Source organism: Ambystoma mexicanum, chromosome 4q, assembly GCF_040938575.1.
Source record: "Ambystoma mexicanum isolate Mex_15411 chromosome 4q, UKY_AmexF1_1, whole genome shotgun sequence".
Classification (NCBI taxonomy): Eukaryota; Metazoa; Chordata; class Amphibia; order Caudata; family Ambystomatidae; genus Ambystoma; species Ambystoma mexicanum.
Genome location: NC_090928.1, coordinates 649,351,090 through 649,423,178, shown reverse-complemented (window position 1 = coordinate 649,423,178; position 72,089 = coordinate 649,351,090).

Sequence of the window (72,089 nt, the reverse complement as noted above, 5' to 3'; positions counted from 1 at the left end):
GTCGAACAACTGGAGGTGGGGGTCCTGGCCGAGGTCGTCACTCGAAGCCCCATGGCTAGAACGGGGATCCTGATGCAGAAGGACGTTGTCGCCTTGGCCAAAAAAGGGTGGCTTAAGCCCCACTCGGCCCAGCCTGTCAATCGGTGCCTCGATGCCAAGTATAGGCAAATGGAGGGGGATCCACTCTTGCACTCGGCACACCCTCAACCGCACTCTTCAGTGATCGCTGAGGCGTCACTCTACTCAAAGCCTCAGTCGTCCTCAGCCACCTCGTCCTCAGCGCTGTTAGGCAAGGAGTAGGAGATCTTGGAGGCTTACGGAAAGAAGCTTTATTCGAACGCCTTGCTGCACCTTCATCAATCCAATGCAAATACCATGCTACAGCCATTAACCAGAGCCTTTGGTGGGAAATAGCTGACTTCCTTCCGAAACTTCTGGTGCAGATCCAGGTATGTTTCAAGGCGGGACTGGCGGAGGCTAAACTGGTGGCGCAAGACATCATGGAGTCCACTGTGGGCCACATCGACACCTCTGGCCGGGCCATAAGCATAGCCACGGATATGAGGACTGCCTGGCTTTGGGCTACGAAATTCAACCCAGACGTCCAGGAACGCATATTGGATCTTCCATTTGAGGGTGGTGACCTTTATCACTCGACCAGCGATGAGAAGCTAGATAAAAAGAAAAACAATTTGCAAACTGCGAAGTCTTTATCCTTCCGAAGGCCACGGTCAAGGCATACACTCAGTCACATCAACGCTCCGATAAGGGGCGGATGTTTGGCGGGTTCCGGGGCTTCCAAGAACGGAGGTTGAGGCAGCCTAACCGTTCTGAGTCAGCACAAGCATAAACATCAAAAGGGAGGTGAGCAAGGACTTCTTTCAGTCCCCCCTCCTCTGCAACAGCCTCAGATGGAAAGAAGGCATGTCGGGCCCCTTCGGGTCCATGTGTCTCTGGTGAGGGGGCAGGCTTGCCCTTGACGCACAGTTTTAGCGTCAGAAGTACGCGGACCACTGGATCCTATCTGTAGTGTCTATGCGGTACTGCCTACTGATTCCTCACTCTCCTCCTTCCTCACATTCCTCCCTGGAAGGCTGGGGGGCTACGCTGGACAAACAGTGTTCATGGAGTCTGGTCCCTGCAGGAGCTGGAATCTCATATCAACTGGCTGGAACTGAAGGCTATCTGGCTGGCTCTCAAGGCGTTCCTTCCGCTCATTGGGGTCAAGGTCGTCCTCATCCAGACAGACAACTCCACCAGCATGTATGATGTCAACAAGCAGGGTGGCACCAGGTCCCCTACGCTGTGCAGCCTAGCGGTCAGCATGTGGGAATGGGCCCTGGAGAACAACATCTACCGGACTGCAATCTACCTCCCGGGGGAGTCCAAACTGGAAGCAGACAGGCTCAGCAGACTGGGAGCGGACAATTACGAATAGCAATTGAACTATCGGGTCCTGCTCAAAGTCTTCAGCAGATGGGACCATCCGCAGGTGGACCTCTTTGCCTCCTGATCCAACAGGAAGTGCCAGCAGTTTGCGTCCTGGCAGGGGGCAGGGCCCCGGCTCCCTCAGTGACGCACTCCAGGTACAGTGGAATGGCATGACAGCATATGCATTCCCCCCCACACCCCTGATCCACAGGGTGATCTACAAGGTAAGAGAATCATGTCTCCTCCGCATCATTCTGATAGCTTTGTGGTGGCCGGTGAGACCGTTGTTCTCAGAGCTCCTCAGCCTCTTGGACAGGCTTCCCATTCACCTGCCACCGGACCCAGCTCCCCTCCTCTTGCAGCAGGGGGCCAGGGCCATCCACCCAGCACCACAGAAATTAGCCCTTGCAGCGTGGTTCCTGAACAGGTCACACTGAAGCATCTGAGCCTGTCGCAGGCCAACCTGGACATCATTCAGGGTCACTAGGAGCAGGGCTACTAGAAGCCAGTAAAAGAGTAAATGGACCAGCTTATGTCATTGGGCGGACTCTAAGGAGATCGATCCCCTTACCTGCACATTGGACAATGTGCTCTCATTCTCGGCACACCTCGCTCACTCAGGTTCAAATTGACACCTGTCACACCTACTTGGCAGCCATGGGGGCCTACAGGAATTCCAAGGAGGAGGTATTTTCCTCCAACCCGGTAGTTAAACCGCATCTGGCGGGCCTCACCAGGCTCTACCCGCCCGTCAAGAAGCCACACCCTGTGTGGGACCTCCGTGTAGTGTTGGACGCCCTGACGCAAACCTTTTGAACCAATGGCGTCCGCGGACATCAGATTGGTTGCAGAGTCAGCGAGATCCAGGCTCTGGTGGCATCAGAACCCTATACTACTTTTCACAAGGATAAGGTGGTCCTGAGAACGCACACCGTGTTCCTACCTTAGGTAGTCTCTGCTTTCCATCTAAACGAGGAGATAGTCTTACCTACGTTTTTTGCCGATCCTAAAGACGAGGCTCAGAGAGTATTGCACTGTCTGGATGTCAGACAGCTCTGAAATTCTATCTGGATAGGGCCAAGAGCTTCCGCAAGTCAGACGCTCTGTTTGTATCAGGGGTGGGGGGTGTCAAGGCCAGGTTATTAGGCATCCAAGGCCTCTATAGCAAGATGGATGGTTTAGGCCTTCATGGAGGCCTATGAAGGACAGCACAAACCACTTCCAGCTAACATGCACGCCCACGATGTCAGAGCCAAGGCCAAGGCCACGACCGTCGCCTTCCAGCAGCAGGTTCCGTGACAGGGCATCAGCAGGGCGGCCACCCCTTTGGCTTTTTGTAAGCACTACTGTTTGGACGCTGGCTCTAAATCAGACGCGGCTTTCGGACAGGTAGTTCTAAGGAACTTGTTTACTTAAGGAGGGTCTCCTCTCCACCCTGGGACTACATTCAGTTGTAATCGCCCATGCAGTATGGAGGAAAGGGGACGGTACATAGGAGTAATTAACAGTTACTCATCATAGTTCCTAATGTACTCCTAGTCCCCTTTCCTCCATACGTCCCACCATCCTCCCTCCTAATAGAACTGGTGTCATTAGGCAATGGTAATATTGAGGAGTGGCGCCGGTGGGTGGAGTCAGGGGAGCACATGCTGCCAGGGCCGCGCCTTGGAATTTAAAGGGGAAGAAGATTCTTTCTGGTGAAAAAGGTTCCATCTCCCATCCAAAGCGAGGGACGCCCGTGCAGTATGGAGGAAAGGGGACTATGGACTAGGAGTACGTTAGTCACTACAGTGAGTAACTATAAATAACTTCAGCCCCACATGCAGCACAGAAACAGCTACCATCAAATTGATAGACAATGCCCTTAACATCTTCAATGATGGCCATCCTTGCCTCCTGGCTCTCAACAACCTCTCAGCAGCTTTCTACACAGTGGACCACAAGACACTCACCAACATTCTACATCGCTGCATGGGGGGTGGGAGGGGTTAGATCAGTGAGATCATCCTCAGCTTGCTAAACACCAACAATGATGATTACTCCAGATCACCAACTCTACCCATCACCTATGGAGTCACGCAATAATCCATCCTCTCCTCTATAATCCTCAACCTTTACATGGAACTGCTCAGAATCCTCCTGGCTCCACACAACATCCACCTATAAGCAGATGACAGGCAGCTTTACCTCAAGATATCTTTCATCAAAGACATTCACAGGCTCAAGGCGTGCCTCACATTGATTCAGTCCTGCATGGCCAGTGCTCACCTGACCCTCAACCACTCAAAGACCGAATTCCTACTGGTGATATGATATGATTGGTTATTGCTTAATACCCAGAGGTTTCTAAGCGCGGACCCAGGGATCGAACCTGTGTTGCTCCGTGTCGGCTTGCTTCCAAGGCGAGCATGTTGCCCCTGAGCTATCATCCCTATCACAATCCTGAACATACAGATCTGGTTCTCGCCCATGAACCGCGAGGGCTTCACACCCCAGAAAACTACCTGTGCCAAGTCCCTTGAGTTCGATATCTTCGAATACCTTTCCTCCAACTTCAGATCTGCTACCAAGCTTTGGTCCTCCTCCACCTGGATGGTGACAATGCCCTCCGTGAAGGCCTTCAGGTGACTACTCTGGCAGTGCTGATGTGTGTCCTACATACTACAGTACGACTCATCAAAGGACTCTGCAAATTGGACCACACCACAACTAACCCCTCTTGAACTGTACTGGTTCCCATTACAATATTATCTTCAAATCCTGATGCATCATCTACAAGGATGTCATTCTGAAGTCCCAAACTATCTCACTGAAAAAGTCAGCATCTCTGGGGACCTACGATCCACTAAAAGTAAGGACTCCTGCAGACTTGAACTCCACTGGTACAAGCTGGTTAGGACTAGAAGACAGGACTTCTCTGTTGATGCCCCCAGACTCTGGAGCCTCCTCCCCACCAAAACCAGACTTGCCCCCTCGCTTCTGCATTCTGGGAAGGAGCTCAAGACCCCCCTCTTCAAACGTTGTGACAGTCCTAGTTTAACACAAATTTGCAGCTATATATTGTGTATTACATTAAAAGAAAAGACATGATCTTACACTAAAAGTGACCCCTTTTTGGTTCATGTGAAACTAGCAGATGTCATGAAAGTAAACTAGATGTTTTAAAAAGGAGCGAGGGGATACTTTGTAATTAATTTTTAGTTTTGGTTGGTAGGCTGTCCCTGAAGTGCCAAATAGTAGCTGAAACAATTGCATTAGAGTACAACCAGGGAGAAATGGTATATTAGCAGGGACGCAAAGCTTTGCAGGTGTTTTATGGTTATTTACCCACCCGTTTAGTGCCCTTTCCCATGCCAATCCCCATGACCATTCCCACCCGTTTCATCCTGCCCCCCACCCTAAACACATCCTCTTGGGATCGCTTTAGGATAGCTTTCTCAAGTCTTACAATCAAGTATGTGCTTAAAGTGCCTGCCGATGTTTTTTAAAAGCCGTGTCCTTCACTGAACTCCTGTTAAATACAACATCAGCATTGGCAAAGCCAGGGGTTTTGGCTTGCGTAGAAGTATTAGGTATTTGCTAGGCACTACTATTATATGCCAAGGTACTCACACCATTTTGCACCCGCTACCATTGAAGGGCAGTTAAATAGTGATTGGGTTTGTGATTGTGCCTGTGCCCCTCAGTTTCCTGGATTTTGGGTTTTTAATTTTTTAGATTGGCTTTCTGCTAATGGTGTTATCTGGTTTGGCAGTGACCTGTTTTGTTCTTGCTGTCTATTATGCTGTAGAGCCATGGCAGACTCGGCTTGGCTCCCAAAAGTATAACTCATTTAGCCTCCCGATTTCCAGAGTACATCTAACCTCTAGAACTGCATTTCATTCATTGGGATACCTCCACTAGAGAGATTGGGCGTCACAGTATGGGTTTCTCACAGAAAATCACCTCTCCCACTCACGTTAAAGGCTGCATCCTAAACTGGGTGATAGACCATAACTGTGACACAGCCATCATCTCTAATACTAGCCTCCCATGGACAGACCACAACTGTCTACAATTCACCATCCCATTAATACCATGCGCCAAATCTACTACTGCAGCACCTGCTACATTAGCTAGAAACGCAAAAAGACTCATGCAGATAACATCAGTGCTCATCTAAACCTTCCTTGCCTTGCACCACCATTCTCACCGGACCCTAACGTCCTAGCAGAGATATTCAAAGGCACTCTTATCAGTGCAATCAACTCTGTCGCCTCACTTGAAAGCAAAAAAGAGAAGAAATCATTCCACTCTAACTCATGGTTCAGAGGAGCTCCAGAATCTGCAAAAAAGCAAACGCCAAGCGCTTAAAACATGGCATGTCAACCCCTGTGACATCACCAAAGATAACTTCCATACTATTGCTAAAAAATACAAAGACGCCATATTCAATGCTAAATCTGAAGCCTGTAATCATCGCATCTCCGCTGCGAACTCCCAAACTAAAGAACTGTTTACTATCTTCAAAGAACTAACAGTAGCCCCCATCTGCACGGACGAGATCGTTAAAGATGAAGCATGGGGCACCAGCATACAAACTGCTATGCTAAACAAAATAGAACTCCTCCAAAACAAAATCTCAGACCATTACAAAGCCCTGCCTAAGCAGACCCACCCTACGCAGATCCTTCCCAACTCCAAAAATATCAACTTTCCAAAATTTGCATTCAGGGAAATCACAGAAGATGATGTTATTGACATCCTTAAACCTCTCAAACCCTCACAATGTAAAGGTGACGTGTGCCCACCCAAAATCATCAAGGAATGTGCTGAGCAACTCTGTCCCCTTCTTGCAGTCTTCAACAACGCCTCATTCAAATCAGGCACAGTCCCTGACAGCTTGAAAGAGGCATGGGTGCGCCCGCTTCTAAAAAAAAAAACAACCTTAGACCCCTCTCAACATAAGAACTACAGACCCATAACAACCGTCCCATTTCTTCTTAAAATACTAGATAAAGCCGCCCATAGACAAATCCAACAATACCTCGAAACCAACTCAATCTTAGGAAAGAGACAATCGGGTTTCCGCAAAGGGCATGGAACTGAAACCGCTCTACTAGAGTTAAAAAACCAAATCACTAATGTCCTCGACAAGGGCAAACCGGCCCTCCTCCTCCTCCTCCTCTTCCTCCCCCTCCTAGAACTCTCAGCAGCGTTTGATTTGGTTGATCACAATACCCTCACCAATCACCTCACGCATGCTGCACACTTCTCTAAGCATGCAGCGACATGGGTCACATCCTTCCTTGAAGACAGAGCTATGAAAGTGTTCTCCGACATAGCTAATGCAGAGCCCACTATCATTCACTGTGGTGTAGCCCAAGGATCCTGTATTGCCCCCACTCTTTATAATGTTTTTTAACAAGCCACTCTTTGATAAACTGGATGCACTTGGGATCACATATAGAAACTATGCTGATGACACTCAAGTGCTCCTTCCCCTTACTGGGATCTATCACCAAGATGCTACAACCCTTCAGCAAATCTACTCCACCATACAAGCATGGATGGCCAATAACGGTCTCTGCCTCAATGGGGACAAAACCAAAATCCTCATTCTTGGGCAAAAGTCCACACTAGCCAAACTTGACTCATCATACCATGACTTCTGTATCGACAACTGTGTCATCCCAGTACTAGCCTCTGTTAAAACTCGGAGAACACCTTGGTGCTACGCTATCCATGGATAAACAAGTTAGTGCCATTGTCTCAGCCTCTGCCCTGAGCACGAAACTGATCAATGCTATAAAATCGTTTCGAGGGGATTGGGTCCTCCGATGTATTCCATATCTATGATAGTAATCACCACAGCTGTGCTGCTTTGGAAAATCTTCCTGCGTCGATGACGTCGATATGCTGTCCTCGAGGGCCTCCGTCGAGCCGACATCACCGGATGCCATAAGTAGGACGCACAACGCCCGTAGCCTCAGTTCCGTTTTTTCCACAAACCTGTTCACTTTGGAGATCTCGGCACGCCTTGATTCTACTAAATCCTGTTCTTTCGGTTCTTCGAACTTGTTTCTTTGTTGCTATTGTATGATGTCTTCGGCTTCTTCCATCCTGCGGTCCGGATTTAAGAAGTGTCGGGTGTGCGGGTCCAAGAAGTCGCTGACGGATACACACAACGCTTGCCTCTGGTGCCTCGGGGAGGACCATGATACGGACGACTGTGTCGACTGCCAATCGCTCACATCGAAGGCCTTGCGGGAGCGTAAGAAGTAGCTGTCGGTCGGTAAGGTGGCTAAGCCCGGGAAGTCACGTTCCACTGGTCTTTCTACGGACGATTCGAGGGGCGACTCTCTGCATCGTTGTCGTGAGTCCGGGGGTTCTCGGTCTGGGAGTCGGTCCCGCCATTCCTCTGCCTCTTCGAGGCACTCCAGGAAGCGCCGTCACAGGTCGCCTTCCCCGTCCTCTTCCGAGGATTCCGGCCATCGACGAGTTGCTTGTCCCAACAAGCATTCCACTCCTGAGGAATGGGATTCCCTCCGAAAGGAGATGTTGGTGATTTTTCAATCGCAGGGCTGCGGTCCGTCCGTGCTGTCTGAGGACGCTGGTTGTGGCCGTGCTAGAGACACTACTCGTCCGCCTTCGGCCTCGTGCAGTCATCGCGACCACCGGGCGCCTTTGTGGTCCCGGTCGGACAAGGATGGTCGCTCTAGACATGCCCTTTCAAGGTCCCAGTCCTCGATGCCCTCGAGACCGCGAGAACCTGTGCAGTCTTCAAGGAAGACATCCACGCCGGCAACGCTGTGGTCGTCGACGGACTCTCTCGAGGCCCCACCTCCGAGGAAGTCGTTGACGCCATTGGCGCCCAGGCTGTCGAGAGACACGCTTAGGGCTGCGCCCTCGAGGCCTATGTCGACGCCATCGAAGCTGTCGGTGCCACGCTCGACGCTGATTCCATCGACGCCCTCAATGCCTTTCGAGGTGGCTTTGTCGGAGGTGCCCCGTGGCACGGTGGCACCCCCAGGAAAGTGCAGGCCAAGGCTAAACATGTCTTTGTGCCTTTTCTGTACCCTCCTTCCAGCCTATGGATTATATTTCTGAGGTGGATGAGGGGTCTGAGGAAGGTGAGGTTCCTACAGGGGTTCCTGATGACATTGTTTCTGGTCATAGTCAACTTGAGGACCTGCGTCAGTCGCTGCACGACGCCAGTGGCCTAGGCACCTCTCCGGAGGTGGAGTTTGGTAGGCTGGAGCCTGGCATGCATGCCGAATCCTCATACGGCGCCTCATGTCGAGGGTCACGGATTACCTGGGGTGGTCTGCCCCCCCCTGGGGGTTTTCAGCAGGATGACCTAACTGATATCCTGGACCAAGGTCCTCCAACGGACCCGGTGCTGCCATTCCATATGGCCTTGCAGAGAAGGGTGGCTGCGGCTTGGACTTCTCCAGAGAGTCTCCCGGCAGTGAGCGAGTCCTTGCCGAAGAAATATTTCCCAGCCAGTGGCGACCCCTGCTACTTGACCACGCACCCTATTCCGGAGAGTTTGGTGGTGCAAGCGGCCACAGCAAAGCAGGCGTCGTACCCTACCATCCCTCCTGATAGGGACGACAAACGTTTTGACGACTGGGCGAAGAAGGTATTTTCTTCTGGGGGTATGGCGCTTCAGGCTGCCAACTCCGTTTGTGCCTTGTCACGTTTCACACACACTCTGTGGAACTGTATTTCCTTAGCGGCTGATCATATTCCCGAAGGGGAGGAACGGGATGGTTTCCTTGCTATTGTGCAGGATGGCAAGGATGCCATGTGTGAATCCGTTCAGTCGGGTCTGGACATGGTTGATTGCGTCAGCCGGTCCATGGCGGCGAGCACCATAATACGCAGGTTTGCGTGGTTGCGGAAGTCTGGTTTTGCTCCTGATGTGCAAGCCCGGCTCCTCAACATGCCCTTTGATGGTGAACATGTTTTTGGCAGCAAGGCTGACGAGAGTCTTGAGAGGTTGCAGACCTTCAAAGCTGCAGCGAAATCGTTGGGCGCTGCAGTTCGCCAACCTCCGCCTTTTCATCCTATGGGACAGCCATGGAGGGGAGGTTCCTTTCGATATTACTCGTCCTTTAGTAAATCGAGAGGAGCGGCAAGTCAAAGGGGCAACCGTAGGAGTGCCAGAGGTGGAAAACAAGCTACTCGAGGTGCCAAGGCCGTGCAAGCAGTTGCCTCTTTGCCCTCAGGCACTGCGTCAGCCGCTTCAGCTCAGTCACGAGGCCCATGCTTCTCCGGTTGGGGGAAGGCTGGCGCAGCATCTTGTAGAATGGCGTGCCATTACTTCAGATGTGTGGGTTCTGGAGATCATAGCCCACGGCTACTGTCTTCCTTTCCGGCAGAGGCCTCACGACAATCCACCAGGGAATCTCTCTTTGAAGAGTCCGGATCCGCTCCTTGAGCAGGAAATTCAATCCCTGCTGGAGAAAGGCGCCATAGAACTGGTGCCTGTAGCGGAGAGGAACAAGGGATGGTAGTCCCCTTATTTTTTGATTTCCAAGAAAGACGGGGGATTGAGACCCAACATGGATTTGCGCGGTTTGAACAAGCTCCTCAGGAAGGACAAGTTCAAGATGGTTACTCTTTCTCAAGTCCTCCAGGCCCTTCAACTTCAAGACTGGTTGGTGTCTCTTGACCTCATGCACGCTTATTTTCATGTGGCGATCCATCCCAAACACAAGTACCACCTGCAGTTCGCGGTTGGCGACTCGCACTTTCAGTTTCGGGTCCTGCCGTTCAGATTGACCTCCGCCCCAAGGGTTTTCACCAAGCTCATGGTGGTGATGGCAGCGTATCTCAGGAAAGGGGGGATTCACGTCTACCCCTACCTGGACGATTGGTTGATCAGGGCGCGCTCTCCCGAGCAAGTCCTGGATCATCTGTCCATCACCTGCCACTCTCTTCACAAGCTGGGCTTCTCCCTCAACTTACAGAAGTCCCACTTGACGCCAACTCAGCGGCTCCAGTACATCGGAGCAGTGCTCGACACGTCCCTGGGGCAGTGTTTTCCTCCCCAGGTGAGGGCTCACCACATTCAGCAGATGGTGCACAAGTTTCAACATGCCCAGAGTCTCCCAGCATTCGAGTTCTTGAGGTTGCTCAGCCTCCTGGCATCCTGCATTCTTCTGGTGCCAGAGGCCAGGTTGCGGATGAGATCTTTGCAATGGGCTCTCAAGCTCCAGTGGTCACAGTCCTCCGGCAGGATGTCGGACCCCGTCCAGGTGCCGCCCTCGGTCGCCCAGGACCTTCTGTGGTGGGCCGTCGAAGGCAATCTGATGAGGGGGGGTCTCTGTTTTGGCTACCCTGGCCGGAGGTGACGATCGTGACGGACGCGTCCCTCATGGGATGGGGAGCTCATGCCAACGAGCTGACAGTCAGCAGTCGTTGGTCTCTGTCGGAGTCCAGACTCCATATCAATCTGTTGGAGCGGAGGGCCATCAGGCTTGCCCTGAAGGCTTTTCTGCCGACTGTGCGAGGAAAGAATGTCCTGATTCTGACGGACAACACAGTACCCATGCACTACCTCAAAAAAAAAGGGGGGGGGGGCAGGGTCACGTCCTCCGTGCAGGGAGGCGATGCAGCTCTGGTTCTGGGCCATCCAGCAGGAAATTTCATTCTCGGCAGTTCATCTGGCAGGAGACGAAAACAAAACGGTGGATGCTCTGAGCAGGCAGAGCGCGATCTCTCACGAGTGGGAGTTGGCTCAGAAGATTCTCCTGGAGATCTTTGCCTTTTGGGGGACCCCTCAAGTGGATCTCTTTGCCTCCAGTGTCAACCGGAAGTGTGAAAGGTTCTGCTTAGGAGACGCGTTCGTGGTGGAGTGGTCCTTCCCACTGCTGTACGCATTTCCTCCAGTCCCCGTCATCCTGCAAGTGTTGCAGAGGTTTGGTTCCCGGATGATCCTCATTGCTCCGGCATAGGCCCGGAGGACGTGGTACCCGGACCTTCTCGACTTGTCCATCTGCCCTCCACGTCGTCTTCACTACTGAGACGATCTGCTCTCACGGGAGGGTGGTCAGGTTCTCCATCCAGAGGTCAGATCCCTCAACCTTCACGCTTGGCTTCTGAAAGGTTGAGGTATAAGGATTGGGACCTCCCTGAAGACGTGATGGAGGTGTTGCTTTCGGTCAGACGGCCGGCAACAAAGTCCCTGTACCGTTGCCATTGGAGAAAGTTCTGCGACTGGTGCAGGGTTAAGAATGTGGATCCTTTTTCATGTGACATTCTTGTGGTTCTGTCTTTTTTGCTTTCTTTAGCCTACAGGGGCTTGCAAGTGGGTACCGTTAAAGGTTACCTGGCAGCGCTGTCCATATTTAAGCACTCGTCTAAGGAGTGTTCTTATTTTAAAATTCCTTTAATTTCTCAGTTTCTGAAAGGGCTCACTAATGTGTTCCCTATGTCACCTTTCCAGGTGCCTGGTTGGGATTTGAACCTTGTTCTCAAGTTTCTAAAGGGTGCTCCATTTGAGCCTTTACATTCTTGTCCTTTGAGACTGTTAACACTTAAAACTGTATTTTTTAGTTGCGGTCACTTCCGCTCGCAGAGTGAGTGAGTTACAGGCACTTTCAGTTAAGCTGTGTTTCATGAGGACAGGGTTGTCCTTCCTTTCTTCTGAAGGTGGTGTCGGAATTTCATTTAAGCCAGAAGGTTATTCTTCCGGCATTTTATCCTCCTCTAGATCCCGGTAAGGAAGAAGAGAGGCTCCATAGGCTGGATCCTAGGAGAGCTTTAAGTTTCTACATTTCACGCATGTCCCGGGTCAGAGTGGATGTTCAGTTATTTATTGGCTACGCTCAGTGGTCGAAGTGTACGAAAAGAAGTAGTGGAACTTTGTTCCCTGCTGGCCTGCCCCTGCTCCCCACAAACCCCATTGCCGCAACCCCTCCCACACACAATACACCCCCCCCAACACTTGCACCTGCTGTTTAAGGGAACGTTCAGTGCAATGCACTGAAAGTGAAGGTTTCAACTTCTTCCTACACTTTTATTTTAAAACAAAACCATTCCGAAACGTTTTTTTTTTTAAATAAAAGTAAAGGAGCTGTACAAGGTAATTTAAAAAAGTATTGGAGCACCGCTCCCTCTCACTTCGACCACTGGTTACGCTGGAAGGCGTTTGGGACAAGCTGTGACTAAGCAGACTTTGTCTAGATGGATTATCCTGGCAATTTCTGAGTGTTACCGCCTGGCGGGTAAGGTTCCTCCGGTAGGCTTACGGGCCCATTCGACTAGGGGTATGGCTGCCTCTACTGCTCTGCAGAGGGGTGTTCCTATTCGTAACATCTGTGAAGCAGCCACTTGGGCTTCGGTTCATACTTTTGTACGTCACTACTCCCTAGATTCTTCCCATGGGCAGGATCTGGCCTTTGGCAAGGCGGTCCTTTACTCTGCAATTTGATTGGACATTCTAAATTTATATATTCTAAATTCTTTTTCCCCAACTCCTTACGTTGGTACTGCTTTGGGAGTCTGTCATAGATATGGAATTCGTCGGAGGACCCAATGCCCTCGAAGAACAAGTTACACTCTTACCTGGTAACGTTCTTTCGATGGGATGGTCCAACGACGTATTCCATATCGCTCCCTCCCTGCCTGCCACGCTACAGAATTACTTATGCGATTGCAGCTTACGTTTCCGCAAGGCTTTCTGTGGTCATACTGCCAGTAGATTGGTGCCACACGTTCTGGGGAAAAAACTACAACTGAGGCTACGGGCGTCGTGCGTCCTACTTGTGGCATCCGGTGATGTTGGCTCGACGGAGGCCCTCGAGGACAGAGTATCGACGTCATCGACACAGGACGCAGACGACGAAAGGTTTTCCGAAGTAATACAGCTTTGGTGTTTACTGTCATAGATATGGAATACGTCGTCGGACCATCGCATCGAAAGAACGTTACCAGGTAAGAGAGTAACTTGCTCTTCTAACAAAGGACAACTGCCTCTCCATTGCCAGAGCCACCATAGGAGCCAAATTGGACTACTGCAATGCTCTCTTAGCCAGCACCTCCAAAATAAAAACCTAGCAAGACTCCAAACAACCCAAAATAACTCACTCAGAGCTGCTTTTAGTATACTTAAAAGAGACCACATCACACAAGCAAGAAAGACTGTCCATTGGCTCCCAGTCAAAGACCGCTTCACATTCAAAATTCTCACAACCACACACAAATGCATCAACCACTCAGCACCCGCATACCTATCAGACATACTAACCAGAGCACAATCTACAAGGCCTACTAGACTATTCTACACTAACCAACTCACTGTACCCCGCATCAATAGGGCCAAGGTAGGAGGTATTGGATTTCCCTATCTCGCCCCCAAGCTATGGAACTTACTCCCTACTGCCCTCAGAACTGAAACATCTCTCCATGCCTTTCGCAAAAATCTCAAAACGGCTCTCTTCAATTAACTGTCCACTCTCACACACCCACTTTTGGTGCACTCCTCTTAGATGAATACTATCCACCTCTAGTCTACCTATATGCAATTGGTATGTAGCAACGCCAACCTCACCCACTGTAACAACCCCCACGATGCCCTTGAGCTGCTGTATGTATCTATGTATGTCACTAAGCTATGAGCACCAATGTAACAAGCGCCACGATGCTTACGGGCTGCTGTGCGCTCAACATATGTGAATAAATAAATAAAATAAATAGACGTGGGGACGCCTTTCAGCACTTTGTTTCTTTGTTGGCATAGATTGTCCCCACTTGTTCAAGGCTTTTCAGTCCAACTATATGGAAACCATGGACCGGTTTATGCACTTCTAGACTGGCCTGACTACGAGACGTCTACTCCTTATACAGCTTTCATTTGGCTTAAGTGAACATTTTCGAATTCACAAGACGGAAAGCCTTCCACTCCTATTCCGTCTGGGCCTTCAACCATTACCCAACGGAGCTTCCGGAGTAACACATATGTTCCATATCCCTGAGGTCCTGAAGAAGGCGGTATACCTTTTCACCCACTGAAACATCCATGTCTAGCGTCAGGCAGCATCTGGACATTCGTGGTGCCTGGTGATACTGACTAGGATGTAGACCTGGGATGTGTATTTGGCCTTGAATAATTTGAATTCTGGCTTTCAATACCTGGATCACCCTATAACTTCCTTATTCTACAGATTAGGACTAGAATAGGGGTGTTTTTTTCTCCCATTCCCTTTCTATGGTAGGGTATACTCTAGATAGCAACAGAAAAAGTAACTAATGTGTGAAAGTATTGCTTTTTTGTATGTCTATACTATCCTGTTTTATGTTGCTTACAAGAGAATAAGAACTGTATATTTTCTAAGTACTGCTTTATTTGCTTCATTAGTGCTTTGTATGAGTTATGGAATACTCTCATTTAGTGGACGATTAATTTGATGATTGTATGCCATGTTATTTGCTCTGACCTAGCCCACAACTGCTTGCAGCTTCATTCCTTGTATGGGTAAATTACTTAAACCATTATTGGGGTCAGAAATGGTCCAGTTGGGAACAAACCTTCTTTTCTTGTTCTTACAACTGTTCATTTTTTGTTGCTTGACATCATCCTTGCAGTTTAGTGGTTCATCATTTAATTTATTTATTATTGGTATTTCTATTGGCGTTGTACTATTTCTGTTGTGCCTAGTTAATTATTGTCATCACTTCTATTGTACCACTACATCAACTATTGTAAAGCACCTTCGTGTGAGACACTATAGAAGCAAATGAATAAACAAATACCACTCTGGGATTGCCTGACGGATGCCTTTCCCATGCCTACAAAAAGCCCATACTGTTGGAATTGCCAATGCTTTTATTGTCTTGGAAGAAGGCATAGGGGAGCGGAACAGGGCACAGCAATATTCAGGTAAAACAGCATTGGCTTCTTATCGGCTGAGGTTCGCGCTTGACTGCGACTGAGGAAGAATTATTTGCCATCTGCTTGCCCGCTTCCTGGGCAGCACATACAGACCTTCTTTGAAATGCGCCGCTGGTAATGCAAGACTTGGCAGAAGGATTTGCATGCCTGCTCTGTATAACTGAAGTCTGGACCATTTTGTATGACTCCTACCAGCGTGACCTCCTGAGGCAGTGCAGAAAGATTCCATGCAGACCCCCAAGAGCGAGGTCCTGTGTAGATGGTAGGAATGGACGTCAGCCAGCCCTCACCTACCCCTGGTCAATCAAGAATTGTTCTTATTTTTACTTTGTGAGCAGGTGGGGCATGGCCAGTATTTTGTAAGGCTGGTGGCTTGAAAGCATAGTCAAGCTGGAGCGCTCGGCCCTTCCTGAACTGTGCCTGGTTTGCACAACTCTACTGGTACTTCTGAATGCCAAATCTGCTGGGCTAGGGTCATTGGTATGCTAGAATCATGGCATGTGACACACAACACCCTGCCTACTCGTTTTCCAGCGCCACCAGCATGGTCTTGCAGTGTTCAGGAGAGATTTGCTGGTGCTTTGAGAGACTTGAGCTAGAGAGGGAGGAGCTGGAAAAGAGCTTTATTCATAGTAGTATACTGATCGTCCTGCCTTTGAAATGATCGTTATGCTGCAGTGGCTCCAGTCTGCAATGATGGGGATACCCGGAAGACTTGTACACATGCTGGATTGGGGTAAAGCAAGGAAACAACCAATGGACCGACTACCTAATTTTAAAATGGTGCCATAAAGTGAATCTTATTTACAGACAGTTTAATGTGTTTTACAACCCTGCCACCAAATGTATCACTTAAAACCATCTTTTTTTTAGAATGAAGGTCCTGTGAAACAACACACCAAAATGCACCATTTCGAATGGATTGTGCTCTCCAACGTATTCCACGACTGTTCAAAATGCCAGTCGCTGACTGCCAAGGCCTTGCGGGAGCGTAAGATGGAGCTTCAGGTGGGTAGGGGTTCTGAACCCAGTAAGTCCCGAAAATCTAAATCGTCCAAGGGGGTTTCCACCAACGACTCAAGAGGCGATTCTCTGTGTCGGGAGGAGGCCCAGGGATGTCGGTCCCGGAGTGGTTCCCGAGATTCTTCTTCATCGTCCCGGCATTCTAGGGAGCGCGGTCACCGGTCGCCTTCCCCATCCTCCTCGGAGGATGGTGTCGCGGGGAAAGTGGCATGCCCGACAAAGTCCTTCACTTCGGAGGAATGGGCTGCCTTTAAGGAGCAGATGTTGGCGATTTACAATCGCAGGGCACGGTTCCGGTCACGCCTTCTACTGAAGCAGGCAAGGAACGGTCTCATACTGTGGCTCGCACGCCTTGGGGCTCGGGTCCTCGACGCGACTCGCATCAGGAACCTTCGAGGATCCGTTCGGACAAGGCTCAGGATAGTCGCAAGAGACGTGCTTCCAGGTCTCGGTCCTCTTCCCCAGCGAGACTGCAGAAACCTGCTAAGGGTTCGAAGCCTGCGTTGACTCTGTCAGCGCCATGTCTGTCTGACTCGGACATCGAGGCTTTGCCTTCTTATTAGCACTCGGCACCGTCAGCACCATTGTCGACGTCAACGCCAAAGCCTTTGCCGCTCTCGACGCCGAAGCAGTCGATGCTCTCGGCGTTGAAGCCTTCGGCGCTCTCGACACCTTTGGGGATTTGTGCCCTAAATTTACCGTTGGAGGTCCCTGATACGGTGGATCCTCCAAGGAAGGCTTCTACTAAGTCTGTGAGGCCTGTGGTGGACTCCAGACGCTTTTCTGTCCTGAGGCAGGGTTTTTACCTCCCTCTGCACAACATATATGAGGAGGAGGAAAGGTCTGACTTTGAAGACACTGTTGAGCCTGTTGTGGCTCCTGTCTTTTCTGGAGACAGTCAATTGGAGGAGTTGAGGCAAACCCTTCATGATGCCAGTGGGCTGGACACTTCTCCGGAAGTCGAATTTGGCAGGCCTGGGCCCATGCTGAGTCGTTTTACAGCAGGCTCATGGCTAGGGTCACAGAGTATCTGGGCTGGTCCAGTCCGCCTGAAGGTTTTGTACAAAATGATCTAACCGACATTTTAGATCAAGGTCCATCCTCTGACCCGGTGTTACCTTTTCATCTCACTTTACAGAAAAGGGTGGTGGTTGCTTGGCAGTCACCGGAATCTCTTCCGGCTGTGAACAAATCATTGACAAAAAAGTGCCACCCTTCCGTTAGCGACCCCAGCTACTTATCTACTCACCCCAATCCCAAGAGTTTGGTGGTTCAGGTGGCTATGGCCACCTCGAAGCAGGCGGCGTTCCCTACAATCCCTCCTGATAGGGACAACAAACGCTTTGACGGTTGGGATCGCAAGTTATTTTCTGCAGGGAGTATGGTGTTGAAATCAGCCAACTCCACTTGTACCTTAGCAAGGTTTTCACACACTCTGTGGAACTGTGTTTCTCTAGCGGCTGAGCATTATCCCGAGGGGGAAGAACGGGATGGGTTCCTTGCTCTCGCGCAAGATGGCAAGGATGCCTTGTGTGAACCCCTTTTGTCAGGTTTGGACACGGCCGACAGTGTTAGCCGGTCCATGGCTGCGAGCACGTGATACACAGATTTGGGTGGTTGGGAAGTCATGTTTTGCCCCGGATGTGCAAGCCAGTCTTTTAAACATGCCCTTTGATGGCGTGCATTTGTTTGTCAGCAAGGCTGACGAGAGCCTTGAGAGGTTGCAGACCTCCAAAGCTGTAGCGAAATTTTTAAGCACAGTCGTGCATCAACGTCTGCCTTTTCATCCTTGGGGACAGCAGTGGAGGGGAGGTCCTTTTCGTTACTACTCCTCCTTTGGTAGAACGAGAGGAGCCACCAGTTAAAGGGGCCAGCAAAAAAGTACCCGTGGTGCTTGGCGAAATAGAGGTGCCAAAGCCGCTCAGGCAGCTGCCTCATTGCCTTCAGGTGCTGCTGCAGCCGCTCCAAAACAGTCATCCGGCCATGTCCCATGGTTCGCCGGTTGGGGGCAGACTGTCTCAGCATCTCGAAGAGTGGCGAGCCATTACTTTGGATGCGTGGGCTCCAGAGACTATCGCCCACAGCTACTGTCTTCCCTTCCTAAAGCGGCCTCACGAAAATCCACCAGGGAATCTCTTTGAAGCTTCCGGATCCGCTCCTTGTGCAGGAAATCTTGACCCTGCTAGAGAAAGGTGCTATAGAACTGGTAAAACAAAGAGGGGTGCAAGGTAAGCAAAGCCCATGCCTTACAATCCCTCAGTATAGGTTGAAAAACATGTATAGGCAAACAACTATGTTAGGGGGCAAAAACAATCTACTGCATATGCCGGATGCCTGACAGAAGAGCAGCAACTTTGAAGAGCATGCCACCACAAATAAACTCTAAGGCTGTAGGATCGAAATGTAAACAATTTTCTTAAATCACAATAAAGCAGCAAAATAAAAGATGCAATCAAATTGCCCAAATTATACAATTAATAAAAGACCATTATTAGATAATGAGTCAGTCAGTCAGTGTGCCAGGCGAACAGATGGGGTTAAATGTTGTGGGTTCCATAGAAATTCTTTTATAGATGACCCACAAAAAGTGTCTTGTGCTGTGCAAAATCAATCAGTCAAACACAATCACACACTTCATTCATACTACTCTGAAATCACTCATTCGAAGGGATTGTGTCCTCCGACGTATTCCTCATCTTAGATATCTCCTTCCAGCTCTGCTGGCCTCGGAAAATGTTTTCTCTAGAGGGCGCTGCGCGTCGACGTCCTCCGAGTCGATGTCCCTCGACAGCCGCCGTATCGACGTCGACGTCATCCTGCCCATAAAGGCCGCGCGCAGCGTCCGTTGTTCAGTTCCGTTTTTCCGCGCTTACTCAGTGCCTCGGAATACCGTTGCTCAGTTCTTAGTCAGATTAATCCTATTTACCTCGAGTTATTCGATCCGTACTCGATGGCTTCCTCGTCGGAACCGACAACTCCTCGATCCGGCTTCAAGAAATGTCGAGATTGTGGGAAAAAGATGTCGTTGACCGATCCTCACAGAATTTGTCTGTGGTGTTTGGGAGCTGAACACCATTGTTCGGAGTGCGAGGACTGTATATCCATGACAACTAAGGCCCTGAAGGAGCGTAGGGGGAAGCTGGAGAAGGTAAGACTTTTAAGGCTTCTTCTTCTTCGACGAAGTCGAGACATTCGTCTCCTCGTCACCATTCGCGCTCCAGGTCTCGGAGTGGGTCTCATCACTCCTCGAGATCGAAGCACTCGAAGAGGAGACGTCGAAGATCCCCTTCTCCGTCTTCCTCTTCCTCTGTTTCGCCAAAAAGAATCCCTTGCCCCACGAAACATAGTTCCCGGGCTGAATGGGAGGAATTCTGAAAAAATATGATGAGCGTCTTCGAGAAAGCGGCCTCGACCCCCTCGAAGACTGCCGAGAGCGATGCTCTGGTCGAAAGACCCGAAGGTCAAAAACGCTGCGAGTCGCAGTACCCGGCGAAAGAAACCTCTCGAGCGCGTCTCGAACACTCGAGCAGGACTATGACCTCCAAACCTTCCTCGAAGGTTCCGTGGACGCCGTCGACGAAGGTTCCGTCGAGGTCGATGTCTTCGACGCCGTTGTCGAAGGGACCTTCGACACACGGGTCTGTCGACTCGACGCCGGCTTCGACACCGGCGTCGACGCCAAGAAAAGTCACGGTTACCACACATCCAGTGACTATCCCCAGGCCCTTGACGTCGATGGCTTCGATATTGTCGAGTAGAATTCCAATTCTATCGAGGTCTTCGAGGCCTCCGCCTCTGTTTTCCACGCCACGCTCGAAGCCTTCGACGTCGACGACATCGACGTTTTCGAGGCCAATAATGACAAGTTCGGCACCCTCTGCCTTGGAAATGGGATTTACTCCCTTTATAAGTTCAGAACAATTGAGAACTATATCCTCAATTTTAGAAGAGGGTGATTTGTCTGAACAGGAAGACACATTTGAGTTACAGGGACCTGTAACCCCAGTTAGAGAGGAATTTTCCTCTGAAGAGCGCAGATTAAAGGATCTTCATGATTCTTTACATGAGGCAAGTGGGTTAGACACTTCCCCTGAGGTGGAGTTTGCTAAGCCAGATCCGGGGGAGCATGCTGAAACCCCCTACAGAGCCTTAATGGCCAGGATTACAGAGTTCATGGGGTGGTCTGCACCTTCACAATCTTTCCAACAAGATGACCTCACGGATATTCTTGACAAAGGCCCACAGGAGGATCCTGTGGTGCCTTTTCATAAAGCTCTTCAGAGAAAGATCATGACAAACTGGGAAACCCCAGATGTAGTACCCGCAGTAAATAAAAAACTGTCTACAAAGTACAGGGTATCTTCTACAGACCCAGAGTTTTTGTCTAAACACCCATCCCCAGAAAGTCTGGTGGTACAGGCAGCATCCTCTACTGATGTCAAGACGGCTTATCCTACCGTCCCACAGGACAGGGACGATAAAAAATCTGATGCTATGGCAAAGAAAGTCTTTTCAGCATGTAGCATGGCGTTAAAATCTGTTAATGCTACTTGCACCCTTGCTAGGTTCAGCCATACACTTTGGGAGTGTGCTTCTACAGCGGCTGACTGCATCCCGGAGGGAGAAGAAAGGGATGCGTTCCTGAATATTATACAGGACGGTAAAGACGCTATGTGCGAATCCCTCCAGACGGGCATTGATTCGGCTGACAGTATCAGCAGAGCAATGGCGGCAAGTACTTCAACCAGGAGATTCGCTTGGTTGAGAAAGTCGGGTTTTGCCCCAGATGTGCAAGCCAGGCTCTTGAACATGCCATTCGATGGCTCTTCTTTGTTCGGGAAAAAGGCGGATGACAGTTTAGAGAAACTGCAAACTTCAAAAGCAGCAGCAAAATCCCTTGGAGCTGCAATCCGTCAGACTCCTTTTCGTCCCACAGGAACCTCTGCGAGGGGCAAGTCCTTTCGCTTCTACTCCGCTTTCGGAAGAGGTAGAGGACGACTGGCTCAAAGGGGTCAAAGAAGATCTACCCGAGGTGGACGGGGTAGATATTCAAAAGCCGCAGCAACAGCAGGTGCCTCTTTTCCATCGGCATCTGCATCAGCCGCCCCAAAACCACTCTGAGGACTCCCCTCACAGGACACCTGTAGGAGGCAGGTTGACACAACATCTGACGGTATGGCAGGCTATCACGTCAGATGCTTGGGCATTGGAAACAGTTGCCCAAGGTTACTGCCTGCCTTTCCTACGTATACCTCAGAGTCATCCACCGGGGATCAGCTCTCAGAAAGCTCCAGATCCGCTCCACTTGCAGGAAATTTGGGACCTGCTAGAGAAAGGTGCCATAGAACCGGTACCTGTAGCGGAGAGGAACAAGGGCTGGTACTCCCCTTACTTTCTCATTCCAAAGAAAGACGGAGGAATGAGACCCATCTTGGACTTGCGAGAATTGAACAAATTCCTCAGAAAAGACAAATTCAAGATGGTCACTCTTTCTCAGATCCTCCAGGCCCTTCAGTTCCAGGACTGGTTGGTATCTCTGGACCTTCAGGACGCTTATTTCCATGTGCCTATCCATCTCAAACACAGGAAATACCTGAGGTTCGCAATTGGCAACTCTCACTATCAATTTCGAGTGCTGCCATTTGGGCTGACCTCCGCCCCGAGGGTCTTCACCCAGTTAATGTCGGTAGTGGCTGCAAGTCTAAGGAGGGAAGGGATTCACGTCTACCCCTACCTGGACGATTGGTTGATCAGGGCTGTTTCTCCGGAACAAGCTCAGATCCAGCTAAATCACGTGTGCCACTTCCTTCACAGACTGGGCTTCTCCCTCAATTTAAAGAAGTCACAAATGATACCATCGCAGAGACTCCAGTTCATAGGAGCGATCCTGGATACTTCCCTGGGAAAAGCCTCGCCACCAGAGGTGAGGGCTCAAGATATTCTACAGATGGTTACCAAGTTCCAGCATGCCCAACGTCTCCCAGCCTTCGACTTTTTGAGGTTGCTAGGCCTCATGGCATCCTGCATTTTCCTAGTGCCAGAGGCTCGCCTGAGAATGAGATCCCTCCAGTGGGCACTGAGGACTCAGTGGTCACAATTCTCAGGGAGAATGACAGATCTTCTTCAGGTTCCCGGCAGGGTGGCTCGAGACCTTCAGTGGTGGGCCTGTCAGGAGAACATTCTGAAAGGAGAACAGTTTTGGCAACCCTGGCCGGAGATAACAGTAGTCACGGATGCCTCACTCACGGGGTGGGGAGCCCACGCCAACGACTTGACCATCAGCGGTCGTTGGTCTCCATCGGAGTCCAGACTACACATCAACCTGTTAGAGCTGAGAGCCATCAGACTTGCGCTGAAGGCGTTTCTGCCAGCTGTACAAGGGAAGAACGTCCTGATAATGACGGACAACACGGTGGCCATGCATTACCTCAACAAAAGAGGAGGCGTAGGATCACTACCCCTGTGCAGAGAGGCGATGCAGCTCTGGTTTTGGGCAATCCAAGAAGGAATCTCTCTATCGGCAGTTCACCTAGCCGGAGAGAAGAACTTGACAGCGGACGCTCTGAGCAGGCAGAACACAGTCTCCCACGAGTGGGAGCTAGCTCAGGAAGTCCTTCAAGAGATCTTCGCCCTTTGGGGAACCCCTCAGGTAGATCTGTTCGCCACCAGCGTCAACAGGAAGTGCGACCTGTTCTGCTCAAGGGAATTTCCCCCGAGAGGAGCTCTCGGAGACGCGTTCATAGTGGACTGGGAGTTTCCGCTTCTGTACGCGTTCCCACCGGTCCCTGTCATTCCTAATATGATCAGGAGGTTGAGAAGATTCCGGCAAACCATGATCCTAATTGCCCCGGATTGGGCCAGGAGAACGTGGTACCCGGACCTTCTAGACCTTTCCATCTGCCCTCCAATTCGACTTCCACTCAGAGAGAACCTACTCTCACAGAAGGGAGGTCAGGTTCTCCATCCAGACATCAAAACCCTCAACCTTCACGCTTGGCTTCTGAAAGGCTGAGGTACAAGGATTGGGACCTCCCTGATGATGTTATGGAGGTGTTGCTTTCGGCAAGGAGGCCAGCAACAAAGTCTTTATACCGCTGCCGTTGGAACAGATTTGGCAGCTGGTGTAGAGAACAGAATATCGACCCTTTTTCATGTGGTACACCAATGGTTTTGTCCTTCCTACTATATTTGGCAAATTCAGGCCCTCAAGTTGGCACCATTAAGGGCTATCTCGCAGCGCTATCCATCTTTAAACGTACTGCGGAAGAACCATCCTATTTCAAATTACCCTTGGTAATACAGTTTCTAAAGGGGTTAACCAATGTTTATCCCCCAAGACCATTCCAAGTTCCCCTATGGGATTTAAACTTAGTACTAACTTTCTTGATGGGTGCACCTTTCGAACCTCTCCATTCTTGTTCGTTAAGATTCCTTACCCTTAAAACTGTTTTATTAATAGCACTTACATCTGCTAGAAGGATGAGTGAATTACAAGCTCTTTCTTGTAAACCCCCTCATACTATATTTCACAAAGACAAAGTTGTCCTGCAAGTGAAGCCTAATTTCCTCCCAAAGGTGGTTTCTGAATTCCATATCACTCAGAAGATTACCCTACCATCTTTCTATCCTCCTCCTCACCCGGGGAAAGAGGAAGAGAGGTTACACAGGCTAGACCCTGGGAGGGCTTTAAGTTTTTACATTAGTAGACTAGCCAGGATAAGACAGGCAGACCAGCTGTTTGTAGGTTACACAGGTCACAAGCTGGGGTTACCAATAACTAAGCAGACCATTTCCAGATGGATCATTCTAGCCATTCTGGAATGTTATAAACTGGCAGGGAAGGAGCCCCCTCAAAACCTTAGGGCTCACTCGACCAGAGGTATTGCAGCTTCATCGGCCCTCAAAAGAGGCGTGCCGGTTAAAGACATATGTGCGGCCGCTACATGGTCGTCTGTACATACCTTTACACGTTTTTACAATCTGGATTCCTCCTCCAGTCAAGAGACTAGGTTTGGAAGGGCTGTACTGCATTCTATTCATCAATAGAAGACAGCGTGAAGTCCGTACTCCCTCCTCCGATAATAGAATACTGCTATGGGAGCCTATCTAAGATGAGGAATACGTCGGATGACACAATCCCTTCGAAGAACAAGTTACTTCTTACCTTGTAACGTTCTTTCGACGGGATGTTCCTCCGACGTATTCCTCATCGACCCTCCCATCCATCCCCGCAGTTCTACTTCCCTTGTTGTTGCAGCTTACGCTCCTTCAGGGTGATTGGTTAGTCCAGAAAGTATTATTGTGGGCTACAAAACGGAACTGAGCAAAGGACGCTGCGCGCAGCCTTTATGGGCAGGATGATGTCGACGTCGATACGGCGGCTGTCGAGGGACATCGACTCGGAGGACGTCGACGCGCAGCGCCCTCTAGAGAAAAAATTTTCCGAGGCCAGCAGAGCTGGAAGGAGATATCTAAGATGAGGAATACGTCGGAGGAACATCCCGTCGAAAGAACGTTACAAGGTAAGAAGTAACTTGTTCTACTCATTCTTACTGATAACCTAATATACCAACATGTTTCTTTCCTATTACAAGTAAAAAAAGAAGTTAGTAGGAAATTCATCAGGGCGATCTGTAGTCCGCTGAAAGCACTTCTAAAAAGACACACAACAAAGAGTGTTCTACACAGAAATGAAAACACAATCAATCTGAGCACATTTGAGAGCTGTAGATGAACTCAAACTTCAATGGTGTTAGTACACAGAAACACCAGGGTGGTCAAACAGGAAATTCCGTGGTAGAGAGCCCATCAATGGTTCACCTTAAGGTCTGCAATCAACAGGCATCCCCTGCTAAAATAGATAGACATTGGTATAAATATACATATGTCTGAAAATGAATCTCTAGGTAAAGAGGTTACCAGTTTGTATAAATCAGATTGGGCACCATATGTATAGAGATATTAGTTCTATTTGAAGGCGCAGATACGGGCAGCTATGGGGTAAGAGTGTGAGAACATGAGGAGTCGTCCTAATATCATGACTCTGAGGGTTGTCTACGACTTCCTAATGGAAGGGAAAATGCCCACCAGGAATAACAGAGAGGAGAAAAGGCTAGATCAGTCTAAAACAGGGAACATTTGTCTGATAGAAACTCTATGCAAGAAGGACCACTAAGGGTCACAAGCACCAAGTTCATTCTTCCTTACCGAATGTATCAGGGGTCCTTCCCATTGGTTGTGGAGGATGTGTAGTCCTGGTACAATTGGTGTCAAAAAGTGACATCTAGCGCGGCGCCATGTTAAAGACTGCAAAGTCGCCTTATATCAAAGGTGTTTGAAATCACCTAACAAAAAAAAAAGTAATAGCATGAGGAAGATGCTTATAAGCTAAGTAGTTGTCAGGCTGTCTAGGTAGAGTCTTGTTCACTTCAGATATGCAAAAGAATAGAGTGTGGACACTGGGCTAGTACCTTTATATAAGGTGTCCAGTACAAGGTGTAGTACTATGGCTGCAGCTTGAAAGGTCTATTATGGACTGAGGACTGCCGGAGGCCAAAAGCTGGGGGATTTCCGGTTGCTCGTGACCCATTCTAGAGAGGAGAGGGTCAAAGGTATCGCTAATCTGGAGGAGAAGCGAAATAGCCAGTCATCTTAAAATACCATGAAAGGTATCACCCAAGTCAAATGGAGAAATCCTCACAACGAAAAGCCGGTGGAGCAGGTTACCTTGTGGCAAAAATGTTGTTGGTATCTGCATGAACTGGAGCATGACGACGCTCGGCTTCAAATCACCAGGTAGCGTGATGTCCGATCATATGGACTAGGTATCCGGATTTCAGCAACATGCCCCTGAGAAGACGAGAAAGGAGGGGGGGGGGAAGCCCATTATAACATAGGGGGCAAGATCCTGTGTAATCCTTGTCCATCATGAGCGAAAGAGTGTCTCGAGGGAGACACGGCCCGTTTTGAGGGAAAAAGGGCTTACCGAAGATGTGGGAGATTCTGTGTTGTCCGCCTTGATTCAAAGTCCAGGATTCACCTTGCCTGCCTGGTCACGTGATAGGACCGCAGGAAAATATACACTGTCGACCACGCAGCGCGTGTTGTGATTGCCTGGCCTGGTCTATCCCCATGGTTACGTATAATGTTAGCCTCCGTTGGAAGGTGTAGTGATGTGTGTCACTCACTGTGCTCCAACGTGGGGTCACATCAAAGGGACCCTGTTGTCGGGCAAGCGAGTCCGAACATCGACGTGCATCAAGTAAGCGAATGCATCGTAAGAAAGCTGACAAATCCCTGATCCTGTCACGCGCGTGAATAACAAATATCAAATGCATGCCTGCTCCAAGCTGTATGTTTTAACATGCCAAAACAGGGCCAGTGGGGCAAGAATGGTCCGTTTGGGCCCGTATATGTTTGACATCTACAACGTGGGTGCAATAACACATTAAAGTGTAAACTGTACAGCAGCAAATAATAACTGCTTTAGTCACCCACTCAATTTTCTCGTTCAATCCTGTCACTGAGCTTTTGGTAAAAAAAAATGAGCTGCTGTTCTTTATGAAGGAGAACAGTTTTATCTCTGTTGACATCCATGCTGGGGATGATTTTGTAAAGTACTGTCTATTTGAGATCTTCAGGTGTGTGCATTTTTTCTATCCAGTGGTTGACCAATGGTGCGGTTCTTAACGCAGCTTTTGTCTTCTCCAATTCTAATTTTGATTTTTCTGTCCGTCTTCCCTATATATAACAGCTGGCATGGGCACCAGATGGCATAGACGACCATTGATGAATTGCAATTAGTATGTACCTTTGGTTGCCAGGATAATCGTAAACCCAGATAGACCGCAGTGCCTTTAAAGGTCAGACGGCAGTAGATAGTGTCCGCCTGGGAAATGGCCCTTGACTGGAGTGAGTCCCCATTGCTCAGGCATTGTAGGTTGTTTTTGGGGTTTGAAACAGATATAATTCCTAGTACGTTGTTCCTTTAAATTCCTGCTTCGTTTGAAAGCTATCATGGGTCTAGGTACAGGGTTATCTCCCTTCTCCAGCAATTTCCAGTTTTACATTTTTTTGATGGTATTTAAAGTATGGCTGTAGGTATTAACAAATACCAGCGGTTGTGGAGTGTCCTTTGTCTGTTTACGGTCTTTGTGTTCTAGGAGGGATTCACAATGGTTGTTTTTAGCTCTTTAGAGAGCTTTACTGGTGATACCTTGTGGATATCTCCTGGCAATTAGACGTTTTTCCATGTGGTTGGCTTCTGTGGTGAAGTCCGATTTATTTGTGCTGTTCCGCTTAAGTCTCAGGAACTGTCCCAGTGGGAGATTATCTCTAACATGTTTGGGGTGGAAGCTGTTGTAATGAAGTAGGGAATTCCTGTCTGTAGGTTTGTGGAAGGGTCTAACGAACAAGGTTTTAGAATTGGCGTCGACTGAAATGGTGATGGCCAGGAAGTTAAGTGTTTCTGAGCTGTACTTAGAAGTGAACTTGAGAAAACTATCCTGGATGTTAATCCATTGTAGGAAGTCAAGTAGCTCAATAGTTGAGCCTTGCCAGATGACGAAAATATTGTCGATAAATCTTTTCCAACTACGGATATGGTTGTGGAACGGGTTCGTGGTGTTCATTATTTTGCTCCGTTCAAATAGCTCCATGTACAGATTAGCAATGCTTGGTGCCAATGTAGCACCCATAGCAACCTATAGAACTGGTGCCTGTAGCGGAGAGGAACAAGGGATGTATTCCCCTTATTTTTTTATTCCAAAGAAAGATGGGTGACTGGACTTGCGTTGGTTGAACAAACTTCTCAGGAAGGACAAGTTCAAGGTGGTCACTCTTTTTCAAATCCTCCAGGCCCTTCAACTTCAGGTTTGGTTGGTGTCTCTGGACCTACAGGACACTTACTTTCATGTGCCGATTCATCCAAAGCACAGAAAGTACCTGAGGTTTGCGGCTGGTGACTCGCACTTTCAGTTTCGCGTCCTGCCCTTCGGATTGACCTCCGCACCGAGGGTTTTCACCAAGCTAATGGTTACGGTGCAGCATATCTCAGGTGAGGGGGTATTCACGTCTACCCCTACCTGGATGACTGGCTGATCCGTGCACGTTCTTCCTAGCAAGCATTGAATCACCTCAGTTTCACCTGCCGCTCCCTCCACAGGCTGGGTTTCTCCCTCAATTTCAAGGAGTTGCATCTGACACCTTGTCAACAGCTCCAGTACATCGGGGCTGTGTTGGACACGTCCTTGGGGAAGTGCTCGCCTCCCAGGGTGAGGGCTCATCACATTGTGCAGATAGTGGACACGTTTCAACATGCCCAGAGTCTCCTGACTTTCGAATTCTTAAGGAAGCTCGGCCTCATGGCATCCTGCATCTTTCTGGTGCCAGAGGCCAGGCTGAGGATGAGATCCCTGCAATGGGTCCTCAAGATGCAGTGGTCGCAGTTCTCAGGCAAGATGTCGGATCCCGTTCAGATTCCAATCTCGGTCTCCCAGGTTGTTCTGTGGTGGGCCAACGAAGGGATCCTGATGAAGGGGGAGCCGTTTTGGCAACAGTGGCCGAAGGCGACTGCAGTGACAAATGCTTCCCTCACAGGATGGGGCACTCATGACAACGACTTGACCGCCAGCGGTCGTTGGTCTCCGTCAGAGTCAAAACTCCACATCAATCTGTTAGAGCTTAGGGCTTGTTGGGTGTCCTTACCCACGTTTGGACTATTATGCTGCAACACTTGGTGCTGTGGGCTTAGGAAATCCAAGAGGGCGGAAAAGCCCACATTTGCGCCAGAATCCTGGAGAACCGTGCAGTCTTTGCGCACAACAAAATGGTCGCCTCACCTGCCACCCACCAGTGTGAGCGTGAGGGGCCAGAAGCGCCATGAGCGAAATCAGTGCTAAGGAATATGGTGCTGTTCAAAATCTGTTGTTATTAATGTCAAAAAGGGGTGCAATACTGGTGCTCACCACTACCAGAAAGCCGGCGTTTTAAAACCAGACACTTGTGTAAAACTGAACAAATGAACCAAACCAGGCCAAAGAAAGACTTACTAAGAGGTGGATACAATGTAAAACTATATTCTGAAATGACTTGAAGGAAGTAATTGTCTAATGTATGTATTGAAAATAGCTGGGGATGTCAGCAGCTTAAGTGAATTTGGGTTTAAAATGTTTAGAATAAATGAGTGACCTACGTTTGAGTGTCACATAGGTTGCAATTGTTTAAATGTCATAGTTTTGAACTTGGACTCAGTGTTCTAGCTGCATGTGTAAAAATTGCAAGTTTGGTTTGAAGGTAGAAAACTGGGAACCAAAGTGACATTTAGCTGAAGCCTGGCTTAAAGAGATTGAATTCTGCCTGACAACTACACCCGACAGGAGTTGAAACTTGATCAGCAGCTGTGTTCCCAGGCCTGGTTGCATTCTGCTGCCCCTGCCAAAAGGAGATGACACCTCTCTGATTGAATTAGGGGAGTGGCACCTGGGGACTGCAGGAAACTGAACAAAGCACTGTCTTGGGCTCAGGCAAATGTTATATTGGGGGTGGGGGTCGTAAAATAGCTTCCTCTTGGGAGAAGTGGGAGGAGAAGTGCCTCTGTGAGCAAGCTGAGCTTGGGGGAAGTGGACAAACCAGAAATCCCACCATGTGCTTTGGAAAACCACACCCCTTTGGGGCCAGAGCATAATTTTAAAAAGATGGATAATTCATAGTGCAGACTTGTAAAAATTATATAAATAATATCATCATTCTTGTGATTTTTCGGTGCACATTTTAAGAGGTGTCAGGACTCTGTGGTATGTTCTGGGGAGTAGTAGCGGAAAATAAGGTTGTTACTCCAAATGTATGCATGTTAAAAATCTGACACTTTATCATCTGAAACCCATATCCCTTGTGCACATTTGTGTAAAATCTGGAAAAGTTTAGAGGTCGTTATCTGGATGAAAAGGGCAGAATTCTGTCAAAAGTGGACACGACATCTTACAAAGACAGGGATCGGATTGTTTGGTGCTACAGAAAATATGTTAACTGGACATATAATATTAGAAAAATGGTACATAGATAAATGGGTATTTGGATCAGAAATAGATTTGTGTGCAATTTGACAAGGGGGGATCCTCTGACCATAAACATACCTCATCACTCTGACTCACTGTTCCCTTCTCAAATCAGGTCAAAGAGAAATCCTTGACCTATCAAATCGTGAGTGGGTTGGGCAAAGAAAGTTAGCATCCACACCCATTTTCAAAAGACATAAAAAGAGCCACTGGAACCCAGGTAGGGACATTCACTTTCCACTTTCTTGCGGGACGCTTTGCCGGGAGACTCCAGACTTCAAATCCATCAATCTCCAGAGACCAGAACTTGGAACCCAGACTCCAGAACTTAAAGCAAAGGCCTAACCCACAAGCTGAGTTCTCTTCAGCAGGCCTCAAAATCCTTTGCAAACTATTCAAACAGCCGGGCTGAGCTGTCGGATTCTGGCCTAAAACCCTGTGCCGGAAACACCCAGAAAGCAGAGCTGTATACAGAACCGCAGACCGGACCCAGACCAGATCGCTGTGAGCAGAACCAGAGATCCAGACCAGAACCAGAGATCCAGAACCAGAGAATCAGTACCAGAAAGCGCCCAGAAGTCCAGTCCAACCTGTTGACCAGATCCGTGACGAAGTCGCATTCCTGTCCAAAATATAGTGTGAGTACTCGGCCAGAACTGTGCAAAACCAATCTCTTAGTTTAAAATAATCTAATTCAAACTATTTTAACCTATTGAGAACTGCATCATAGAAATTGTGTCCCTCCTGTTGATTCAAAGCTGCAAAACTGTCATCTGTCATTCTGAGCTTTACTTTTATTTTGAGAATCTACCTTCACAAAATCGTCCGTATCTCTTGAACAGTTTGTTCAATCCTTCGTAATTGCGCTCGACGCACGCGGCTAAAGTGCCGCGATTTGACATTTTGCTTCATTCAAGCCACATGTAAAAACATTTGTCTTTTGCTTCCATTACGGAATTCCGTTTTCAGCCTGATAATAACCATCCCTGAATCATTGATAGGGCTGGCATGAACTGATTTAAAGTAGCCATCACCCACCCTGAATCTCTTATAGGGAATTAAAATCATTTTTAGCCTATTTTTCCCTTCTTTGCATACCACATTTAAAGTACTTTGCCTGTGTTTAAAATCATCCCTGTGATCTAAGCTTGCTAGGGGGGGAACTGAATTCGGATTGTACTGTAATTGTATTCCTGAAGACTGTGTGTGTTACTTCCATCTCCTTACATTGCATAGGGAGGGAGTGAATTGGCAGAGAAAAGTAATCATATTATCTTTTGCTGAAATCATATCAAATTATTTCTGTGTTGCATTCTGTCCCACCTTGCATTTCCTTGAACCATATAAAGCATTCTCTGCTACCTTAGTCCTCTGTTATTATTCATAAGTAACCAAGAACTGTGCCACTGTAGGATTGCCTATTGCTGATTACTGCTCATATTCACAAGTGTGTTATCAATTATCAATTTATTTATAAAAGTGTGATATATATATATATTGTATAATTATTCAATAAATCTTTTAAATTGCAAAACAAACCTACTTCTTGGCTCAGTGAGGTCAGGGGAATTCAAAGAGAGGGGCGTTATATAAGGGTTTATCATCCAGAGTATAACGTGTCATAAAAATATATAAATAAGGGCTTCCCTTGAGCAATCCCAGAAAAGGCACTGACCTAGTGGGAATGCTTGATTTGAGTCTTTAACAGGCTATCAGGCTGGCCTTGAAGGTTTTTCAACCATCTGTGCGGGGGAAGAGTGTCCTGATCATGACAGACAACACAGTGGCCATGAATTCCCTCAACAAAAAAAGGGGGGTAGGATCACTCGCATTGTACAAAGAGGCAATGCAGCTCTGGTTCTGGGCCATCCAGCAGGGAATTTCGATCTCGGCAGTTCAGCTGGCCGGACACAAATGCAGCAGCTGACGCTCTGAGCAGGCAGAGCACAGTCTCTCACGAGTCGGAGTTGGCTCAAGAAGTCCTTCTGAAGATCTTGGCCCTTTCAGGAACCCCCCAAGTGGATCTCTTCGCCACCAGTGCCAACCGGAAGTGCGACTGATTCTGCTCAAGGGAATTTCCTCTGAGAGGAGCGTTAGGAGATGCAATTGTAGTGGATTGGTCATTCCCACTGCTGTACGCGTTTCCTCCAGTCCCCGTCATTCCTCAAGTGTTACAGAGGTTAGGTTCCTACATGATCCTCACTGCGCCAGATTGGGCCAGGAGAGTGCGGTACCCAGACCTTCTAGAGATGTCCATCTGCCCTCTATGCCGTCTTCCCTACCGAGAGGATCTGCTCTCGCGGGGGGGCAGGTTCTCCATCCAGAGGTCAGAACGCTCAACCTTCACGCTCCGTATCTGAAAGGTTGAGATATAAGGATTAGGACCTCCCAGATGATGTGATGGAGGTGTTGCTTTCGGCGAGGAGTCCCGCAACAAAGTCCTTGTACCGTTGGCGTAAGTTTTGCGACTGGTGCAGAGGACAACATGTTGATCCTTTTCGGTGTTCAATTCCTATGGTTTTGTCTTTCTTACTTTCTTTGGCCCACATGGACCTTCAAGTAGGTACCATTAAAGGTTACCTGGCGACGCTGTTATCTTTAAGCGCTCGTCTGAAGAATGCTCTTACTTTAAGATTCCTTTGATTTCTCAATTTCTTAAAGGACTGACTGATGTGTTCCCGCCGTCTCCTTTCCAGGTGTGGGATCTGAATTTGGTTTTAAAATTTCTCATAGGTGCTCCGTTTGAACCTTTGCACTCTTGTCCCTTGAGATTATTGTCCTTCAAGACAGTTTTCTTGGTTGTGGTTACTTCCGCTTGCATAGTGAGTGAGTGAATTGCAGACACTTTCCTCTAAGCCACCCTTTACTATGATCCACAAGGACAGGGTTGTACTAAGAGTATGTCCTTCCTTTCTACCTAAGGTAGTATCTGAATTTCATTTGAGCCAGAAAGTGGTTCTTCCTTCTTTCTATCCTCCTCATCCTGGTAAGGAAGAGGAGCGACTCCATAGGTTGAATCCTAGGAGAGCTCTGAGCTTTTATATTTATAGGATGTCCCGGGTCAGAGTGGACGATCAACTCTTTGTGGGATATACTGGACACCAATTGGGCCAGACTGTTACCAAACAGACCCTGTCCAGGTGGATTATCCTCACTATTACCGAGTGTTACTGATTGGCGGGTAAGGACCCTCGTGAAGGGTTGCGAGCTCATTCCACTAGGGGCGTGGCTACTTCCACTGCCCTCCAGTGGGGAGTTCCTATTAGGAATATTTGTGATGCAGCCACATGGGCTTCTATCCACACCATTGTTAAACATTACTCCCTGAATACGATACATGGTCAGTATACGGCTTTTGGTAAGGCGGCTCTTTATTCTGCCATCTGATTGGGTACTCTAAATTCTTTTCCCTCCTCCATTTTCTGGTACTGCTTTGGGAGTCTGTCAAAGATGTGTAATATGTTGGAGGACACGATCCATTCGAAGAACAAGTTACTTACCAACTGGTAACGTTCTTTCGACTGGATGTTCCTCCAACGTATTCCACATCGCCCTCCCAGCCTGCCACTCTGGAGAATTTCCTATGCGATTGCAGCTTACGTTTCCGCAAGGCTATGTGCAATCAAGCAGGCGTTGGATTGGTGCCACACGTTCTGGGGGGAAAAAACATAAACTGAGGCTGCGGGCGCTATGCGTCCTATTTATAACATCCGGTGACATTGCCCTCGACGGAGGCCTTCGAGGGACATCAACCCTATGTCATCGACGCAGGACGCCCTCTGCCGAAAGTTTCCGAACTGCACAGCTGTGGACATTACATGTCAAAGATGTGGAATACGTTGGAGGAACATCCAGTCGAAAGAACATTACCAGTTGGTAACTTGTTCTTCTCTAAAAAAAAAAATGGAAACTGCTCCTTTCCCCTTTCCACCGTTTCTCTTACCCTTTCAGCCCCTCGCCAGCTTCAATCTTGAAATGTCACAGAACTCTTTTTAAAATTGAATCTGTCGCTGACTTTCATAGTTAATTAAAATCTTAAAATAGATCACAACTAAAAAATCTCTCTTGGCTGAGGTCAGTATGATTTAGAGAAGATGAGGAGGGCTGGGAAGGGGCTTGGATCTCCACATTTTGAAAGTACACCTTCCAGGCTGGAAATTGATAAGTGCAGATAATGGGGTGAACGGTTTTGCTTCGGGTAGTATGCTGAGGTTCACTGGGATTGCTAAATCAATAAGAACTCAAACACATTTTTGAACCAAGTACATGTATTTGTACAGAATATGATTTTTAGAAAATAAAGTAAAATATTTTCAATTTATACTTTCGACATTTAATTTTTCTCTGGCTTTTATCTTTAAATTACTTTGATTTAATGTAAAAATAGTTCTTTGGTACACATCGTTTTTAATGCTTTATTTTCAGTCTGAGTTATTTTTCTTGGGAACCCTCTAAAATAGCCATGATCTAAACCAACAAACTCACTCCTTAGTCTGCCAAGATTATATGGGCTTCCCTCAGGTTTTGAAATGCTTTTCCTGAATGTGGATGAAGAATCATTCATTTGTCAGTTATTCTTTTTTTTAAACTGTTTTTATTGAATTATAAGTAAACATTTGTAACATTAAACAGTTAGCAATAACCCGAACAAGCCCAAAGCTCCCCACCCCATCGAGCACCCCCAGCCCACCTCTGACCCAAGTTGCGCACACAGACCCTGTAGATTAGCACTGTCAACCGTGAGGCGACGAGGGCATACATTCCAATCAGAATCACCACCCCAGTACAGCCGCTTCACCTTCAATGTCTATTTCAACATACAGGATGACCAATCCAGCTATCTTCACCTATAAGGGGATACCGGACTCCAAAAAATGGTCACAATCATTGAGTCACATGATCCCTATTCGGGTGATCCGAGGAACTTAACTGCTCCATCAAGTAAGGCCAATTAACTTCCAAACGAAACCATGTAACAAATTGTCTCTACCAAACCAAACATCTTGTAACCAAGCATGTAATTGCAATCATCAACCTGGTCAATGCTAGCTACCTCAAGATGACTCCCAAAGACCATCAATAATTAGCTGGAATTCAAGAGGATTTACGCATCTGATCAATAACAAGAGCTCAAATCTCCTGTTGCATGACATTATTATGTTACAGGAGACTTGGTTAATGTCTACTCCATCCTGGGACAGTTACGATATCTTCGTGAATCCAGCTAACAAGGTGAACGCGGGGAGACCCGTTTCAGGTCTGTTTATTGCTATTAAGCAAAGTACATTCACAAATTCACAATTATGGTATGCACCTAATTCTTATGTACAAATGCTCAAACTCTTCAGAAATAATATATTGCATGTGCTTATTAATATGTATTGGAATCCCTCTGGGATTTCTGACAAAGAGTTTCTGGAAAGCATGAATGAGGCTCTGGATATAACTCTTTATGAAAAACAACCTATCAGACTGATAATTTAAACCTACATTGTCTAGAACCTGGGAAACAAAAAATTTTGACCAGATTAGTGAAGTGGACAAATTTTGTAAAATGCAGAAATCTCTTCATGCTGAACGGATCCTGCTCATCAGATCTCCCGCCAACTCCAACTTGGCATAGAGGAAACAGTACTGCAATTATAGATTACAATTATCTGAACAGTGAATGGTTGCACTTAATTGAATCCTTTCAGGTACAACACTCTAATGCAAGTGATCACAATCAGTTGAACGTTGTTTGGGCTGACAAATGTGGAGAGATAAAACAGAATGTTTATAAAAATGGTCCTATCATTATTAACACTGCTCGTAATAGATTAATTTGGACAGAAAAATCTCTTGAAGCATTCAAAGATTGTTATAGCTTGCAGATGAATAATGAAGGAATAGATTTCCAAGTGTCTTCCATACTATATCCTGACCTTATGCAGTTGTTTCAACTAGACTCTATTAGGCATAGAACAAAACAAGTGCCACATCTACATATATATAATCACGATATCAGAACCATGAAATCACAAATTTGGTCAGAAAAAAGAGCAGTCTTGAAACTGCCCAAAGCCAAGCAATTTACAGCTCTTATTCATATTAAAACTAAATATAAGAATTGGTTGAGGAGCATGAAAGCCAAACTATATCAAAATAACAGGAGTCATATGTTAAAAATACTGGCCTCCAAACATTTCGCTGAATTATGGAGAATCATCAATCAGGCAACAGCTGGACATCAAATAGCAGTTCAGCCGAATGATGTAAAAGAGGAGATATGGATTAAATATTACTCTTCTATATATTCCAAATCTACCCCTGCGCATCTTTGTCCGCCTATTGAGAGAGATGAGATCCAGTTCGAGGGAGACGATATTCTATACTTCATTCATAAATCTAGCAGATCAAGGGCTCCTGGCCCGGACGGATTATCAAATCAGGCTATGAAGCAATTTCCTGAATTATGGCCAGACATACTGAACATCATGTTTAAAAATATTCTTTATAGACAACAAATTCCAATCTTCTGGAAGCATTCAATTACTATTCCAGTTTATAAAAAAGCGATCGAGCGAATCCGGCAAGTTATAGACCAATTTCCTTGCTCGATGCCCCTAGCAAGATATTCTGTCGTATTATACTGAGAGAACTGAATGAGTGGTCTAAATTAAATCTCGAGAGACCCCTTTCAGTCAGGTTTCGTACAAGGGCTCGGGACCTTACCCAATATGATTGCCATTAATTTGTTGAAATCGCAATATGCTGCCCGCGAACAACCACTTTATTTTGCTTTTATTGATTTCCGCATGGCTTTCGGCTCCATAGATCGAACCTTATTATTTGACAAATTAAAATCATTTGGCTGTCCATCGTCCTGATAAAATAACTACATTCTGATACGGCAATGCAAGTCTGTCTTTCAATGGACGGTTATTTATCTGCAATATTTAACACCTATTCAGGGCTTAAGCAGGGTTGTATAATGGCATCCATCCTATTTAACCTTTTTATTTTAGATATGGGAGTCGCTTTTGCAGATATTGTCTCAGATGCTCCGAAACTTGGAATCCAGCACTTAGCTTGGTTGCTTTACGCTGATGACCTGGTTTTGATATCCCAGACTCCACGAGGACTTCAAAACCTACTAACAGCGTTAACATCTTATGTCACTAAAAACAACTTAGTAGTGAACTTTGAAAAATCACAGATTATGGTTTGTAAGAACTCAAGAAAACCGGAGAAATTCACTTTGAAAAACTGGACCCTGTATGGTAAATCTTTAGAAATTGTAAAAGAATACAAATATTTGGGAATAACAATTCCGAATACAACAACACATACTACATTTCTTATTATCATGCACTCTAAACTGGCTTCCTTCATCTTCCAAGCAAAAATTTGGATCTATAAATTTGGGAAATTCACATATAAACATCTACTTCTGTTCTATGGGCAGAAGGTAATTCCCATACTAACTTATGGTATTGAATCAATGCTATACTTTACTGATAATGTATGGAACAAATTTGAAGCACGATTTTGGAGAAAGGTGCTATTTCTCCCTGATAGCACCCCGATGCCAATTATAAGATTTGAATTGGGCATAGTCTCTCTGGCCAGTCGTGTCAAGTGGTGCATGTGTTCCTTTTTCAGAAAATGCCTTGCAGGCCTAGAAACTAAAAATATGTTGAGTGTGGTAGCCTATCAATTAGTTCTATCTAAATCTTATTTTCCAACTAAATGGCGCAACATGGTTTTGAATATGATAACTGAGGAAGACATTACCATCAAGCTTCTGCTGGAAAATCAAACGTCGTGCTAAGATCAAATTTTATTACTGGGACTGGATGAAAAACAGAGAAACCTGTTTAACGTACAAAGACTTTGAGACTCACGCCTTTGGACATAAAAGATTACGTTATATGTCTACTTATTTGCTGAAGTGTCCTCCAACAATAAGAAAGAAATACTTGCATTTCAGACTAAATCAGTGGCCCACTAGAGATATTCTTGTGAGGAGAAAAATCCTACCCCTCAATATGAATTTCTGTAGATTTTGTAAAAACCATACAGAAAAGGAAACCTTACAACATGTCATCATCTCCTGTCCTCAACTGAATGTTCAACGAGAGAACATCTATCTAACAAGCTAAATCTCTTCCATGCTGCTGAAGATAAAGAGATATGGATCTTGCTTTTTCAAAGTGTTAAATTCACTGTATGGAAGTCTATAATTTCTTGATGAAGTATTTCCTGAAGAAAATGGTGTAATTTCTTAAATTAGAATATGTGGTTTTATACTTTTATATTGTATATAATGTCTAGATATGCAATTTTTGTTAACGAAAGAAACATGAAATGTTATGTTATTTAGTTATATTTGTTTAATGTGTTTTGAATGGAAAAACTCGACAAGTTGTATTTGAAAGGTTGATTTATCAGCTAAATCAAATAAAAATAAAAAAGTAACGCCTAAACGAGGCCCAGTAGTCCAAGTGTCTGCTGGTTGAATGTAGTGTTAGATTGTACAACGATTCTTGCTTCTCACATCTGGACATTGAGGAGATCCATTCTGAAAATGCTGGAGGTCTTGTCGCCCCCCAAGTCTTAGCAATTAACAGTCTTGCTACTATCAAGGCCATGCCCAAGAGACGCTTCTCACTTCTGGATCTAGATTCTATCAGGGCTAACAGCAACAATGATGGTGAGTCGGAAACTGGTGTGTCCAGCATAGTAGTCATGGTATGCTGAATCCTAGCCCATAGAGCAGCACTGGCGGACACAACCAAACCATATGAATAAATTCAGCCGGTGACCTTCCACATCGCTTACAGCTCGGGGGCCTATTCGGATAGAACTCACTCAGGCGGGCTGGAGAATAATACATTTGGTGCATATACTTAGTGTATCAGACGCAACCTGTTATTCATAGCTATTTGCTTAGTTTGCATGCAAACTATATCCCATTGAGCCTCCAACAATGATGAAACCAAACTCGTCCCATCTATCTCTGTATCAGCTCCCCGGGGGTTCGGGGGGTGTGTTGGCTTGCACAATTCTGTATAACGATGAAATCATTTTACTTTTGTGTTGTGTAGAGGTTATTTAAGTCAGTACCGGAGAAATTGGCGGGGCAACCGGGAAGGCTGGCCATTTAGAGCGCATCATTTCCCTAAGTCTATAGTAAAGGAACATTGTTATAGGTGTCCATTAACCCCGCTTCTTAAGTTCATCCCACGTTATAAATCTGCCCTCCAGCACCAGGTCTCCCATCGTATGAATGCCCAGTTTTCTAAAGTGTTTACAAAACGTTTCCTCCTGAGTGAGTGGGATGCCCCGGATATAATAAATAGCCATGTCCGGTGAGTACCAGCGATCCAAGCCGATTCTATCCACCAGGCAGTCCAATGCTTTAAGTGTGACTAATATCGGCTGAACCTCTGACCTGGCACCACATTCCGGCATTCCTCCCACCAACCCAGTCAAACTGTCCGGGTAAGTTATAGCCGTCTCTAGACGTACATGCGGGAGATCAGAGGTAGGGGCCCACCACCATACAGGGCTTGTGCGACCATATGTTAAAGGGGAAAGTCAGGGACATCGAAACCGCCCTGTGAGTATGGTCGGCACAGTGTGTCCATTGAGACTCTAGGATGCCCCCCAGCCCATATCAATCTGTTCAGCAGGCTCTTTAGTCGGGTCCAGCACCTCGTGGGAGGCCAGATTGGCACATTATTAAAAATATATAAAAATGTAGGTAAAATCACTATCTTGGATAGCGCAACTCTGGCCGCCTGAGAGAACGGGAGACGCATCCAGGAGTTCACCTTGTGTTCCATACTTTCCAGAATGACAAATAATTGTCTTTGTACAACTTAATAGATGTGTAAACCCAAACTCCTAAGTAACGGATCCCCTGCGGACACCAGGCAAACTCATCACCAATGTCATCCCGCATTACATGTGCAGTTAGAAGAAGAATCTCTGATTTGGACCAATTGATCCTTAAACCAGAAAGGGCCCCGAAGTCCACAATTTCCTGCATAATTGGGGGTAAGTTAACCTTGGGTGCTTGATGTAAATCAACATGTCATCCGCGTATAACGACACAATGGACGTGCACGAATTAATATTATGTGTCAGTTATTCTTGACCCCTGTTTTTTTTAATGCTTCATTATGTCCCTCACTGCAAGTTGCGTGATGGTCTACTCCAATGCATCATCCACTTATTGTATACTTGATGGATATCCCTTCCATTTTGGCACAGCCAATATTCCCTTTGAACGTTTTGGAAAAGCGTTCATACATGCACAGTTCTTGGTCCCACCCTTCCATGCCACTGTGTGCCGACATTCAATTCACCATAGATTACAATAGCCAAACCATACACTTTCTAGACCTGAAGATCAGTCATACCAATGGGAAACACACATGTAACCTATTTCAGAAACCAACCGACCGGAACACCCTCTTACATTTCTCAAGCAATCACCCGATAAACATCAAGGAGAATCTGCCCTACGGTCAATTTTTAAGATTGTGAAGAAATTGTACATCTATCGACGACTATTATGAAAATGCATCAGCCCTAGGTGAAAGACTAAAACACAGAGGATACCCTAGGAAAAGTATATCTCAATCCAAAAAGCGACCACAATTCACCTGTCGTGAGACCCTATTAAACTCACAAGAATCTCGACACAAGGACAAGGAAGCTAGACTAACCTGTGTGATCACACATGGTCCTCACACGTTTGATATTAAAAATAAAATTTGCAAATACTGTCCACTGGCAAGATTAAACCTACCAGAGGAACCACTACCAAGGTTTGCTTTTAAAGGATCCCGGAATCTGCGGGAACACCTGGTGCATTCCCTGTTCACCAGAGAAACTCCCCGAGCAGGCCCCTGGAACCTACGAGCAATAGCTGGGCACTATCTTTGTGGCTCGTGCACGGCTTGTAAATATACCAGGAAAATACAGAAATTCCAAATTGGGTGTAGGACCTGGACCCTAAAACACTTCACCAATTGCAAATCCAACCAGGTGGTTTACTATATTGAGTGCCCCTGTGAGCTTCGCTACGTGGGCCAAACTATGCGTAACATCAACACCCGTATCTCATAGCACCGGTCCAGAATCCAACATCTATTGGTCTAAGAATGCAGGTGGATATACAGATTGGACACTGTGCATAAGGGCCTCAATGAGCAATACTTGCCCCTGTCCTCCTAATCTGATACTCCTAGTATCGGATCCACTCCGCAAACTTTGATAGCATCTTCCTCCCTTTATGAATATGGGGCCATTTGCCCTCTATTCTATATTATCCACCTTGCAATCGTGGGCAGTACCTTCCAATTTCCAACGAACATGGGGCCATTTTCCCTTTATTCTAATTTGGAGCACAGCAGGAACAATTTTGTATCCTGAACTGTGTCCGGCTCTGTGCTCTAGGGCATATATATACATTGTGTCACACTCGGCTTAAGGCCCCGTGCCCCAAACATTGATCAGTAGATTCCCTCCCTGCTCGTTTCGCTATGTCTACGAATGTGTCCTCTTGTTTGTGTAACTGTCCAACTTTCTTTAGGATTTTTACCCACGGGACAGCCAATACGGATTGGGTCACACCCTGAATTTTAATTTTTTCCAGACCTGCTGCCAACGCCCCTGCACAGTTCGCTGTTTCCTTTACATCTGAGATTTTTTTTAATTTCTTTTATTTTTAATGTCTAATGCGGTCAGCGGCAATGGCTGGTGTCTTTGGCATGTGTGGATTGGTTTTCCCTGTAGACTGGAATGTTACCCCTCCTACGCTTTTCGTGCAGTACGATTGGAATCTGCCCTCGATTACAACCATCAGGTATTGCAGGGCTAGCTTTTTTCACCCACTGCGTCTCCCTTTTATGATCCACCAGGGTACGTGTTTCTTAAGAACGCGGGACACTAGACAATTCATCTCAGTGACTACATTTCCTTGCTGTTTTCTTCCCCTCCCTCCTTTTATCTTTTTCATATGCCACACAATATTCCAGTCTATGCAACTCCACCGGGATCAGTTTGGTCACATCTAATCGGATGGCCTCAAGGATTCATCCGCCTGCAGGGACACGTCGACCTTCACACTTGAGATGGGGTTTCCCTCCCGCCGATGAGCTTGACTTACCTAAACATTGGATAAGAGCCACGCGGCCACGTTTATGACCCGGTTTCCATACAATGTTTGTTTTCCTTTAGTTACGGCGGGGCTCATCAGACGCTACTTTAACACACAGCATTTGTGTTCGTTCTTATTTCCTGCTGCCCCCTGTGTGTGCATCCGCCCTGTTCTCCATCCCTGCCCGTCCCGCCCTCCCTGTTTCGCTTTTGCACCTTTTAGATAGATGGAAGATCTCCAAGTGAAAACGCACCAAACCTGACCTATGAGCCTGGTTTCCATGACAGTGACTTTGAGTTCATCAGCCCAGGCTCTGCTACTCTAGTGGGGTCCTACATTGAAGTCAAGGGTCCCTTTACTCCTCATAGTAAGATTTTTCCGCTGTAATTTGGCGGATGCTTTGATTGCCTAGCAAACATTTGGTTTTTAGTCTCTTTTTAATCAACTTATCTCCTTTTTTTTGCCACCACCTACACACAGCCCACTAATTTATTTCAAATTGTCTCCCCACATTTCCAACAGGGTGCTTAAATTATGCCCCGAAGAAGGTGGCTTTACCTGTTCCACTTGCCACCGAAACGTGACAGCACAAGGGGATACTGGTGGTCCCACAGTCACGACCACCTTTATTAACTGTGAACTTCTGTTTCAACTTTCCAACCTTTTGTTTCCCCTGACCGCGTTGGCAGACCCAATGGGGTTTCACTTCCAAGAATTGATGTTTCGACATTGGAATATTATACAAATGGAAGTGTACTGGCCTCCAGCTATCCATAAGGAAATCTATTGTTCTCTAGCTGTTTCTAAATGAAGAGATGGGCAGTTGGACGAAGAATTTGAACTATAAATGCATGGAGCGCAACTTAGTCCTATAACTGCTGAATGTTTTTGCTTTATTTGTAAATAGATGCTCTATTTTCTATGGTTTTGCTGCATTCTATTTTACTTTCTGTACTTTATATGACAACCTTCTAGGTAATTCACAATTCTTTAACACTGGATCTCGTCTATTCACCAATATACACTGTTTCCTTTTTTTTTCTTTCATGATTCAAGTGTGGTCTCTCCATACTTATGATACATACCAACATTCTTAGAGTAAGAAAAATGTATTTAGAGCTGTTTCTACTTTGCACTGATCAAGTTTATAATATGTAATGATTTACTTTCTATTATGTGCTTTTATGTTTTTGTACAATAATAATTCCAAGTTTGGTCTACTCACGACTGTGCTTTTGTGTTCTTTGGCACATAATATATCTCTCCATTGGGATTTGTTTATTTTTTCCAAACCCACTGTTTGATACTAATAACATTTTGCATAAACTAATTGCATTGGTATCTACACACAGCAGCAGTTCCCTCCCTTGATATATGGTCTACTCCAATGCACCATCCCCTTTTTCTATACTTAAAGGATATCCCTTCCATTTTTGCACAGCCAATATTCCCTTTGAACGTTTTGGAAAAGCGTTCATACGTGTGCAGTTCTTGGTCCCACCCTTCCATGCCATGTCCTCCAGCTTGGCTCGCCAGTCCTTCTGCACCAGTGGGACTGGAGGCCTGAGTACACACAGCCAGACATTTATTTCATACCTCATTTTCTCCAATTGTGTTCTTCTTTTGGTTAATGCTGTTTGCCTCTAGCTCTAGCAATTCCTTATACCTGGCCTATGCTTCTTAAAAGTTTTCCTCCACCAGTTCCTATGAATGTAAGGTCAATGTTGGGGATCCTTCCAATCAATTTGAATCTTGCCACTTTCCACCCTCCCATAACAACCCTCCTCCTCCTGTCCACCTCCCCTTAACCATCCTCCGATCCACCCATGGGTCCTCTCGCCTCCTCAACCGGCCCTCCTCCACTCCCCTCTTCTGGGGCCAGAAACCACCATCCAACGAATTGCACCCTCTGTTCCTCCTCCCCCGCAGCAAATGGCCTTCTTAGCAGACTTCAATGCATCCTAACTAACGCCATATCCATCGCCAGAAATCACCACAACATATAGGACTTAATATCCTCTGTTGGCTCTGACATCCTCTTCATCACAGAGTCCTTCTGACCCATCACGCAAGAGGCCTTTCCCCTAGGCTACACAATCATCATGCACAACAAAACCAACAAAACCAGCAAAGCAGACTAGATAGTGATCCTCTACAAATCACAGTTCACCATCTCACATTCCGAGGAACAAACCTGCAACTCAGAATGTGAATCTCTCCTAGTGAAATTTCTCATCACCCCACTCTTGCTAACAGTTTCTTATGCATATATAGACATTCCTCCCCCCGGCTACAACAGATTCTTTTCTGATACCCTCAGCGACTCCCTACCGCTATCCTGGTCGCTCACCCTTCCCTCACCATGCGAGGAGATCTCAGCGTATGGTTTGATGTCCTTAATAACCCCATGGCACAACCACTCCTATAGAACCTGGAAGCCTGCCACATGCCTCAACTGCTATTGGGTGCCGTGCACTATGCAGGAAGTACCCTAGATGCAATCTTCAGCTCCTCCAAACTGATCTCCATGCTCCTCCCGCCCGAATACTAATCTGAATGGACCACGCAGCCATCCTCTTTGACAGCAATCCTTACTCCCTGCTTGACTAACCCTGGACCACCCACTGCTTCACATTGTGGCACAAGATAACAGAAACTCTGAACTCGGCTGACTCCCTGCTTGCCTCCCTACCCAATCTCCCTCTCCAGGGAGGTCTACCCTCCATCTGGCATTTTGACAAGTTGCTCTCCAATGCCCTGAGACCTCTCACTTCCTTTCAGGTCCTCCTCTCACAGATTAAGCCCGTCCCCAAATTGATCACCCCACCTGTCAAATCCCTCAAAACACGAAACCACACCCTGGAACGCAGATGGCGGGCTGACCTTTCACCCCAGAATAGAGCTGCGTAGACCTGTCAGATTAAAGCCTACAAAGCATTAATCCGGCAGGCTAAAAAATAATTTTACTTGAACAGAATCTCTAACGCATGTAACACTAGCAGGGAACTCCACAAGATCATCTCAGAATGCAATGCCCCCCTGCAGTTCCTCCCCACTGTCAAGCACTCTTTGACGGCCCTCTCGGACCACTTCCACAACATAGCAGTGGAAAGAAATCTCAATATCGGCGCTGAATTAGCAGCGCTCGCGCCCTGATCGCTTGCACACACGTCTCACTTCACAGACCCTCCCTCTGCCCAATCTTCTCCTCCTTCTCCCATCTCGCCACTTGAATTCCTGAAGCTACTTGCCTGCAGTCGTCCTTTGGGAGACACATGCCCTCCCGCTCCCCTAAAAGATATCCTTTCTTCAACCTGTGCAGGCAGCATCGCAAGATCTATTGCTAACTCTTCCGTCACATCAGGCACATTGCCAGCAGCCTTCAAGACATTCCATATCAAGCCCCTGAAAAAAAACCTTCACCCTCTCATACCAGCCAACTACTGACCTATTTCCAAGAGCCGTTTCATAGCCAAATGTATTGACTGAACAGCCTACTCCCAACTTTGCCTTTTTACTGCATCCGACCTCCTCAACTCCACCAAGTCTGGATTCAGACCTCTATGAGGAACTGAATCATCCCTAGTCTCCATCTGGGATGACCTCGAAAGAACCACAGACTCCGAAGACTGTGCTGCACTTATCCTCCTCGACATTTTGGCGGCCTTTCACTCTATCGAGCACTGCTCACTGACAAACTCCACTCACTCTGCATCAGTGATACAGCTTTGATGTGGGTATCCTCTATCACCAACTGATCACAAATTCCCCACATACCTACCTTCTCTACCCCATGCCCTGTCACCAACAGAGTTCCTACAGGGCACCTTCCTATCCCCTCTGCCCTTTAACTTCTACCCGAGTCCCCTCCCTGCTCTAATTCACTCACATGGCCTAACCTACAACTACGCAGATGAGACCCAGATCATCTTCAAGATCCCCAAGACCTCTACCAACCCCCCCAATCCACACCTCATGCCTCTCAGAAATCGATCACTGGATGACGGCTAACTACCTCCTCCTCAACCCCAGAAAAAACGAAATCAAGATCTGCAGGAAGACTCCCCTCTTACAAACCAACCCACCCTGTGGCCGTCCTGTCTAAGCCCTCCCCTGCTACATCCAACTCAGTCATGTACCATGGATGCAGACCTGACATTTTCACACCACATGAACTCTGTCTAAATCTTGCTATCTTCACCTTTGCATTCCCTCATGCATCTTCCCCTACCTCTCCCACCCTCACAGAGTCACAGCGCTCATGACTATCGTCCTCGCTCACCTAGTCTACGCTAACTCCCTATATCGGGACACCCCCACCTCTCAACTCAGAAAACTCAGAGTCCAAAACACCTCAGCCAGGCTCCTCCTATCCCATGGCCCCAGAAAACACATCACATTCGCTCTCCGAGTCTTCCACAGGCACCCTGTCGGGTGACGGTCCACTTTCAAAGCTATTTGCGTCACCCACTGTGCTCTGCACAAGACAGGCTCAGACTACCTACAGCACAAGCTCACCTCTTGCAAACCCAACAGAAACCAATGTTCTCCTAATTACCCCTTCCTTCAAATTGACCAGAATAGGGGGCTCTTCCATTTCTGGCCAAGCAACCACAATATGGAATGCAATACCTTTTAGCATCCGCCGCTTAAAGGATCACCGGTCCTCAAGACCTGGCTCTTCCGCCCTGCATCCTGACACACCTATTCCCCCCTCTGGTTATTTTACCCCCCATGTCAATTCAACTGGGGCATTACTGAGACCCTCATAGAAATTACTGAACGACTTAGAGAAAGGATAGGACCCACGCCACGTCAACAAAACCAGAAAGCAGCCATGACCGAGGGGACGTATCGCACTCCATGTCAATGGAAGGTAGCCGTAGGCACAGCCTCCCACCTGCACTCATATGCAATCATATGCTACTTGAAGACACATCGCACAGCACCTCTTCCATTAGAAAGCAGCTAAGTCCCACGGGAAAACTTCAGACTAGCAGGTCACATAATACCTCTCCAGGACTTGCATACTCTCCCGAGAACCTCACAGCACCCATCTACAAGCCAACATGACATGGGTCGCTAGCAGGGACTTGACCACCCCTACCTACCTACGTATTGGCTAAAATGCATGCATACATTATAAAGTACTCTGATGAATCGCCATACTGGGGACATCGGTCCCCTAAGGGCATTCACCTACAGCGATTTGAGGCCATACCAATGTGAGTAGGCACTATACAAATGCCATATTCCATTAAATTACATTTGATTTTGATGTATTTGCAATGTGCTTCCGGCAGAATTAACTGCATCCAAGCGCAGATGTTTCTAAGTTCTCATTCACACCAATATCACTGATACTCGTACCCAGAGGAAAAAAAGGCAGAACTACTGGATAAACAAATGCGTCTTTAACGCCTTCCGAAACAGAACAAATGACATTATACTTCGAATATCCAATGGCAGTGAGTTCCATAATCTAGGTCTATATATTGAGATACGTCTATCGTGCCAATTGACAAATTTAGATGACGGGATCACTAATAAGTGCATGCCAAGGGATCGTAAGAGGTGACTGGGCTTGTAATGAACCATCCTACTAGACAAGTAGCTTGGAGCTAGATTGTTTAGGCATTTAAACACCATACAGAGGATTTTAAGGTCAATCCTCTGCTTGACTGAAAGCCTACGAATTGACCTGCACATTGTGAAGATAGATAACGTTTTAGGTGCTTTAAATTTCAGACGGACCACTGCATTTTGAAACTACCTGAAGGCGATTGATTTGTCTGTCAGGTATACCCGTAAGGGTACTATTCCCATAGTCCAACGTGGAATTGGTCAATGCTCCAACCACTTCCGCATAGTCGTTCTGGAAGATAAATGGGAGGGCGTGTCGTAGGAGGCATAGAGAATAGAAGATTTATTGTACCTTTTATCCTACTTGCTGGTCATAGCCCAGGTTGGACTGCCACAGGCACCCCAAGTTCTTGACCTTAGATACAAAGGCCATTGGTATGCCAAAGATGCATGGTGAAGGCAGACAACAGGTGTGATCTACCTAAAGATGTTTAGGCCCAAAGAAAATAGGCTTGGTTTTGTTTGGGTTCAGTTGTAGCCTGTAAGTGGTCATCCACCGGCCCACCTCCTCAATGCATTGCACCACGTTATGCAGAGACTCTGCTGTCTTACTCACTCTCATTTATATCTAGGTGTCATCTGCATTAAAAAGGTATCCCAGAACGAATTTCCTGAAAATGGCCATTGGTGGCTGCATATATAAATTAAACAGCAGCGACGACAAAGATGAGCACTGTGGGACTCTGCATTCCATTTTGGTGGCATCTGACAGGTAACCTGCTATTTTGACACGCTGTTAACAGTTAGACAGAAATGATCTGGACCATTTCAGCGCATGATCTGACACTCCGGCCACCTTGACAGTCTAAACAGTAAAATATTCGGGTCCACTGTTCAAATGCAGCTAAGATCAAACATTACCAGTAGAGTCAAATCCCCTTCATCAGCAAGTTTTCGAATGTCGTCCCATACTGCCACCAAGGCAGCCTATCTTCCGTGGCATGGGGGAAATCCTGATAGAAAAGCTTTCATTTTTAGACACCTTTCAATGTGTTCCAGAAGCTCAAGGGTAACGACTTTCTCAAGGATGTTGGATGCCCATGGAAGGCCTGCCCCTGGGTGATAGTTCTGAAAATCTGTATTCTCTAGAGATGGCTTTTTCAGCAGTGGGGAGGCAGTTGACAGTTTCCGGTCAGACGAGACTAGGCTTTGGTCTGAGAGATTAATAAAGGTAGTCATGAACTGGACCAGGGACGTGGCCCGTGTTCGTGCCACACACGCAGGTAGCAATCAAACATATCATTAGTAAGTTTAGGATTTTTTAGCAATGTAATAATAGTATCGGAGTAACTGGAATGAAGTCAAAATGTACATCCCCAATGGGGTTTTGTCCTTAATAGATTCAATCTGCACAGTGACTTGGCCAATCTTGTCTTGAACGGTTTTAATTTTGTTCAGGAAAAAATCATTATATTAATTTGCTTGTTGCCTCGAGGGTATTGTACTGGGAGAAATGTGTGTGTGATTCAGAAATAATGGCAAAGAGTTATTTAATGAAGTTGAAATATTATTCTGCAGAAACCTTGCTTTAGCCTCAAATATTTTTTGTACGCTTTTTGTGAGCTTTTAGCACTGTCCTGCGTCGTTGGGATTTTGCCTTTTCTCCATGCTCTTTTTTTTTTACAATGAAGCTGCTTCATCGTAGCTCGTGTAGGTGAGTACCGTGGATTAGAATGTGTTTTAGATTCGCTAGATTGAAATGGACCTATGGAGTCGCACATTAATGGCAGCTCTTTGCAGCCTTTGACAGAATACTCATGGCTTCCAGAGGCAGCATCAACGGCTTAATCAGTCCCTGAGATCTTAGATCTTTTTTCCTGCGATTCTGTAACAGTGCCTTATGTTGGATGGAACTATGCGATTCCATAGCGCTAGGCAAGGAATAGAATCTAATGGAGTGACCAGACCAGGAAGTAGCCACAGTGCTGAGCATCGAGATTCTTTAACCGCGTAGTAATACTAGGTGAGGCAAAGTCCATGCTGGTGACACAGGGATATATTAAAGGTTGTAAATCATGGCTATTCAAAATCTCCCACAGTTCTGAATCGGGGGTAGAGGGAGCCTCTAGCCAGATGAAATCTTCAGTGATCAATAGTCGAGTGCATCTAAGAGCAGCTGTAGCCATACATTGGTCCAAGTTATCTAAAGAGGTCAATAGCATAGATATTTTGTAAAAGACAGGTTATAGTGTAAGATTAAACAAGTCCAATTTCAGTTACCTTCGCAGTACTGCCTCCACTATGAAGGGGAGTCTAACTCATAAGAAAAGATGCAGAGGACGGCGCCATTTTAAAAACATGTAAGCTGCTGCCTGCTAATAGCAGTTGGAAAATGTGTGAAAAAACATGTGGAATGTTTTGCAGTTACTTAAATAAAACTATAATTGACAAGGCCTGAGATGAAAATGTCCAAATATCAGAAAGCATCCTGCAACCCTTAACAAAATGGATAAACTGCATTCATGGAAAATGTAACATGGAAAACGTAACATCTAAGGGCATTGAAAAATGTACTTTAAAAATGGCAATGGGGAGAAAGCAACCTGAATCGAGCATCAGCTATTGGTTTGAGCTTTGGCATATCTGTTCTGCCCATGCAACCTCATCCGAAATTAGATGTGAAAACAGATCCCATGCTTTCTCACGGAGATTAACTGGTGTAGGCTCAGCCATACAAATAACAACTAGCCTGCAACTTAGTCACAGGAAGGCTGGACCGGATATAAATCCTAAACTAGCGTTTTTATGGGTTTCTTCTGTATGATGGGTTTAAGATAATGAACTAATGGGGGTTCAGCACATCTGCGGTGCCTAGTCTGATCTTACAATCTTCAAGCCTGCATGAAGGCAGAAAAAGAAAATACCTGGAAAGGTTACTCTGAGAAGTCTACAGACCCGGGAATTGGCCAATCAGGGCAGTGACAAAAGTCATAAAGATCTGAAGAACCAAACTTCATAGACCTTACTACCGCCAAGTGACTTGGTCATACATATTAGCCCTGAACTAACAGCTAAAGAACTGAAAAATCCAGAGGCTCTGTTGGTGACAGCCCCAACTGCAGATGCAATGTAATATTTGGTATTGATAAACTGAATATTTTACAGTGGGATTCACTATTTTATCCATAATTCTTTAACAGAAATTCAGAGAGAGTTCATTTTTCTTTTCCAATGTTCAGCTACAAATGCTCTATTAGGTGATCCTGCAAGGACTTTTTTTTTAAATAACTTGGACCAATTTATGGGGAGGCATTCCCCCTGGTTTTACTGGACATAGTACAAATCCACGCCTGGAGAAGGGAGCCATTCTCCTGGACGTGGCATGATATAAAGACTGGGTGAAATCCATAAGCCAGGGCAAGGGAGTCATTCCCCCTGGTATTTCTGTTGTGAGAGAACATCCTTTTGGACATTATCCAAGTAGCAGGAAAAGGGAGCCATTCCCTTGAAGAAAGAATGTTCTGTTTACCTGTCAGTTGTAGTGTGAGTGATACAAGTAGGTTGTAGCCAATGTATGCAATTTCTTCAAATGTATTTCTCCTAATGGAGATTTCACTGAATCCATTTCACTGAAAACCAAAATCTGCTTTTGACTTTTTTTTAATGCAGCGAAGACCCCTCCCCACCCTAAATTATACCCTTAACCCACGCCCCACCTATTATGCATTACACGTTTACCATTTCCGTTGAAATATATTCAGTTATATTGCATTAGGGGAAATGGTATTCTGTAGAATCTACAGTAACGGGTTGTGGCACAGGACGGTGGAGATTCATTTGACAGACATTCTGACTGACCCTTTAGTATTCGTTTTGAGGCAGGCAAACCCCTCTTAGAAGTTAGGGATAATGAGGACCTTTTTCATATACAAATAAAAGTCTATGACCAAAATCATGCCACCTTTGTGTCAGCTTCCTTCTTTGACACCCTTACAGAGGATACTACTAGGTCATCCAGGAGAAGAGACAGTATTTGTTTTTATTTGTTTTCAGCCCTCAGAGGAGGAAACCCAATATTGTCCAACCTCTATTAAAGGGCTCCAGGGAAAATAACCCTGAGAAAACCCAGTGAAAAGAACAAAGGGAGGAGCCTTTGTCCCATGCATCTAGAAAGCATTTCCAAAATAAGAACAGTAGGAAGGGCCCAGATGACAATAGGGAATGGAGTTCCAGCAGTAGCTCTGACTATGAGGCAGAATGGACTCTGCTAAATATTCTGTGTGGGAACCTCTAGAGTTGTTTGGCCAAATGATATAAGGAGTGATTTTAATAACATGGTGTATGCCAAATGCACGTTCTCCCCTGAGTTTTCCATCTTCTTTGCAGGACTGGGGACCAAAATAACCATGAATGGTCTACTTATAAGGTAGCCATTTAAAAACATTTCTCCACACATAGAAACCCACAAGAGGCACGTGAGGCTGCATATACAGTATGGTGTGAGGCGAGGACCAATCTCAGAGAGAATTTGCCCAAGAGTTGAATCGTGCATTTGCACAGGCTTCTCGGCAGTTCAATACTAACAATAGGGAGTTCATCACAACATTTGTTCATGTGCTCCCAAAAGAACATGGTCACCCAATTAGTGAGGGACTTTGACGATTTGTGAAGTCTTGAATGGGTGATTTCACAAGCCACTAGGATCTATGACACCAAAAATAAAGAGCCCAAAACTTCCCAAAATACCCAAATCATCTTCAACACGACTGCTGCGAAAGTGGCGCAGGTGAAGAGTGCCCTTCCTTTGGATCTGGAGTCAGGGGGTTTAAAGAATGCTTCTCCTACCACCAAACAAAATGACCGATGGAGGAGGCCCTCTGTCCAGTCCCAATCGAGCGACACGCAACCAGTTTTCGAAAACAGCAACCTTTCTGGCACTCATACCTACATAAGTCCAGGGTGCATGGGTTCTAGGCCCATGATGGGATACAGATACACTCCCCCTTAACAGGGGAATCCAAATCAAGGGGCCGTTCCCCAGGAAAATCCTACTCAGAATCTCTCACAGGAAAGTAATCCAACACCCCCTCCAAATCATAATTTTCAAACTAATGTTGTTCTATCTCCTACATTCCAGAACAATATCGGCCAGAATCAGGTGTAGTGGAGACCATGAAATGAAGGCTACAGTGGTAACTGCCGTCCATACCCGAGTTACTTTCCTAGGAGGGATTGCTACCCTTCCAGAGATCAACAAAGGTATTATCCAAGACCGCCATACAGTTCCGAAGGAGGAGAAATGAATTGTCAATCTGAGCGACTAGTGAAACAACAGAACCCACAGTCTACCAGTGTTCCCCAAAGTGCCCTAACATCCAGGGGGACATTGACGAGGGGCAAATAATCCAAGTAATGGTATGCTGGTGGAAGAAGAAAAAGGGGATCGGGATAAAAAGATATGCCAAGCCTTAGAGCAAGCTTCCTTTCTGACCCATGCAATGACCCCTGAGTTAAATAAAGAAAGGCAAGAAAATAGTAGCGACAGCTTTTTCAACTGGGAACTGGAACCAAAGAACAGAAAGAGTGACATTTCAAGAAAATAGAATAGTCGCCATTAAGACGAGGGAAAACAGAAAACCCAGAAAACAACGTCTTCTCTTTGAGATAGGGGTGACACCTTCTAAAGAAAAATGGGTAATAGAAGACCCTGAATCCAGAAATATAGGAACTGAGACTGTATAGTGCAAAGAAACTCCTACATATGAAAGGCAATCAGATAAAATAGATATTATAAGGCCAGAAAATCCAGAAACAGTAAAGTCACCCTCCCTCCTAAAGCATTCTGAAGATTGTCCCCTGAAAAGAGAAGACAGCAAAGAGCATGTGGATTGGTAGGGGGGATACACCTACTCCATATCTTATCTCCAAATGTGTGTTCATTCTGACAGGTTCCCAAGCCAAGTCGTGTGGACCTGACCTCAAGGTAGGAAGTGCATAGATGGGGGTGACCCAAGGTTATACCCTAGAAATAAATGACATCAAGAAAATGCATGCTGAGCTGTCTAACTCACGCTTTCTTTGTAAACTGGAGTCTAAAGAAGGTAGATTCTATGTTCCCGCTCAGATACAAGGTCAGTGTGATTCATCAGCTCTGGTAGACACAGGGTCATAGGCTACTTTGATTTCAAAACAAACCTTTGATAAACTTGGCCTAGGAAGTGGGCAGAGTCATAAAATTCCTCTCAAACCGCTTCTAGGAGAACCCCAAAATTGTGACGGAAAGGATATTTCTGTCAATGGGATTGCTGATCTGGAAATCAAAATTGGGCGACACCATCTGAAACACCCAGTGATTGTCGTGGCTCCAGAGGGCACACCCTGTTTACTGGGAAGCAATCTTCTTCGGAGGCTGTCCCCTCTGGTTGATTGCGTGAACCAGGTTCTCTAGACCGAAACTGTCCCATCAAGCTGCAGAGAAGTACCAATTATGTTATCCTGAACGGTACTTGTCACTTGATTGAATGACATTCCAATCAAACTTAATTTCCTTTTCAAAATAATCAGGTTCCCGAAATCGCCATCCTCTCCATAGGAGAACCGAGTAGTGAAGGGACCTCATCCCCGCTCCTAAAAATGTATCTCCCTCCTAACCACAAATGGTTTTTCACAGTGGAAGGTGGTGCTTTGAAGTTCTATATTCGGGAAGACTCCAAAGAAATTCAAAGGGCCCCTGAAAACAGTTCAGAAAAACAGTTATAATTTGACCAACATCCACAAAAAAGGCGAATACACATTCTTCCCCATTCGGATAAGTGGAGGAAAAGATCCTGTACATGTAAGAGTCTGTCTAAATAATAGGAAAAGCTTCATAAGACAAGCACTGTTTTGGCAACTCCAAAAAGATCAGACCACTCCCTGCTTTAATTTGACATATAAATTGAAAGTTGATCTGGAAACCCAAACTTCAAAACATATACTGGCAAGCAGATGCAGGTTAAAAAGTTCAATTGGCAATAAAACGATTGACCATAATTGTTGGATCGTTAGGGGTGTCACTTCTGAATTTTATCTGGGTAGTGATATTCTCCATCGATTTGCAATTTTTAGATTTTATTAATGGCAAAGTTTGGTCGAGACTGGGGGTAACCTAGTGGGTTTTGGCAATGTTGAGAAAGTATTTTGGTCAGCTTGATTGTTGCCTTATGCTCTTGAAGTCCAAGCAAAATAAAAAGAGGGCACACCTTGAAAAACAGGAAGCATTGATCCATTTCAGTAATACCATCCAACGACAAGGATCGTCCCTACAGCCAACACCACTGGTTGATCTAAAAGACAACACTGTTCGAATATTGGTGTATAGCAGCGGCCCTCAAAGTGACACTTTGGGCACAGTCACCCCTATTGGAATTGCAGCTTATTCGCAATATTATACAATGGGTTTAGAAAATGAAATTAAAGCCCAATTCTGGAAGATTCCTACAAGACACAGTATCCCACCAGAAAAGATCCACACCCAACGGGGGAGGGGGGAGACTTTTCTTGGTGTATTCCTCATGCCCTTACGGGGTTGAAGACGTTACCTGTGACATCGTAGAAGATGAGGTAGTATTTAGAGCTCACAATAACTATTTCAAATCTATGGAAACCTCATACCAGTCAAACACCATTAAGAGATCTTTCCACCCAACTAGAGGATACGTCGGAAATATCAAAACCAGAGGTATTTCCAGGTTTCCGGCAGGTGATGAAAGAACAGATCAGTCTGGCCGATAGATGTGAGATCGATGAACAGCGACAACAACTGAGACGGGTCTTTCTGTATTTCCAGAGAATCTTTTCAGCAGACGCCTATGATTGTGATATACAACTATCCATTCTATGAAAATGCAAACGGACCCTAAAGTGTATCCCATGTTTGCAGAGCAATACCGGTTGCCTCTTGCGCCCATGGAATCACTCATGGATATCATCTGTACTCCTGTGGCATAATTTGCCCTATCCACAGTACCTTTAACAACCCAGCAGGTTACATGTCTTTCCATCGAAAAATGTTCCATCTACAAATGTTTCCAATGAAAAAATGTTCATCGAATGCATTTTTTAAAAATCTTTTTATTTTTTGAGGGGGGGGGTTGTCAGAATTCTCCTTCAAATGGCTTGACCCCGTAATGTAGAAGAATTCTTCCCACTAATGTACCAAGTAACATGCAGAGGGATCAATTAATTGGAAGACTGGATTTTCCCCCGAGATACCAATGGCTGCTAGACAAACACGTATGATTAGTGTTTTACAATGACACAGTGATACTTATGACAAAAGGCAGAGACCAAACTGACCTGTGCTATTAAGGCAGATTAATTAAGAGGTGTTCTAATGATGCACAGTATGGTATCAGGTGGTCTGCAAATAAGGTAATCGGAAAGGTTTTGTTTAGTGCACAAAAAAGGATACAGGAACAGGCTTACCAGAATGAATCCATGAGTTCTTAAATGTTCAAAATGTAGGAGTTTGTGGCAGGTAAGGAAATTCCAGATTCTATCCCGCCGGCACGCAGACACCTAATATCCACAAACCCCCTGTAACAAGGATGCCTAGTATCGCAACACACCTTACAAAGGCTCTAGTCTGTGTGTTGAACACTACAACAGCAGGCAATCCGATGTAAAGTTCCATAGAGAAGGAGGTAGTTGTATTCCGTGGGAAATCCGGGTCAACGAGGATGCAGATCAAGAAGATACCAAATGCGTGGACAAAGCGCGGTCAAAAGACAATCCCGGTCAAGAGCAGGAGGGTCAAGACAATACCAAGGGTTGAGCCGAGAGAGGTCCAGTGATGCAATCCGGGCCGTAGAGCAGGCGGGTCAAGACAGTACCAGGGAGTAATCAAAGTGCAGTCCAGTGAGGCAGTCCGGGTCATAGAGCAGGTGAGTCGAGACAGTACAAGAAGTAAGCGAGGTGTGGTCAAAACAGCGTAGCAGGTAAGTCCAGCAACCAGAAAGTACAACACTAATGACCAAAACAAACAAGGGTTGGGCAAAAGGCAAGTCAGGAAACAAAGTATGGTTTGGCAACATAATCTTCTTAACTACCAGACACAACATTAATCGGAAGCAAAGTGCAGGTGCGGGGCTAATTGAGGCTTGATCACATGATCCTTCCGCCTGAATTCAAGATGTCGGGACCTTCCCCCTAACAACGGATGCCACAGTCTCCATGATAGCTTCCAGCTAACATGGAAACGCGTCCTGCGGAATCGTGAATATTGATGTACATGATTATTTGAGACTGGCAAACCCTTACTGAGCTGCTTATTGAACCAATTAATATGATGCAGATTAGTAGTGACAACGGGTCTTGATTTAGGCAAACATCACTCGGGAACTTTAACCATGACAGGGGTCCCCTCACCAACCCCTCGTTTTGAACCCTTAAAAACCCACCCCAAACAAAATGAACCCTTTACCCCACACACATATGCATTTGATTAATATATTTTCATTAGAAAATATTCGATGTAAAAAGTTTCGATGGATAAAGTTTCGATGGAAAGACTGTACACCAACCCAGTACGGGGGAATCCTATAACCCAATAGAGAATGGAGACTTTGTGCTGAGCTGAGGGAGTTGAATAAATAGATACACATGTGAAGGTGGCCTCTTCTCTATATTGATCAAGGACTGGCACAGATCCAAGGATCAAAAGTGTACTCGGCCCTTGACTTGACAGACGGTTACTGGAGAGTATCCGTGAATAGGGAGGATCAGTATAGCGTGCCTTTACCTTTGGGGGCAACAATATACTTGGACCCGTACGCCCGTCTGATACAACAATTCAGAAAATGAGTTAAACATTTTCCTTCACAAGGCCATGCCTGATCTGATGGAAAGAGGAAACCTGACCTACGTGGACTATCAGTTGATAAAAGATCAACTATGCAAGAACATCTGGCAAAAATCAGATATGTTCTTACCCAGTTGCAAAAAGCTGTTGCAAAGGTATACAGCTGAGGATCTCAGTCCCCAGAAAACAAAGTTAGAGGCCTTACTCAAATTAAAGAACCCCTCAACTCTGCGTAAATTGCAAAGCTTTCTTGGGCTGATTAATTATAGTCAAACATTTTCTGAGGATTATGCAGAGATCACTCAACCTTTGGTCCACTTATTGAAGGCTGGGATAAAGTGGAATTGGGACGGAAGTGCATTCCGAGTCACTGGAGCTATTGAAAAGAAACCTGTTACAAGCTCCTTGTTTGGCTAATCCCATCAAAAATAAGGATTCTTTCTTAGAGACTGGTTTCTCAGATACCTGCGTGATGGCGATGTTATACCAGAAACATGATAAAGTCAACAAGGTTATTTCCTACACGAGCATAACATTATCCTGCATAGCAGAAACATTCAATGATTGTGAAAAAGCACCCCTGACAATGGTGTGGGTGTTGAAAAACGACTGCCCGTTTATCCAGGGGGAGCACATCATAGTAGATACTTCCCACTGTTGCAATATCTACAAGGTGATAGAATACAGCCTGGGAATGTCTCTAATTCAAGAATCACTTCTTGGATTCTGTCAATGTAGGGCTTTCCTGTGGAGGTCACCTATGGCCAAAATGAGAAGAGCCCTCTAGCTCAAGGATTGGCAGACTTACATGATTGTGCTTAAGAACACTGTCTCAAGGACGAAAGTCTAATCATCAATAGTAATATAGAGCCATGCCTGGCGTCCCTGCAGAAAGTAAATCAAGAAAACCCTTGTCAGGGGATACCCACAGATTATGTGGATGGGTGTTCTTAACATATTAAAAAAGACGGCGAGAAATATTTGGTTGCTGGCATTGGGAACTGCTAAGTAAATGATGTTCCGAACCCTCTGCTGGTTATAAAATAGGTCCCAGAGGTGGCAGAGTTTATGGCAATTTATCAAGCCATCCATACTGCAGTAAACAACCTACTCACAGAACTGGTGATTATGAATGATTCTGAATATGTGTGAACTGGGTTTGTGGAACACCTGATGAATTGGAAAAACCGAGTCATGCTTTGTGCAAATAATAAACCGGTAAAACATGGTAGATTGATCTAGATTATTGATGATCTGGTGATGTATAATGAAATGACCATCTATTGGAAGAAAATCAAAGGTCATTCCGAGATAGAGCGCCCTGATCTAACTGGAAATGAGCTGGAAGATCAGTTGGCCAAAGCAGGGGCTCTACAGTGGGAATTCATAGATATGGAAACACCTCCTGGCAGAAATCCAGGTCATGGCAGTAACCAGACCACAAACTCGCACTGACCATGAAGTTACGGCTGCTTAGTGGAGTAGAGGTGCTCCGTATGCAGACTTGATCACTGCTCAAAAAGAGGATCCCATTATTGGAAAATTCTATAAAGAAGTTCCAGTCAGATTTCATCTGGCAGAATCAGACTACAAAGGAAATGAAGATCTTCATATTCAGATGACATTTCAGAATATGATTAAGATTTAAGACGAGCTGTTGGCGAGGAAACCCCAGTCTGGGTATGACCAGTGAGTGGTACCTGCTTCATTCCGAAATCTGATGCTGAATTATGCCTATGAATCAGCCACTGCCAGTCATAAGGGACTTCAAAAGGCCTTTGAGAGACTGCAAGAAGTCACTTACTGGCCACATGTGGGCCAGGATCTCAACACATATTTAGAAGGATGTCTTGTGTGTGCTCAGGTCCAACTGAGTCCTCCCGCAAATAGAGCTCCTCTACAGAAAAGAGGAATGATGTTACCATGGTCTGATTTGCAAATCAACCTCTTTGGACCAGTAACCAATTCTTCCAGAGGAAACAAATACATGTTGATGGTGACATGCCACTTCAGAAAGTGGATTGAGTGCCTACCTTCCCCAAATTGCAAGGCAAAGACAGCCGCCACTTTGATGATTAACCACATCTTTTTTTCTCGATTCAGTCTTCCACAAAGGATTGGGTCCAATAAAGGTAGTCATTTTTACCAGTGAGGTGATGACAAAGATATGTGAAGATACGTGAAATTTTAGGAGTGAAAAGAAAACTATGCATCATCTACCACCAAACATCAAGTGGGGGAGTGGCGAGATAGATCAAAATGTTTGTGAATATCTTGAAGTCTGCAATTGATTCTGGACCAGCTTGGTGCATCCAAGTGCCGCTTGTTCTGATTGCCATTCAATCTATCCCTCTTCTGCCATCAAGATGTCTCCATTTGAATTAAATACAGGACGAAAAATGGTATTACCTCAACATCTGCTTTACCAAAAGGAACAGAAGTTGATAAATGCCTCAACTACTCATGAGTACATTGAGGACACACCTACAGCATGCTTTTGCACTGGCCCAGTATAATCTGGAGAAATCTGCTGAAGGGATGGGGATGTATTTTGACCTCAAAACAACAAAATGGGAGTACTAGGTAGGTGACCTGGTTTATCGATCTAATTTTCAGAGAAACCAAGCCAAGGAGAAGACGTTTTTACCTTCTTGATGAGGGGATTTTGTGATTATCAATAACATTTCCGCTGTTGCCTATACAATCTGAATCCCAAAAGGAGATCTTGTTGAGGAAAGATTGGTCCATATCATCAATTGAAAAGCTGTCATCCTAGACCAGCTTGGTTAATGATTGGGGAGCTATCTGAAGTAAGGTGTCACGATCCGGACTCCATGGAGACTGTGGGAGCATTGGAGGAGGAGATGAGCTACTCGCGATCATCGCGATGTCGGCGTAACGGTCCAGTGTTTCGAGTGTTTCGAGTGTTTTCGCCTGTGCCTTCCTCCGCTGTGTTTATCCTTCGCTGCCCCTCCTAAGCGTCACCTTCAGGGCCTGTTACTCCCCTTCTCCTTCTGTGACGCTTCTCTCTGTTTCTCCAGCCGTTTTGTTGCCGCTTGTCCTGTTACCAGCATTTCTTCCCACTCCCAGTCCTTTGTTCTTGAGTTTCCGTCCCTCCTGGTCCTTCCATATTTTCCTTGCTGTACCTTCCTGTGCATCACCCTGCTACTCCCAGTGCATTCTGGGACTTGGAGTTTCCTCATTCCGAATTACACCATCTTGGATCAGAAGACCAACATCAGGGTTTTTTCAGCCTGTGCTTTTTCCGTGAAGTGGGGTGGTCTCCCTGGGAGCCCCTACTGCCGACTTCTTGTCATTAGGCAGTGTGGCTTCCAGAGGAGCTCACCCTAAACCCAACAAAGAAAAGCCTAACGACTCTTGGCGTGAAAGAAGACAAATCCCCTCGGAAGATTCATCCTGCGACGAATCCACAGGTGAGGAGACGGAGGAAGAGGTGAAGTCAGTGGGTGAATCTTTGTTTACTGTCAAACCTGAGATAAGGCCTGAAGAAAATGATGAAGACTGAAATCGAAAGACCAGCAAAAGTAAAAGGAGTAATCGGGAAAAGTAACCGGTAAGTAATCAAGAGTGTGAGAGAATGAACAGATGAAAATATTAGTATTAATGAATAGACTACTAATGAAGCATTCTTTCCAGGACCTGTGGTAAAGGAAAGGAGATCCCAAGAAGGAAAAAGAAACGTGAGAGTGGAGCAGATTTAGTTGGAAAAGAAGACTTCTATCAGTCTTCGATCAGAAGGTGACAGCGCCGGAAATAAACCAAATCTAGGATTAAGCTGAAACAGATTTTTTTTCCGATCTACTCCCTTGTCCTCCTTAAGAGCAAGGGAGGGATCCAAATTTGTAGGGAAATCCAACTCATAAGGAAAGATGCAGAGAAAGGCGTAATTTTAAAAACATGTAAGCTGCAGCTTGCGCACAGCAGTTGGAAAACACATGTGAAATGTTTTGCAGTCACTCAAATGAAATTATAATTGACCATGCCCGAGATAAAGATGTCCAGATCTCTGATGTCTCAAAAAAATCTAACTTGCTACTGCACCTCCTGAGAGGTGTTCTACCTTTCTCCTGCTTCCCCCAGAAGCTCACCGTCTCTCGAGCCATGGTTCTCTCTAGGTTGGACTATTGCAACAGCCTCTTTCTAAATATATCTGCTTCTACTTTCCACCCTTTGCAACTCAGAACAGGACTGTGAGACATGTCCCTGGGCTCGTATCTCTCCGGCCCAGAAATCTCTTCATTGGCTCCCAGTGGCTGCAAGGATTAACTTCTAGACCCTTTGCGTTGTCCACAAGGCTTTCTGGCGCCTGGGCCTAAAATAAAGGGGATTTAGTAGGCGCACTACCTAATAAATCTTGGGAAAAAAATAGGTCACTTTCTAAATTATGTATGGTAATTTTGTTATTATTTTCAGGTGCGGGGGAGGAGCCGTGACCCTGGCACAGGATCACAACAACATGTATGTAGGAAAAGAAATGAGGATCCAAAGATAGGAGCCCTCCTGTCCCGTGCACTCTATAGTAAATCCATCAACTGGTGGTTCATCAAAGTTAAATATACTGGTTGTAATTTGTTCATTGGTATATAGGATGTATGAATAATAAGAATAATCATTCATTTGATTATTAAAAACAACCAAAGAGGTTTTAATTGTAGTCACAGTTAGTTCACCATTAAAATTAAAAGTGAAAAAGCCAAGTTAGCTGTCAACAAAACATAATAGTGTTAAGCAATGATAATCCATGTATACAGTTCAATAGTGGCTGACGCGTTTCGGGACAAACATCCCTTCTTCTTGAGCCCGGTGGGTTAAACTGAAAAACATAAATAAATGAAAACTGTTTCAATCCTATGTTATTCACATGAACATAATGCCTCTACCTAGGTGTATTAAATTTATACATAACAGTGATGAACAGTAATACATGAATTGCTGTATCATTCTGGGCATAGTTCAAAGGCTTTCTAGCATGTTAATCAAAATAGTCCTTTGTTTAAAGGTCTCAACTGTAGCCAGTATGTACCAGTATGCTCAGTACACGACCCAAAATCAATAAATTACAATTTCATAATGTTCTCAAATAGTGCACCACTCCATCATATTGTTTAGAGTAGGCATACCTTAAGTGTAGAATGGGTGAAGTATGTGTCTTCCCCTGAAAAATGGTGATGTGGTGCGTTCCAATTCTTCACACACCGGAAATAGAAAATACTCCTCTCCTGAGTACAGAGTACCTAAAGTGAAAAATGGGAAATGTAGCTATAACCAGAGTGGTTTTAATACCTACGGTGTAGTACATATTGAACAGTCTCCGAGGTGCATGGCAAATTGAAACTCATGGTGCGTTTTAGTCATAGGTGTCACTGAGTATCTACACATGACTAGATTAAACCGATGTCACACAAAAGTTAAATTCTGGGTGTGAGGAAAACGCCATAAAAAACGAATAGCTTACCTCTCAAGTCGAAAGGGCTGGAGGGAGTAGTTAAGTTGTGACTCGTCTTGCTTGAATATCTTGGTGTGCCAAGCAGTGTTAACACAGAATGATCTGTGCTATTCTGTGTAAAGAATCAAAGTAAGAGGAATGCGGAGTGAGCTATATAACTAAACGATCCTGCTAGGATTGTGCTCGCACTAAATGTAACAATGTTTTCCCTCGCTCCTGCTTACCTCCGCAGTGTGGATTAGTAAATCCACGTACACGTGCAGAAAAATGCTAATCCTTCTTTGTTCCGCTCCCCGAGGCCGCGCGAGTCCCAAATGGATGGATGCGGTGCGCGTCCACTATGCGGTGGGTTTATTTGTCTCCCTGGCAACCCTCTTGGTTGTCGGAACACCATCTCTGTCTGTCTACGTGTTAATAAACATAGAAAATGGACTATTGAGAATCTCTCTGTGCAAGGGGTACGCTAAATGGTGTGTGTATGAGCGCCATCTTAGAATGTATGACATTCTCATTAATGAACTTACTTCAACATGCAGATATCTATGGGTACATTAAATCTATATGAAAAATGAAGTGAAAGTAACAGACAGTAAACTGTCAGTGTCTGTTGTTAAATTGAGTCTCGTCAGTGAGGCAGCTGGGGAAAAAAATGATAAAAGTAAACCTTGTTGCACGAGTATGAGCAATGTACTATGGCCACAGTAGAAAACATCCCAACATGATTTCCTCAATATTATATGTTCATGGATGTACATAATAGAACAGTAAGATGCTCATAGACACAGAATTGTAAACAGTGGGCCGGTCAACATATCCCGGACTTGTTAAATCTTAACAAATGCTCCACTTTATAAAGCAGTATGTAACACCCGTTATGTCTTGTGTATGGCATTTATAATTTTTCTTGCAGTTGAATCTTACCTCCAAGAAACAAAAGGATGTCTCTGGGGTAGTATTTTATGGGTATGCCCCAATTGCAATGAAAAAATAGAGAGGAAAGAGAATTCAAAACAATACATCCATATATGTAACAATGAGGAATAAAGGTCTGGCAACTGTTAAATAATCAAATAAAACACCTAAGAGAAAACTCTTCATTAAGACCATGTGGATTTAATGTGTCTAGCAGGTGAATCCAAAACTTTTCCCTACGGGAGAGGATCGATTGATAGTCACCCTCTCTGTATGGTTTCTTGACTACCTCCAAGATCTGGAATTTGATCTGGGCTACTGTATGATGGTGTTCTATGAAGTGTCTCGCCAGTGGGGACTTTGTATTCTTACATCTGATATTTGATTTGTGTTCAGTTATTCTTTCTTTCACTGCTCTTGTAGTCTGGCCCACATATAATTTACCACAGGGGCATTTAATTGCATAAATCGCCCCTGTTGACATGCAAGTAGCATAATCTCGTAGTTTATATTTCTTGCCCGACTTTGGATGTGTTACATTTTCACCCTTAATTACATTGTTGCAATGGGAACATCCCAAACATGGAAATGTGCCCTTCTTTCTTGTTTGTAAAAATATCTGTTTCTCTTTTGGAGGTTTCTCCGCTCTCACCAGTTTATCTCTCAGGTTTTGGCCTCTTTTAAAGGCCAGCATTGGAGATTTAGGAAATAGTTTTGCGAGCAGTGGGTCATTGTGGAGAATTCCCCAGTGTCTTTTAATTGCTCTCCCCACTTGGAAACCCTGGCGAGAGTACTTCGAGATATAGAGTAATGGAGTTTCTTTGTTTTTAATCTTCAGTGTGAGTAGTTGTTCCTTGTTCACACTAGATGCTCTCTCCTTTGCTTCCTCTAGAACAGAGTATGGGTAGCCCCTCTTTGCAAACTTATCCAATAATTTAGTGCATCCAACATCAAGTCCCGCTGGATCAGAGACAATTCTTTTCAATCTCAGAATTTGGCTATAGGGTAGACTACCCAGCATTGACTTGGAAAAATGTAATAAATTATTGACGTCTGTAGCTTTGTGGTAGAGATTTGTCGCAATTTGATTGTTTTTGATCTCTAAACAAAAGTCTAAAAAATGTAAAGATAGTGAACCTACATCCATAGTAAATTTGATGTTTCAATGTAATGAATTCAAATAGTTGAAAAAGGTTGTAAATTCTTCCTTGGTGCCGCACCAAATCCCAAAAATATCATCGATATACCGTTTCCATATCAATATTTTGCTTGACCAGTCCGTGTTTTCCAATACATGTATGTGTTCGAATCTGTACATAAAAGTGTACATAAAAGTGTTCGCATACACAGCAAAGGAGAGAGCATCTAGTGTGAGCAAGGAACAACTACTCACACCGAAGATTAAAAACAAAGAAACTCCATTACTCTATATCTCGAAGTACTCTCGCCAGAGTTTCCAAGAGGGGAGAGCAATTAAAAGACACTGGGGAATTCTCCACAATGACCCACTGCTCGCAAAACTATTTCCTAAGTCTCCAATGATGGCCTTTAAAAGAGGCCAAAACCTGAGAGATAAACTGGTGAGAGCGTAGAAACCACCAAAAGAGAAACAGATGTTTTTACAAACAATAAAGAAGGGCACATTCCCATGTTTGGGATGTTCTCATTGCAACAATGTAATTAAGGGTGAAAATGTAACACATCCAAAGTCGGGCAAGAAATATAAACTACGAGATTATGCTACATCCATGTCAACCGGGGCAATATATGCAATTAAATGCCCCTGTGGTAAATTATATGTGGGCCAGACTACAAGAGCAGTGAAAGAAAGAATAACTTAACACAAATCAAATATCAGATGTAAGAATACAAAGTCCCCACTGGCGAGACACTTCATAGAACACCATCATACAGTAGCCCAGATCAAATTCCAGATCTTGGAGGTAGTCAAGAAACCATACAGAGGGGGTGACTATCAATTGATCCTCTCCCGTAGGGAAAAGTTTTGGATTCACCTGCTAGACACATTAAATCCACATGGTCTTAATGAAGAGTTTTCTCTTAGGTGTTTTATTTGATTATTTAACAGCTGCCAGACCTTTATTCCTCATTGTTACATATATGGATGTATTGTTTTGAATTCTCTTTCCTCTCTATTTGTTCATTGCAATTGGGGCATACCCATAAAATAATACCCCAGAGACATCCTTTTGTTTCTTGGAGGTAAGATTCAACTGCAAGAAAAATTATAAATGCCATACACAAGACATAACGGATGTTACATACTGCTTTATACAGTGGAGCATTTGTTAAGATTTAACAAGTCCGGGATATGTTGACCGGCCCACTGTTTACAATTCTGTGTCTATGAGCATCTTACTGTTCTATTATGTACATCCATGAACATATAATATTGAGGAAATCATGTTGGGATGTTCTCTACTGTGGCCATAGTACATTGCTCATACTCGTGCAACAAGGTTTACTTTTATCATTTTTTTCCCCAGCTGCCTCACTGACGAGACTCAGTTTAACAACAAACACTGACAGTTTATTGTCCATTACTTTCACTTCATTTTTCATATAGATTTAATGTACCCATAGATATCTGCATGTTGAAGTAAGTTCATTAATGAGAATGTCATACATTCTAAGATGGCGCTCATACACACACCATTTAGCGAGCCCTTTGCACAGAGGGATTCTCAATAGTCCGTTTTCTATGTTTATTAACACGTACACAGACAGAGATGGTCTTCCGACAACCAAGAGGGTTGCCAGGGAGATGAGTAAACCCACCGCATAGCGGACGAGGACCGCATCCATCCATTTGGAACTCGCGCGGCCTCGGGGAGCGGAACAAAGAAGGATTAGCATTTTTCTGCATGCATACGTGGATTTACTAATCCACACTGCAGAGGTAAGCAGGAGAGAGGGAAAACATTGTTACATTTTCTGCGAGCACAATCCTAGCAGGATCATAGTTATATAGCTCACTCTGCGTTCCTCTTACTTTTATTCTTTACACAGAATAGCACATATCATTCTGTGTTAACACTGCTTGGCACACCAAGATATTCAAGCAAGACGAGTCACAACTTTCCTACTCCCTCCAGCCCTTTCGACTTGAGAGGTAAGCCATTAGTTTTTTATGGCGTTTTCCTCACACCCAAAATTTAACTTTTGTGCGACACCGGTTTAATCTAGTCATGTGTAGATGCTCAGTGACACCTATGACTGAAACGCAAGATGAGTTTCAATTTGCCATGCACCTCGGAGACTGTTCAATATGTACTACACCATAGGTATTAAAACCACTCTGGTTATAGCTACATTTCCCATTTTTCACTTTAAGTACTCTGTACTCAGGAGAGGATTATTTTCTATTTCCGGTGTGTAAAGAATTGGAATGCACCACATCACCATTTTTCAGGGGAAGACACATACTTCACCCAATCTACATTTAAGGTATGCCTACTCTAAACGATATGATGGAGTGGTGCACTATTTGAGAACATTATGAAATTGTAATTTATTGATTTTGGGGCGTGTACTGAGCATACTGGTACATACTGGCTACAGTAAAGACCTTTAAACACAGGACTATTTTGATTAACATGCTAGAAAGCCTTTGAAACTGTGCCCAGAATGATACAGCAATTCATTTATTACTGTTCATCACTGTTATGTATACATTTAATACACCTAGGTAGAGGCATTATGTTCATGTGAATAACATAGGATTGAAACAGTTTTCATTTATTTGTTTTTCAGTTTAACCCACCTGGCTCAAGAAGAAGGGATGTTTGTCCCGAAACGCGTCAGCCACTATTGAACTGTATACATGGATTATCATTGCTTAACACTATTATGTTTTGTTGACAGCTAACTTGGCTTTTTCACTTTTAATTTTAATGGTGAACTAACTGTGACTACAATTAAAACCTCTTTGGTTGTTTTTAATGATCAAATGAATGATTATTCTTATTATTCATACATCCTATATACCAATGAATAAATTACAACCAGTATATTTAACTTTGATGAACCATCAGTTGATGGATTTACTATAGAGTGCAGGGGACGGGAGGGCTCCTATCTTTGGATCCTCGTTTCTTTTCCTACATGCCTGGTCCCAAAATACCTTCAGCTCTCCCTCCGTAAACACCATCCCTCCCAAGCTCTTTGCTCCTCCATCTCTAACTTCCTCAGCGTCAGTCACTTTTCTAAGAAACAAGCTGGTGGGAGATCTCGGTCTTTGGCTGGGGCCTCCCTCTGGAACAGCCTCCCTGCGTCTCTTAAAATCGAGGAGAACCATCTCTGCTTCTGGAAGCACCTCACTACCTTCCTCTTGGCTTCTGCCTTCTCTCCTCCTCTCCCCTGCTGATCTGCTCTGTCTCAGCATTGTGCACCTGGTCACCCTGTGACTTTCATGGCCCAGGAACCTGCTCACCCTGCCACCCAGCTGCACTGCCTCCTGCCAATCCCCTGTACCGGGGTCTGTATCTGTAATCCTGCAGTCCCCCCACCGGTTTTTCTGCACTTATCTGGCAAACCCTGTCTGCTGCCTTATACAAGGCACTTGCCGCTTGTTGGCTGCACTACCACTGTTTGTTGCTCTTAATTATTTATGTTTCATTTATTTTCTCTTTGCTCAGCACCCCCTCCCATGCACTTTTCCCCTTCTTCCTCCCCATGCACTTGCGCGTTCTCAATGTCACGGGGCCTAGTAAGATTGTTGTTTTTGTTCTCCCTTGTTCCGCTCCCTTGCCTTGTCGCGCTCTGAAACTCCTGTGTATGAGCGCGATACAAATAAAATATCATTCATTCATAAATATCAGCAAGCATCCTGCAACTCCTATTATAATGGATATACTGCATTCATGGAACATGTAAAACGTAACATCTATGGGCACAGAAAAATGTACTCTAAATGTGGCAATGGAGAAAGCAAACTAAAGAACAGAAGAAATCCAAATCTTGGAAAGCTGCGTCCCCTGCACACTGTCAATGAGGCAATAAGCCTAAGGAGATGTAAAAACCGGTCTGACTGGTTTCAAGAAGACTTTTTGCATATTTTACACACATACAGTGTATACAATTTTTAGAATGACAGTGATATGTAGTTCAATACATCCAAAGAATGACATACAATGATTCTGTTAGTTTTTGGAGGAAAAGATGTCTTCTCCTTTTTTATTATTTTCAGGTTGGCCCAACGCGTTTCGAGATTCATATTCTCTTCATCAGGGGCATAAATCTTCAATAATTCTTTCACTTTAATCTACAAATAATTAATCAAGCATTAATTACTTTTTACAGAAGGTCAAAAGAAGAATAATTAACCAAGTTAAATCACTTTTTATAAAAAACAGACAATTCTTAAAGAGGGGCATCCCCTTACAAGTTCCTCAATGAACCTGACCTTGCTACGGTACAATTGTTAAGAGTGCAATGATTTGATTCATGTTGTACATTTGGTACCGAAATATTATGTCATGTGAGACCAAGATTGAGAATAATGTAGTTTTAACAAGATTTCTACACATTAAGAACCTTTAATTTACATGGATATGCTATCTTGAGACATAATAATGCCTAGAAAAAATTCAAATAAATAAATAGAGCCTGAATATAAAGTAGGGAAGAGATGGGGAGAAGGAGAACTCACCCTTCTTCCGGTAAGATAGTGGATAGAAGTCCACGGAGAGAGCAGTGGTTGCTGAAGGTAGTCTAGTCAGGAAGCTCCGTTCTCCTATGGGAGAATAAGAGCATAAGTGCCTGCAGTCCATCTAGGCTTAAGTAATAGCCCTATGATGTGAAAGAGAACTTACTTTCAATTAGATGATAGAAGAAGCAACAGTCTACGGCAGGATTGCGGTCAGGAATCCCAGCTCTCAGACTGCATCTGCCAGGGACTGTTTATTTATACTCAATGAAGGAGCTGTGACGCCACTCGCGCATGCACGAGCGGCGTCAGAACAACCATGACGTCAATCGCGCGCACAGCGTAATGTCAGGAATACGTGTGCGCGGGCGGCGTCAATGACACGTCACCCGACACCCTGTAATCAATATGAAGGTAAGTAGACGAGACGTGATAACATAACTGTTGTCACACGCTATTCAGGTCTGTGAAAGTAGAATGTTATAAAGGCTCACTATTTACTGTGTGTCTATGAAAAAAATGAAGAGAAGTAATCTAAAAGGTATTATGTTGCATGTCAAACTTCAACAGCCTACTGCCACAAAATAATGGTGTAAACGGCTAAAGTTGCATTAATGAAAAAGAAAAGAACAATGGTTTGATCATTGCAATAAAAACAATCCAAGTACACTGGAGAGCATTGTTGTGATTCAATGTTGACTATCCAGATATCCAACTTTTACATATCAACATTTCAAAGAAAAGGAAGAACAGACACCTGTACAAATTGTCTAACCCAAAAACGGAAGGGTGTACAATCTATTGTCAATACCATCCTAAAAGGTGTTATAATCAGGGAATCCTAGAAACAAATTATCAGTTATTAAGGCAAGCATTGTGTGAATGTGAAAAATAGCCATGTTTACAGAAATGGACCTAAATAATAGTCCTCATTAAGGCCCAGTGGGGTCATTGCATCAAGTTTATTTATCCAGAACAGTTCTCTCTGGGCCAATAGTTTAGGTAGATTACCTCCCCAGCTGAGGGGATGTAGAACCTCCAGAATCACTAATCGCATTTGACAGACATTGTGTCTTGAGTCACGGAAATGCCTGAAGACTGGTGATTTTATGTTCTGTGTCCTGATGCACGATTTGTGTTCCCTCCATCTATCCTTTGCCCTTCTGTTTGTCTTGCCGACATAGTATTTCCCGCAAGGGCAGCGAATTGCGTAGATGACATTTTTGGTGTCACATGTTGCGAAGTGCTTCAACATGATTTTTTTACCAGTATGCGGGTGACGGATGTGGTGTCCTTTAATTAGGTTATTACAATGCTGGCAATGTAGGCAAGCAAAAGTGCCAAATTTTGGTTTACTTAGGGTCTGTGTTGTTGATTTGCTCCTTTCCGCTCTTATCAATTGGTCTCTGAAGTTCTTTCCACGTTTATAGGCCATCATTGGGGGATCTGGAAATAAGTTGGATTAGGTTTCATCTGATTTAATCAAGTTCCAGTTTTTATGGATGATTCTCTTAATTTGGAAACTTTGGCTTGAATATTTGAGCGTATGTATCAGCTTTTTTTCTTCTGTCTTTCGATTGGCCTGTAAGAGTACATTTCTGTCATGTGTCTGTGTGTATGATGGCTTTGTCGATAATCTCTGGAGGAAATCCTCTGTCTAAGAACCTTTTCTTCATGGTATTGTATTCTTCTTGTAGTGTGTCCGTTTCAGAGGTAATTCTTTTGAGTTTTAACATCTGACTGTATGGTAAATTGTCTTTGAGATGTTTAGGGTGATGGCTTGCATGATGCAGACAACTGTTCACATCTGTGGGTTTACGGAAGATCTTAGTTTTCATATGCGTGCCAGTATATTCCACTGTGACATCTAGGAAATTAACCGTAGGTTTACCGATATCCATTGTAAAGCCAATTCTTTGGTTACAGGTGTTAAGGTAGTTCCAGAATTCAAGTAGTTCCGCTTCTGTACCTTTCCAAATTCCAAATATGTTGTCGATGTATCGTAGCCAGGTTTGTATCTTATTCTGCCATCTGAGGTTGTCCAGTACGTGTGTTTTTTCAAAGTACATAAAAA